At 43.1% G+C, this 72,089-nt stretch overlaps 3 protein-coding genes across 3 annotated transcripts in view; all 3 read left to right on the top strand.

Moving 5' to 3' along the window:
- The window catches only part of LOC146185474 (glycoprotein antigen BM86-like), a 49,635-nt gene extending 23,225 nt beyond the window's left edge, over nucleotides 1-26,410 (top strand). The window contains exons 10-15 of the mRNA XM_084606435.1: nucleotides 7,032-7,138; nucleotides 11,259-11,311; nucleotides 13,455-13,594; nucleotides 16,060-16,230; nucleotides 23,081-23,165; nucleotides 26,218-26,410. Coding sequence (XP_084462561.1) covers nucleotides 7,032-7,138; nucleotides 11,259-11,311; nucleotides 13,455-13,594; nucleotides 16,060-16,230; nucleotides 23,081-23,165; nucleotides 26,218-26,227 — 566 coding nt within the window. The 3' untranslated portion in view covers nucleotides 26,228-26,410. The remainder of the gene's footprint in view (nucleotides 1-7,031; nucleotides 7,139-11,258; nucleotides 11,312-13,454; nucleotides 13,595-16,059; nucleotides 16,231-23,080; nucleotides 23,166-26,217) is intronic.
- Nucleotides 26,411-32,001: 5,591 nt separating this feature from the next.
- On the top strand, nucleotides 32,002-58,297 carry LOC146185473 (glycoprotein antigen BM86-like). Its single transcript, XM_084606434.1, has 18 exons — nucleotides 32,002-32,324; nucleotides 33,693-33,821; nucleotides 35,208-35,324; nucleotides 37,622-37,741; nucleotides 39,323-39,430; nucleotides 40,103-40,165; nucleotides 42,279-42,410; nucleotides 43,196-43,324; nucleotides 44,358-44,489; nucleotides 46,903-47,012; nucleotides 47,345-47,397; nucleotides 47,479-47,621; nucleotides 49,596-49,766; nucleotides 50,245-50,317; nucleotides 52,201-52,256; nucleotides 55,051-55,165; nucleotides 56,361-56,400; nucleotides 58,095-58,297. The coding sequence occupies exons 1-18, from the start codon at nucleotides 32,246-32,248 to the stop codon at nucleotides 58,125-58,127; spliced, it is 1,803 nt and encodes a 600-aa protein (XP_084462560.1). The 5' UTR covers nucleotides 32,002-32,245; the 3' UTR covers nucleotides 58,128-58,297.
- A 12,251-nt stretch (nucleotides 58,298-70,548) lies between these two features.
- LOC146185472 (uncharacterized) overlaps nucleotides 70,549-72,089 on the top strand; it is a 19,199-nt gene continuing 17,658 nt past the window's right edge. Inside the window, exon 1 of the mRNA XM_084607830.1 lies at nucleotides 70,549-70,720. Within this exon, the coding sequence (XP_084463956.1) occupies nucleotides 70,549-70,720 (172 nt within the window). The remainder of the gene's footprint in view (nucleotides 70,721-72,089) is intronic.

Here is a 72,089-nt window from a genome sequence, read left to right as displayed (position 1 = left end):
TGTTCGAACATTCGAAATAAGACATAATTTCAGATAGATAGGGCGATCAATGCAGCCCTAGTGAAGCGGTTCTCCCCTCCCCTGGTACACTAGAATGTGCTGGAATCTACAGAAGCTTATGATCACGTACGGGTCCCTCAAAGACAGGATGAGTGAGGAGGTATTTCTTTAATTTCACTATTTCTCACGACTATCGCGCGGAGATTGTTCTACAACTACCGCGGCCATAAAGGTATACAGTATGATATAAAAACAGCGCAACAGACGTGGACGGAGGTGAAGAACAGACAGGACGAGCTCTGAACTCACAACTGAAGTTTATTGAAAAAAAAAAAAACACAGATATATAACCCAGCCAAGCAGCACCAAACCGCACATTAAACAAGAAATTCATGATGACCCCACACACACACCACGTTCAAGAAACTCAACCTCATTATCTGTTAAAGCGATTGACGGTTCACTAACCCATTTTGCACCCAATCGAATGATATGCCTGGCCTCAATGATTTCCCGGTTAATACGTGCCGGATGGGAATCTGAAATAACTGTCTTTGTCAGGGAAGGATGGCAGCCGTCACATCCCTTACAGTGTGCAACCAGATTAGATCCTCTAATGATCTCTCGTGCTCTCGTAACCGGACATTGATACACCTGCCTGTTTGACCCACATACACTTTATCACAAGATAACCGAATCTTATATATCACTCCTACTTTACAGGGAACATAGGAAAAGTCATGCTTCACCCGACACGTGTTTCTTTCCCGGACTTTTTTCGCTGCTTTGTTCTTAACTATGCTACATATTTTTGACAGTTTATTTGGTGCCGAGAAAATCACACTAACATTAAACCTTCTTGCTACATTTTTCAAATTGTGTGATAGACCATGCACGTATGGCAGGGCCAGAAATCTTTTTGTATCCCTCTGTCCAGCCCCTTCCTGCTCCCGTGAACCTGCGCACGACTGTTTTACTTTTGCGATTAATTTATCACAAACTCTTAATATGACGTGATCAGGAAATCCTGTTTCGCTAGCCTAGACAGTTGTTCATTAAAGCTAATTCGCATATTGTGAAAGCATGACTTTGACAAGACAGCCCCCAGGCTGGAGAGAGCGATGCCATCTTTTACTAGCTTAGAATGTTGCGATCCATAATCTAGCAGAGGCTTTGCACTCCTAGGCGAATACCGCCAACAAACATGATGGGCACAAAACTTCAAAGTGAGTTCTAGAAAACGCAGTTCGTTCTCTTGTGACAGTCGTTCAAAAGTAAATCTCAGTCCCAGCCCTTGCTCTTGAAAAACTTTAAGAATATTCATTGGTGTTGAGCTACTATTGCAACCTTTGTAAAAGACCAGGAAATCATCAACATACCGAAAGATTCTTATTCCCAGCCCGTGCAGGTTTTTGGCAATCAATTCGTCTACTCTGCTTAGGAAAATGTCACTTAGAACAGGAGCGATCTTTGAACCAATACAGATGCCTGATTTCTGGGCATACACGGCACTGCCAAATTCAACAAACATACTTTTTAAGTAAAAAGAGGTGTTTTTTTTTTGTTTTTTTCAATTAACTTCAGTTGTGAGTTCAGCGCCCGTCCTGTCAGTTCTTCACCTCCGTCCACGTCTGTTGCGCTGTTTTTCTATCATGTCACCATGCCAACTCGCCCAGATGTCTTTTCTATTACAGTATACAGTACTTGACACAATCTACATCCACACGTCGGTTCCATCCATTTGCTTTCGAATATTCCAGCCACAGGGATCAAGCCAGCCGATCCCGGAGGACAGACATTGGTGTGAACACGCTGTGTTTATCTAGGCTATAAACTCTTATGCCGCACGGATACTACCTGGCTACAGAGTGACGTGTTGTGGCCTCCCCCGGCAACCAAGGAGCGCATCAGAGCACAGATCCATAGCCGAGGCCTAATTTTCTCCGATAACCTCTCTTTTATCACCAGACGGTAGTCCAGGCTTTCCCTGTCTGAGAGCAAATGATTGTCAAGACTGAAGCGGCTGATGGCAGCAGCTTCCATAGACACAGCGGAACATTTGCAGCGCCGATTGGCCGAGCCTGGCATCTCCTTATCACCGACGTCATTATAAAACCCGCGTTGATGTAGTCATTTTGTTAGTTTTTATGGCAATGTTCTTATTTATGCGCCATTCCTGGTACCGGGAATTTAAAGGCCAACTAGACAGTTCAAAATAAATATTGTCTACGTAGACTACAAAAAAATGCCGGAGATTCGGCCAGCTAGGCTACTCCCGAACACAGAGTATGCGGGCTTGTTTATGGCGTTTCGTCTTATTCAGAGGTTTGGTTACTTTAGGCTAAGATACCGAACAAAGCTTGTACCGTTCTCCTCTGAAATGTCTTTATCAACTCGGCTGCATGCGACTAGCTTTTTAACACTACCATGGCAGTTATTGCAGTGCGCTTGCATAAAACAGGCGCTGAAAATTTTAATCCAAGCTTTCTAAACAAGAGGTTTTCATTCCGAGCGATACGAAGACAAAGAAGAAGAGAATATCGGGTGCAGGGAGTCAAGGTGCAAGCCCCGAGCTTTCGGGCGCCGATGGATGGCCTCCCCAAACCTTCACTATATACCCCCATCGAACCTCTTGACTACACTACAATTGTTCACTACTATCTTTGATGCCGTGCCACGTACCCGCCACCATATCACAAGCTTCCTCACATCGACAGCACGTACTTGCGACAACTCCGGACACATTCGTCCCCATCTCCTCAATTTACCGACGTCTTTCACCCCACGGACTTCCCACCATACTGCACCCCTTGCAACGCCACCCCACCCATCCTCTACCATCACTTATTAAAATGCCCACGTCCCATATCCGCGCTCCTCCCGTCAAACACGCAACCTGCAGATCAGTTGCGGCTGGTCGAGCGGGTTAAACTAGAAGGAACAGCCAGAGGGCTCCTGGACTAAGAGGTCCTACCGGGAATGTTTACATTTTTCTTATTTAAATAAAGTTTTTTCCTCCTCCTCCTCGTCGGCGTAATGAATATACTGAAAATAAGAGGAGGAGGGGTGGGGTGGATTAAGCTATTATAAGCGTGCAAGCAGGTATGCCTGTCCTTGTGTGTTAATTTCCCATGCTAGGCGGAAACAAAGAAGGAGGAGGAGAAGGAGGAAAAAAACTTTATTAAAAAAAATGTAAACACTCCCAGGAGGACCTCTTAGTCCAGGAGCCCTCTGGCTGTTCTTTCTAGCTTAGCCCGCTCGACCAGCCGTAACTGACCTGCAGGTTGCGTGGCTAGAAGGGCAGCCTCCCAGGAGGAGGGGGTGGGGTGTTTGGCGGGAGGAACGCGGATTGGATGTGGGCATTCCCATAAGTAATGGTATAGGGTGGGTGGGGTGGCGTTGCATGGGGTGCAGTACGGTGGGAAGTCCGTGGGGTGAAATATGTGGGCAAATTGAGGAGATGGAAACGAATGTGTTTGGAGTTGTCGCCAGTACGTGCTGTCGATGTGAGAAAGCGTGGGATGTGGTGGCGGGAACGTGGCACGGCAGCGACGATAGTGCTGAACAATTGTAGTGTAGTCAAGAGGTTCGATGGTGGTGTATAATGAAGGTTTGGGGAGGACATCCACCGGCGCCCGGAAGCTTAGTTCTCGGGCAAACGCATGAGCGCGCTCATTTCCGAGGATGTCCTCATGCCCAGGAACCCATGTGATGGTGATGGTATCGGGAGGGGTAGGTAGAGTAGATAATAGTTTAGCAGATGAGTGTGGGAGGGTTCCTCGCAGTAGATATCTGTATGCTGTTTGGGAGTCTGTGCATATTGTGGTGTACTGAGTCTGCAACTGACTGATGTGTGCATTTGCGAGTGTAATGGCTAAGCATTCGGCCTCGGCGATGCTAGTGCAGTGGGTGGAGGCGGCATTGAATGTTGAGCGGCGAATGTCCGTGAATACAGCAGTGCAGATGTGAGGAATGTCCGGATTGTGTGAAGCATCCGTGTAGATGATGTCTTGGCGTGTGGAGTACTGTTTGGAAAAATATGAGGCACGGGCTGCGCGACGACCTTTGTGGTGTTCGGGATCCATATTTTGTGGGAGGGGTTTGAGCTCGAGGAGGCTCCGCAGATGCGGAGGGATGGGTATATGAGTATGAGGTGAGGAATCAGGGGTAGTGTAGCCCATTGAGCGCAAGAGATGAGTGCCTGTAGACGTTGTGCGGAGTCGACGTTGCTGGCTGGAGAGGTGCGCCTCTATGATCTCCTCAACATTGTTATGAATGCCTAATTGAAGGAGCCGAATCGTACTGGTATGACGAGGTAACTGGAGGGCAGCTTTAACGGCTGAGCGGTGTACGACGTTAAGCTTATTGAGTTGGGTTTTGGTGATGTGATGGTAGGGGAGGTGGTAAGCTAATCGACTAACGATAAGGGCATCTACGAGTCTTAAAGTGTCTTTTTCCTTGAGGCCATGATTGCGGCTTGAAATGCGACGAATGAGATGTGTTATCTGGTTGATTTGGCGCTGCAGGAGGTGTATGGTGTAGGCGGTTCTAGTGTCCTGTTGAATGTGGAGACCGAGCAGTCGGAGCCGGGGTACTTTGGGCATCGGAGCGTTGTCAAGGAGTACGGTGATGGTTGGGGCACGTGGGGAAGGCTTGATGGCTGGGAGCTCAGATTTCTGCGGTGCACACGCAAGACCTATAGCCTGTGTATATGTGTGGATGGCATCTGTAGCGAATTGCAGTTTGTTCAACTTGGCCAGGGCAACCCATAGTGTGATGTCGTCTGCGTATATCGCGTGCTGAAGGTCAGGTATAGTTTCGAGTATCCGGGCTAAGGGAGTTAGGGCGATGTTAAAGAGGATGGGTGAGAGGACTGAGCCCTGCGGTGTGCTTCGGTTGGGTAAATATATGGTCGGGGAGGTGTAGGACCCGAGCGTGATATGAGCCGTGCGTTTGGTTAGGAATGCCTCAACGTAGCGCCAGATGCGTAGCCCGCAGTTAGTTGTGGCAAGGGTAGACAGAATGTGGTCATGGCTCACGTTATCAAATGCCTTTTGTATATCAAGTCCAAGTATGGCCCGTGTGGCATGTTTATGGAGGGTATTGTTTAGGATGGTCTCTTTCAGGTGCAGTAGAATGTCGTGGGTGCAGAGATGTGGGCGGAAGCCGAATTAAGAGTGAGCAAAAAAACTGGTAGATTCGAGTTCAGGTTGAAGCCGTCTAAGGATTACGCGTTCATAGAGTTTGCCAAGACAACTTGTGAGAGAAATGGGGCGTAGGTTGTCTAAGGAAAGGGGTTTTCCGGGCTTAGGAATGAAGTTGATTGCAGCATGTTTCCAAGAGGCTGGTAAACTACCCTCCCTCCAATGTTGGTTGTAGTAAGCTGTGAGTTGAGAAAGAGATGTATCATCAAGGTTTCGAAGGAGTTTGTATGTAATTTGGTCGGGCCCGGGTGCGGTGCTACGAGTGATGTAGGCGAGGGCGGACCGTACCTCCGCGGTGGTTATGTCCTGATCTAGCCTTGGGTTAGGTAGGGGAGGGGATGGGGGCGTGGAATAAGGTGGGAGTGGGGGCGAAATGTATCGCTGTGTGAGGTATTGAAGGATGTCTGTGCCTTGTTGTGCTGTAGTGTGAATGAGTCGGTGCGTGTTGATGGCTGTCTGTTGTTTGGTGGCTGTGGGGTCGAGCAGGGTTCGGAGAATATTCCAAGCTTTTTGCGTCCCAAAAGTACCCTGAAGGCTATTGCAGAGGTTTCGCCAGTTCGAGTTTGCCAGATTGGATGCATACTCTATGGCCTCAGTGGTAATATGTGCGATTCGGAGGCGGAGTTTTCTGTTGTGTCGTTGTCTTTTCCATCTTCTAACGAGGCTTCGCCTTGCCTCCCAGAGATGCAGAAGATGAGGGTCGATTTGAGGTGCTTGCGGAGTGATTTCGATGTTTTTAGTGGTGCGTTTGAGTGCAGACTGAAGCTTATCTACCCAGGCGTCCAGTGGGAGATTGCTGTCCTCGGAAGTGACTACCGCTAATTGCTCACGAAATTCTTTCCAATTAGTGAGACGCTGGCTCTCGGATGTGAACTGTTTTGCGTCATATTGCACTTGAGTTTGGATAATATAATGGTCGCTGCCCAGTGTGTCTGATAGTACGTTGTAGAAAATAGGAGAGCGAATGTTGGTCAGTGTAATGTCTGGGGTGGTGTCTCTGGCGGTGCTAGTGCCGATTCGGGTAGGGGCGTTGGGGTCCGTGATGAGGGTGAGAGAGTGTTGCATAAATGCGTTGTACAGACGTGTGTCCTTGGGAGTGTTTTTAAGGTATCCCCAGGCTGTGTGTCCAGCGTTGAAATCACCTACTATCAGTGTATGTGAACCAGATATGCGTTTGATGTCGGATAGAAATGTGAGGAAGCCGTGTCCTTTGGCTCGGGGTGGGTCGTAAACGTTCGTTATGAAAAGGCTGGGGGCATCTGGTGTAGGCGGCAGTATTTCAGTGAGCGTATGCTCAATTACTTGATTGCTGAGTGTATGGTCTATGGCCGTGAGAGTGTTTTTGACGAGGATCGCAGTGCGTGCAGATAGGGAGGTGGTATTGTATCCGGTTAAAGTGGGCGAGCCGCCTGTTTCCTGAATGGCTATGACATCCGGAGTAGTTGCATGGTTCTGAATGTAGAGTTGTAGGGATGCCCTTTTCCGTCTGAAGCTACGGCAGTTCCATTGCCAAGCTGTGATGCCCGAGGCTGCAGACCGACGCGTCTTCTTATTGTGTGCCATTTTCGCTGTGCGTGTGTTCCGTGCACGGCCCATACTTAGTTCGCGCGCGGATCTTGTCCGAGAGTTCATTGAAAATAGAACATGACACGTGTCCCGCATGATGATTTGATGGGCGACCGGCGGCAGCACAAGGGGCACACTTAACGTTAGGATCCCGGATGGAACTCGGGCAAGCTGCCAAGGCATGCGGAAACGTAAAATTCTTAGTCTGCATAAACCATGTTAAATGCTTTCTGTTGTATATAAAACAATTTTCACACGCAGAAAAGCAATACCGCTACGCCTTCACGTTCAAGCAGCTCCAGTACGGTACCCAAGACAGGTGCTCCGACTGGCGGCGACGAGACTTGGCTGTAGCCATTGACAACGCTGTGAGTATGAACGCCGGATAATAACTATTTCCACACGTTTTAGCTGCAGGATTCCTTCCGTGTTTCTTGTCGTCCTCAAGTGTTCTTGAAGTAAGCGCATATTTTAGTTAGCATTCAGCGAATATTACGTTTTTCGATTCGAATAAAGCACGAAGCCTAAACCGAACGCGAATATAGTAGTAATAGAAAACCTAGCCCAATACGAATGGAATAATTCTGTTTCGGCTTAACATTAGCATCGTGGCAGGCGCGGCGACACGGTGCTGTAGTTTTTGGAGTCAACGCTATGGCTATTTAATAAAAAAACACTAATTTTCACTAACAGTTCCAAACGCAAGGTCATTACATAAACTTTATCAACGCGAAGTTACATATATAGGAAAATAATTCTTTTGCTCTTGATGAAAAAGCAACAAACGCGTGCTCGCGCCTAAGGAGCCACGTCAAAGCCATAGCTTCCAAGTTCGAGCATCAAGGCCGGACTTGCTGAACCTTCTAGCGCTTTACCCTGTCGTCCAGTCGAGGCCATGCATAAGCAGTATGAAAGCCGTCACACTAAATGAAAGCGTATTTCTTACTGCGGATGCTCATCGCCGCTGAAAGGTACCGCTTATTAGTGCGGAGCCAGGTTTCGGAACATATGTTGAAGAAAAAAAATTTAGCCAGTCTTATTTGAACCTCACGCCAATTATTCGAAACGCATTCGATAAATGGTTTAAAGGAACTTATAGACGGGCTAGATGGTTTTTAACTTCAGACGGCTCGTGTGCGCGTGTATTTTTATTATCTCGTCTGCGTGTGTATTTTTAGCGCTAAGAATGCCGTCTGAATGGTTCGATAAGTTCACAACATTTTCGGTTTGTTTCGAATTATTTTGACCCACAAGATTTTGTCTTCACCCCGCTGCGGTGGCTCAGAGGATAGGACGCTAGACTGTTGTGCCCAAGAGTGCTGGATCGATTCGTGGTGAAAGGGGGCGAAAAGGGGCGGGTTTCACAGCCTCAGTCGCTTTGGGACTATAAAAGTAATCCTATTATTTTCTTTAAAGTAAATGTTAACAGCATATAATATTCGCTGGGTTAAATGTTAAACTATTCTCACTTCACCACTTTTATTATCTTGCATATACGACTGCAGCCAGTGATGTCTGCACAAAATTGGGTACTTGCGCAACACAAGTGTATGTATACTATGTGTTAATTGCTTAGGTGTTTTAGACACGTTCTTCTGTTAATTGGTAAAAACTTCACGTTTTATCAGCAGATATCGTCCTACTTGTTATGATCTACCATATTTCGTTGATGGCCTTACCAAGAACGAGGACAATAAACCAATTACTAATAATTCTGCCTCATACATGACGTACTGCGGGAAACCACTTCTAGCTTACCTCTGAAGAAGCTCTAGCAAACGCGCTACGCTCCAACTGCTTTTTCGAGTTAGATATCTTCCAACTTGCTTAGGAAAATACTCAGAGCGACACCAAACAGGCTGTGCTTTTGAAAAGATGCGTGTTTCCTTTTATGGCTTTCCTATAAATAGGCTGTTGATGTACGATGTTCTCCTCCCACATTTTGTTACCCTCATCCCTCAACCCTCATCAGGAGTAGCATGCTAGGCTCACCACCAGGCAGACATCTCCTGTGGCCATTAAAATATATATCTCTCTCTGTTCGCTATTTTTGAAATAAGTGAGGCTGTAGTGAAAATCCTTAGTTTTTAAGCATAATTATACATTTAAATGACAGTGACAAAAGAGAAATAATTGTAAGAGTAAAGGTGAAGACTGATGCCACCTTTTCCTCTCCCCCCCCCCCCCTACCCTTTGCTTTTTACTGCATGATTTTCTTTGATTAGGATGAAACGACTGATGCCTGTTGGTGCTATATTAGATAGAGAGAAGACAGTTGTGCTTCTGTATCGAACTTCAAGGCATCAGGCTGGATACCAGAACAGTGTATACACACACCACTGGCGATATCACGTTTCCTCACCTAAACTAGGTTTAGTAGTGCTGCAGGCATCAGAGTCAAACGGAATGGCTGAGCGGTGGCTAATTTTGCTGCTCTAGGTTAGATAGCAGCGTCTGCTTTCATTTGTGCGCAGCAGGTGGAAAACTTGGTCTTCTGCAAATTCACATTCTCGTCATATGCGCTGCTGTGTTGTACGTCTCATTTCCTAGGATGGGAAGCACGTCATGTGCTGTCCCTCTCGGCGGGAGACATTACGCGCTAGGCAGTACAGACAGCTGATTCGTGTTTGTGCTTTTACGAGCATAATACTTTTCAAGCCTGTAAGCGCCGGCGGCATTAGTTTCGTCCACCTATATGATAAGTGGGAGGCTTAGCGCGGAACAGACAAGGACAAAAGAGGCACACAGGACGAGCGCTCGTCCTGTGTGCCTCTCTTGTCCTTGTCTGTTCCGCGCTAAGCCTCCCACTTATCATGTATTACCAACTAGCCCAGAACTCTACTTTGTCCACCTATATAAACACTAGATAGTTTTATGATTCATGTTTTCCGTAACAATTCCCACCCGCTATTGTGTTCATTCTTGACATCTAGTGAATGTTATACCTACCCTTGTTGTGTCTTATGTTTCTGATCGCCTGTGTCTATGGAGTATAATGTATGAGGTGTATTTGGTATTTAGTTTCCTAATTGTTGGTTTCTCCCTCGAGTTCCTGTTTCTGAATTTTGAGAAAACAATTGTACAAAAGTTTAATTTCTGGGTTTTCCCTCCGCCGATGTGCCGCTCTGTATATTTCGCCTTTCATGTCCATGACGCCCGCCTTAGAGTGCGAAAATGCATCTCTCGCAATGTACAAAGACTTTTCCCATAAGCTGCGCCCTGGGACATTTTCCGGTAAAATAGGGTTAGTCAAGGAAGACTTTCTCGTGTCTACAATAAAGTTCTGGCTCTGTGCTGTTGCAGAAACAATTAAGCCATGCTTCATTAATTGCAAAGATACTATATTATTCAATGACATCTTACAATGGACATTGAAAAAGGTTTTAGTTGACACAGCGTTCTAGAAGCTGTTTCACTGCGCTGCCATCTATTGATAATTTTTTAGACATGATCATTTTAAGTGACCTACACACTATTTTGAAAACGCACATGATGAGCCGAAACTGCGAATCAGTTTGCCTGCAAAGACGTCTTCAGTCGGATAATTATTTATATTAAAGAAGTGTATGCCTCGGGGTAGTTCGCACCGAAATGGTACTCCGTCATAGGGCTGTGCTCTGCGTTGCCTAGTTTCTGGTGTATAGGTGCTTATTTTACCGTATTCTTCATCCCGTGTTGATTTGACATTGGTGGTCACGTAGTTTGTACGAAGCTTTGAAGTTTTTGTATATAGAACATTGTTTCATTGTAATAAATACTACAGTGAAAAACACCGGAAAGGGTGATATGGCCTAACTCAGTGGCCAGCGAAACTGACCTCATTGCCACGGCTGGGTTCAAGACCTACCGAAGGATATGACAAAAATATTGCTTTTTATTGTAGAGCTGTTGCGAGGAGGAGGCTTCAGAGCCATCCTGCGAAATTAAAGAATCCGACTATTAATGCTTCTGCTTTAAAGGTCACCGCAGTGCAACAACATGGCTATTTTTCGCGTATTTAGGGCACCGCTGCGCGGATTCTGTCCCGCAATGATATTCTTATGAAGCTGAAGGCGATGATGAAGTTTTATCATTTAACGAGAGGAGCTTAATCCAAAGCCAACTCCTGCGTTGTAAACAACATCAAGACCCAGTTAAGAAAGCCCTTATATTTCTTTGTGATGACTATAGCAAAATTTATCAACTCCGTTTAGCCATTGTATTTACGTTTTTGCAAGCTCCACTGCCTTCATTATTTCTGAGTCAAATGTACCAATACTACAATCCAGCCATGGTGGTAAATGTGCAGACTACGATGCTGTCACATTGTCACGCTCACAGTGCTCCTTTATCAAGAGCGTCAATTGATGCAGAAACGTCACAAATTTGATTGAACTTGTAAAATATGAAACCCTTGGTTGATATTTAAATCTCAAGGAAAACAAAACTCAATAGAGCGTAGGCACTATTAATAATGTATATATATATATATATATATTTTTTTTTCAGATGAAGAATCTGTATGGCGAGGACCTCTCAGCCAGCAGATTGATTGAATGCGGGTAAGCATCGTTTTAAAATATAGCGCTTTGCAATTTTTTTGTTTTTTTGCTTTCAAAATATTGATGCTTTCATCGCACATAGTTCGATTGTAGGGCTCACAAAATTATGGATATGAATGTAAAGCCTTCGAAGAAAAACGTTAGGCAAACGCAGGATTCAAATATAGTCTTTATGTGTCCTTTCAAACATATAGATCCTGTCCATCGTCTGCATGCTTTCTTTCAACTGTACAATATGTCGCTACATGTATTTTAAACGGCATCGTTTTGTTCCTATATACGACTAGGATCTTGCAATAGGTGGTTTCATCATCTGTTGACTCAACTGTGCACGATCTCACTTCACGGTGAATCTCACTCATGTTACATAGTGCAGAAACTAGTCGAACGGCGTACCGGCTCACTGATCCTGCTATGGGTTTTCTAAGCTGTCCGTGTGGCGACATACTTTATCCCTTTCTTCAGGGCTGGGTATCCAACTGTATTCTGAGTAACCATTATCTTGTTCTCACTTTACTGGTTGTGCTCTTTTAGCTCTCTCCTGGCTTTAGGTTATAGCGTACACAGCTCGTTCGGTCGAAAAGCCGTCGGCTTAGTAGTGGTCCGAAATAACAGGAGGCCGCGTAAAAGAGTATCATGGTAATTTTTCGTTCCAGTGATTATTGAGTGATTGGTGTGTGTGTGATAGGCAATGACGAGTTAATAAAATCATTCTAATCAATTCACTAAATCGAGAATTAAAGGAAGAAATAGTGAAAACTTGCAATAGCAAAAGCGGGTTCAAAGGTGTCACAATGCTTAGAATGAAAAGCAATGCTTCATGATGCTAATTAGGAATATTTAGAGTGTGCAACTTAATAATGAGTAACTGAAATAATTAAAAACAAAATGAAAATAGTTTGAAAGGTGCCGGACTGCTCAGAATTGAAAGTAGATGTTTTCTGATGCAAGGTTTTGGTGTATAAAATATTTTAAAGAAGAAATTTAAAATTTTATGCTTGGTGGAATCACGATAACGTACCTTCGATTTTCCAATTACCACAAATTTACTTAATTACGAGCGCTGCTTATTGATCTGTAGACCAGCACCGGGTACGTAAACATAAGAGGTGTTCGCAGACGCCAGATGCGCGCAGAGAGAATCAATGCGCTGTCAACACCTGCAATGTGGGGTTTGTTTGCGTTGCAGTTTGACAGCTCTCTCCATGCAGTGTTGTCTATACGGTCTTTTCAAACGATGGCATTTTGCGAATAAATATATGACATGCAGGAACAGAGTGATGGGAAGTTCTCCCGTTCTGCTAAAACCGCAAGTCGTTATCATGGGTACGTCTAGATTTACAACACGCAATTAACTTGGCAGTTAAAAGTGATATCTGCTAATAAACGGCACTGCATACTTTTCAGGCACTCTTTGAGGGTGTTAACCAATTGTTTACGAAAGGCTGCCTTTACTGGTGCAACATTAAGTGCGAAAATTATTTTCCAAAATTTTGTTTACATCGTTTTTTATGGCGGCGTTCTCCCCCCGTACTCCAACCAGCGGGAAACACCAGCACGCGCATATGGTGGTGTTTTAAACGTGCACCAATATTTGAAGTGTCCTTCCATTCTTGCATATTTTGTGTTGGAGTGTATCCATATTTTGTTATGTATGAGGCGACTTCATATATGCAGCTTCAAATTAGGCATATACTTCTAAAACTTTTATTTACCAGTAGGCATCGTTGTAGCACAACAGCCGAAGGACAGAGATCGAGAGAACACAGTCACACAGCGCACTCGTTCACTGTCGGGTCGGCTGCTACGCTCTTACGATGTTGGAAGGTCACAAACAACAGGCAGCACAAGATGCCATATTTTTGGTTACTAGCCTTCTCGTTCCCCAACTTGCATACTTGCCGGAAGACGAAAACGCCACCGAATCTTGCTTGAGCAACATATCGTTCTTATAGTATATAATTTCGAATTACCGAGACAGGAGGTGACTAGAAAACATTCGGTATACAAGGCAGCTATACTCCGGCTATGTCCTGGCTAGATATGCGCCATAGTTAGACCGCTATAGCAACCATCATATCCCTAAGTGTTGCCGAAGAAAAACAATAAACGACTAATCTTGTGCCCTTATTTTCTCACTCAGAGAGGAACTCAAGGTGGAGCTTACATTTAAGACTGAACCGCTTTCACCGAGTCTCAATCGAATTCACCAGTGCGAAAACAAGGAAGATAATTCCTGTCTTTTCGCGCCTCACCTGCGCATCATTGACGGCTCTGTGACAGGTAATGTAACTACAATGACCTTCCTGGAGGGCATTTTCAAACATGCTGGCATTTCAAGCAGGCTAACTTTACGTTTAATGCCCGCCCAAACTTCATATAGTTGTAGAAGCTAAACGTAACCAGGGGTCTAAACAACTGAGTGTCCTAGCCCCGTAAGCTCAACTTTGAATTGGTGAGTGCATGTTGCCTAGTGTGTACTATTTACTCATTCTTCAAATTTGATTGATTAGAAGAACTAACTACTAATGTTTTATTATTGGCCTCCGGAACAGAACGTAAAATAAGAGGTTGTGAATAGGCCTAGAAGCCTCTGAGTGAATTTCTTGCACTCACGAACCATTTGCGCTGCTTTGAATAACAGCCTCAAAAAAAAACGCCGCCATGTGCCCTACTGCTGGCGCTGATATCTCAACTCATTGCTCTTCTAAGTCCAATCGGGGAGAGCACTCCAGAGAAATGCGGGCTTTGCTGTCTCAGACGCTCCTCAGGACGCGGAAGCCGCAAGCAGCGCCAGGGATAGGAAACCGGCTAGTTTCGGTTCCAGGTACTTCAGCGTACCTGGAAACAGAAGGAAACTGACGTTTATCAAAGAATGACACCTTGTCCACGGATGCAGCGCGATAAGGTGCGGCGGTCGCTGAGTTGTCTACACCACCAACATCGAGAAATACTCCTGTTTCCCCTGTGGTGGTTCACGCTCGGAGGATAAGCTTTTTTTTACAACGCTTCAATACGCTTTCCTTGTGCCGCTATGAAATGGATCGGTGCTAGCGTCTTCAATGGGGAACAATCGGTTTCTTTGGAAGTTTGCTGCCTCTGGCACCACTGTCAAGTGAAGGCTTTTTTATTGCGCGTAAAGACGCCTCTTTAACGTAAACCATTTAAAACGCTGCATAAATCGCAGCTTGCTGCAACTGTTTCAGTCTGTTGCTTTTCGACAGGATCCACAATAATTCAGCGATACTTTGTTCTTAAACCTAATAAGTAAAAATATAACTAATTCGGGATTCTAATTACTTGCCTTTGCAGCAGAAATAATTTCTGAAGTCTAGGCCACGCTGTTTTTTATATCCATCACTTTTTTTACTGGGGCTCAGACATTCAGTGTTTTTGAGGCTTTTTGCATTCAGAGGCGAAACCTAGTTTACGAGAATTGTATTTTGCTATACCCTCAGTACGGTCTCTTTGCACTCACCTAAGACGCGGAATATTTCACAAATGTAAATATAAAGATGTAAAAAGCCAGTATTTGTTCATGATTGTAGTCTGTTGCTACCCATTATTCTTTTTACTTTTACGAACTTTTTTTTAAATTTACAGCATATGGAAGCTCTGTGTGTACTCTCATTCACAGGTGAAGCCTGGTTACTTATGCAAAACAAGTTTATTTCTTTGAGAGAGGAAGCTATCCACTTTTTATTTATGTCCCCGAGACACAGGATCAACAAATCGAATTGCATGAAGAGCTCAGATGTATAGAATGCGTCCAGTGTATACCGCCACCAAACGATGATTTTCACTCAGTTTCTGGGATATGTTAGGACAGCTGCCTTTACTAGCAACCCTTGTGAGATATCTGTATCAGATACATCAGAATTTCTTAATGACCTAATTTAGCGCGTTGTTGTTCCAAGCAGAAAAATATGTAGATTAATCTGCATATTTATATTATTTCTCAAGTACACGTAACTACAGCTCAGTAGCAGAAGACGCGACACAGTAAGCGAGGACACAAAACAGGGCTATTTTAAAACCTTCCATTCGTCAACTGCGCCACAGCTATACAATACGAGTACCTATACTCTCACAAGTATTACTGTTAATATACCCATAATTGGGATGATAATTTCAAATGTCTTCAAGGGTACAATGTGCGATAGTGTTCTTGTTACTTGTCCAGCGGAAACGTATTTTTCAGTCATGTAAACTGGCTTGTAATCTTTTTTTCCTTTTTTATCAACAGAAATATGTGAAGCTACTTTCTGTGCACTGGCAAAGCTCGTAGCCTACAGCCAAAAGTTTTCGGGTTTCGCTTTTTTATGCACCAGTCTTTTGAACCTGTGAATACAATATCCACCATGCTACAGCTGCATGATAAAGAGTGAAGATCAAAAAATGAGTGCTGATATCTTTATTAAATCAGCAGCGAACGCTAGGAGGATAAGTTAGAAAATTGATTTTTCTTTGTAGTAATAGGTTCTGTTCAGAACAGGGCAGAACTGAGAAATTCTCTAACTTGACAACACCCGTTGCCAGCCTTCGTTGCCAATTAGGCTACCCCACAAGCATATAGTATTTGGCGCTTCTACCTATGAAAGCAAAAAACGGTCTTATTACAGCACTTAGTTGTGCAAGCTGTCGCAATGTATAGCTGCTTCAAAGAAGCGGCCGCTCAAGAGTCATTTTTCATTATGGCCCTGCAAAAGGCACCAAGTAACCTCTGTACTGTATTCGCTGGCTCCCAGGACCTACTCCTGTTGATCTCTGCACTGAGTTTTTCACGAAGATCCCTGCTGTTTCGGCGAACAACCTCAAATGCCGTAAGAGAGAAGATGGAGGTTACTCCCTGCGATGTGCCCAAGGGAAGAGCAAGGCTTCAGAGATGTACGGTGCCCTCACAGTAGAACTATGTGACGGTAAGAGGGATGCACATTTGCTTCATAACAATCGTCATCTTCACTTTAATTACGTCAACTCTAGGACAAAACATTCTTCTTCCATAAGCATCTGATAAAACCCTTCCTACACAACCTCGGAAAATTTATCTGCACAAACGTCTAATAGTCTTTCGTACATATTACATTCCGTGGTCGTGTGCTGCTGTTGCCACCTCGCGTCTAAAGCGAGTATATACAACCACCTATTTTATGCCACGAGAAATTGTCTATACTGTAAAAGTTTGATGCAGGATACACTCATTATTATTAGCAATGAGCGTTCTATATTAAATTGTCATGAAGCGATAATTTGATTCACCATAAAGCGGGAGTACTTCCTTGCTAAACTATGGTCTAAAGATTTTGCACTCGGACGTTTAGGTTCTCGTGAAGGATTCTTCACGAGTCTGACTGGAGGGTTGCCCGTGTAGTACCCATACATAAGAAAGGTGATGCCGCATTGTTTATTAATTATCGCCCCATATCGTTGACCTCTTCATGCTGCAAACTTCTTGAACATATTATAGCTAATTACATAAAAACCTTTCTTGACGACAACAACATATTATCGCCATTCCAGCATGGCTTTCGGAAAGGCTTTTCCACAGTCACCCAGCTTACATCTGTCATTCACGATTTTGCTCAGGTTCTTGACCATTCCGGCCAAGTAGACGTCATATTTCTAGATTTTAAGAAAGCCTTTGATTTAGTTCCGCACAGTAAACTTATCCATAAACTAGAAACAATTGGTCTCCCTTCATTTATTATTAACTGGGTTTCAGCTTATTTATCCGACCGATTTCAATATGTCAGTATCGATGGTCACTGTTCCAGCCAACTTCCAGTAACCTCCAGTGTCCCGCAGGGCAGTGTCCTTGGGCCACTACTCTTTCTTATCAATATTAATGATATTACCGACGTCATTACTCACCCTGTTCAAATTAGATTGTTTGCCGATGATTGTGCTTTGTATAATGAAATTAATGTTCCAGGCGACCAGATTTTACTTAATTCTAACTTATATAGTATTAGCGAATGGTGTAATAAATGGGGAATGGAATTAAATGCTGACAAGACAGTATTTATGCGGATTACGAACAAAAGGAACCGCCATTCTTTTTCATACAGTCTTCCCACCCGGAACCTTTCAGAAGTCGAAGATTACAGACCGGGGTTCAAATCCCGGTGCCGCGTAATTCTCGGTGTAACACTAACGAATAAACTTAGCTGGAACAAACATATTGACACTGTATGCTCATCTTCTTTCCGTAACCTTTGTTTTCTAAGACATAAGTTAAAACAAGCTCCTTCCGACGTCAAACAGCTAGCATATAACACCATGATTAGACCTAAACTTGAGTACGCGTGCACTGTTTGGGACCCACACACTAAAACTAACATTAATGTTCTCGAAAGAATTCAACGCAAGGCTGTTCGGTTTATATTTTCTAAATATCGCAGCACTGACTCACCATCTACCCTAATGCTTAATCATAACATACAGTCCCTTGAATCTCGGCGCAGAATACACAGGCTAAAATTCCTCTTTCTACTAAAAAATAATAAATTATCAATGGCTCCTGATTTGTATCTAAACCGGCATCGTCTAGGGCAACAAGAAATACGCACACCGAATCACTAACATCTTACTTTGCCAGAACTAACATTTTCAAATTTTCTTTTTTCCCGCGCCCCATAACCGAATGGAATAACCTGCCATTATCATCCCTTCAGGACCTTGATTCCTTAGAAAAGGCCGTGCATTGATTTGCTGTCTTGCTTGTACTTGTGTAAATTTTATGTTCATGTTTTTGCACTTTATGCTTTTCTGTTTTCTTTTGGAATTGTTGCCCCTGCTGCCAGGACCCTTCACTGGGTCTGCAGTATGATCAAATAAATAAAATAAATAAAAAACTCCGTCACAATCCAAAAACATAACGCTCTGCTTTTGCAAGAACTTGCATCTTACCGATGAAATTTCTTTGTGAAGAACAAACTGCAGTGTTAACAATGCACATCTACCTTTCTTTTCTTCACCAAACAATTCCTTCAAAACTGTTTGCTATGTAATAGAATGTTCGATAATAAAGCATGCCTAAATAGTCGAATTAAGACCACGCGATGCCATTAGCCATAGTATGAAACCGCGGCAATATGTAAAGGAAGTTGAAGTGTGTTCTAAAAATAGCTTGGGTTTATGATTTTACGAGCAGAGTGATAATTGTGACTGCTCGGTGAAATAATATTGCTTTCACAAACCTCGGAACCTGTGTTGACAAGGAGAATTTAGCGGGCACTGGAGCAAGCTTGACGAGAAGGGAAGTCAGTTCTGCCGAATCCTCGATGATAACAGGAGGCCTTTTCATCCAAACGTAGAAACAAACTGATCAGTTTCTGATAACGGCCCTTTGCCGTAATGATTATTAAGTAGGCCGACATGACTATTTATCAACATTTAGCACGCCGTAGAAGGCAACTTTATTACATGTACCTGCCGCATTGTAAATACATTGGACTCTATAATGTTGAAACGAATAAAGGTCTTTTCAGCAATAGAAATAAAGAGGAACTTATTTTCATTCTAACTAAAGCCAATAGTAGACTTACAACCAGCCAGCTGGTCATGAAATGCCCAATTGTGCCTGTTAATACTATCTAGTTTATACGAATGATTCATGTTGTGGAAAACTTTTCTGGGTACCAAACGTGTTCAAAGCATTAACGCATCGTAAATACAGACATTCGCCGTCCGGACATTGTTATATCGAAGATGCAGAAGAGCTCACTGGGACACAGGCATTTTCACCGGCTTAATATGGAACAAAACAAACTATGGACAACCCAAACCAGATATTTTCTTTTATATTTTTGAAGCTGGACAGCACTGACAAGTAATTAGGAAGTGCATGTGCCTTTGAATGGACCTTTTTTTGATTTCTTGTTTTACAGAGGCAGAGCGCTAAATTCATATTTCTTGCGGTCCACCATATTGCGCTAACAGATGTCAACAATATACTCTAGCTCATGGTAAACATATGGCCTATTGCCTCATTACACGGCATCACATATTTAATGGACGAGTGGGAACTTTAAACTTTATCTCATTGTTTGAGATGCAAATGCGGCAAGTATAGTTCTATTGGAACGTTACATGCGGAGTTTTCATCCGATTAACAGTTCATCCTAGTCGGAAAAACTAAAGAAAATTTCTTGTTGTTAGAACAAAATTTCAGTGCGGTTTTTGACAGTGAACATGCTGCGACAATATAATATTATGTATTAGCATCAGAATTGTCTGATATTAAATTAAAAGTACTACAGAACAAACTACAGGAAAGTACTACAATGTCGGGAAATCTGGCATTACTTAAGAACTACAGAATATTTTGTCGCATTTTCTACAATGTTCTTTCGTTTCTTTGCTCTCTTTTTTCACTGGTATTGCCTACCAAATATCTATACAGGCAGAACTTTTACACGAACGTTTTTTTGTTTTGTTTTTTTTACTGACAGTTCGTTGCCACTGACAACATGCTTTAAACGGCATTGCTTGGAAATGACAGTGCTCATATAAGCGAGGCACGGCACCATTTCGATAATGATATTTGTGGTGCACTTATGCTAGTATTACATACTTGATGGAGGAATCCAAACAACCATAATTTACGAAGCCTCACGTGATGGGAACCTTTCTGGCAAAGAAGCGAAATCTGCTATGTTTATTGAATTGCAGTAATAATCAGATTAGGCAATGAAAAGCGAAGATTAAATTGAGTGCCAACCGCACATTGAAAAGCTCCAAAGTCTTCCACAGTACCACTCCATGATATAAAACAAGCAGCAATCACAATGTGCCTGGTTGCCATAATATAATATGTGTTACCTCTGCGCCCTAAATCTGCTCTTTTGCGAGGCATTCCAGATCGGTGTCCAACTTGTTTACTTTGGAAAGCACGCGAAGGCTTAGGCATTGCTCAGAAAGCTTCGAAAAACCCCGCAACTTGCATGCACACACATCCGTGCTAAGCTCTCACAGGCTAAGTTGGCTTCTGATAGAACCTGAACCCCGTTAGGGATCAAAAAGCATCCTTGCCAGCACATAAAGTACATGCGTAAGCAGGTACAGAGTCAATCAGGTTCGTGTAAAACACTAGAGCGATCTTGTACGAAGGAGGTTAAAGTGAAATTCTAAGACAGGTACCAGTTTCTACCAGTAACACTTGCTCTGTAGCGCAAACTCAGTGCCAAGCAAACCCCACAGGCACCAGTGCATTGTCAATAACAAACCTGCGAAGTTACGGTTTCACCTAATTTGCACATGAGCACGCGACATGAGCGCTATAGAGAAAGGTGATTGAATCTGCACTTCTAAGTAGACGCTCCGTTCATCACGAAAGACAATAACCTTTATACGAGATCTTTCGTGTCTGACACATTTCAAATTTAAATTGGGGTTAAATGCGGCTCAGCTCGGAAGAACTTCTAAGTTCAGAGGTTTTTAATTGGTTGCAGAGAAATTGAGGGGACATGTTGTGTACTTCTTAATGTAATAGAAATCGGCTTCTGCGAGACTTTGCCAAGCTAACGCTCAACAATGTGACATCCACGTGTTGTATCCGGTACCAACTTTATTACTTCGATGGGAACCCTGGCGTACCTATCAGTGTAAACCGTCAGTGTTACAGCGCATATTTATTTAATTTTTATGCAACATTTTTTTTTTTTTTTGTCAGACTACGAAGAAAGCTCTCCGGCAACTGGTGTGTGTATCGGTAAGGAAAGGTGGTTTTGGTTTCAGCGGTAGTAGCACTTTTATTTAAAACAGCATTTATAATAGGCTTTAAGATTCCCATGACAGAGGTAACGAAAGGAAAGGAGGACTGCATTCCGTACCAGTAAACGTATTCGTGCCGATTGCTGCGGCGTCGTACTTGCTGCTGTTATACGGATGTTCCGATACATCCCCAACTGAGCGATCAACACCGCTTTTTTTTTTGTTATTCATCCATTCAGGGCAGATTCCTCTGGCAAAATGCCGGGCTGCTTCTTTGGCAATGCTTTTTTTTTTAAGCTATCAAGATTGTCAGGGCTGTCATGATTGGCAGGAAACGTTTACGGCACTTCAGTTTCATTATTTCTGGCACTTTATCTTTCTTATTCCCTTTATTTTGCAATCCTCCCGCTCTTTTGATGTCGATGATGTTGATGAAAACATTTATTGACATTGGCTTAGATTAAGGGAAGGCTGGCCGGGTCCCTAGTGCGGAACACCGTTGGTAAAAGCCGCTGCCCGCGCTCTTTCGACGAGGGCTCATTGTTCCTCGATGTCCGAGCTGGACAGGGCCGCCTCCCATCCTTCCCACGTTGGCTGATTTATTATGTCAATACTGGTATTTTGTTGACAAGCCCATACCATATGGTATACGTTTGCCTTCTGGCCACAAAATTTGCACTTCGCCGAAAAGGATTCGGGCTCAATGGCGTGAAGTGTTGCTGGAATATTAAATGGACATAGTTTGTAACCTTCGAACCGAGTGACACTCTTCTGATTTACTAAGACCCTTAGCGGGCTTCGGGAATGTCTGCCTTTCAAGGCGCAAATGCTGTAATATCTCTGAATATGATGTTAACGGAGAGGGGGAGCCTAAATCTGCAAGGGAGGACGTAGAAGGATTCCGGGGAACAAAAGCTCGGGCCGAAGCGTGTGCGCGCTCGTTTCCTTCAACTCCCTGGTGACCTGGTGCCCATATTACCTCCTTCTGTGCAGCTGAAGTCCTACATTGACTCAGAATTTTTTAGGCTAGCGGCGTGATTCTGCCACGCATATAGTTTCTATAAACTGCCTGGGAATCTGTAACTATGTATTTAGATGCGGAGTGCGTTGCGTCAAGGGCTATCGCCACTTCCTCCATGTCGGAAAACGTCATGCCCCTTGTGGTATCAAATTGCACGCTTGCTTGTACTGTAGTGTGGTAATCTTCATCATCATAGCCACTGGCATGCATCGCGTGCTGGCGCACTCGAAGACGAAGAAGTTGGTCGTTGTCTTTATGGTTCGCTACGCCTGACGCTCCGCTGCCAGTTCATCCTGAGCAGCTGAATTCATCTGCTAGAACGTCACCTTCCTGCTTCTTTATTTAACCTTTATATTTCATTGGTATACTGCTAAATCTCACTGGACGGAGCGTTTGCTCAGTACCGTTCTTCAAAGAACGCGGTGAACTGCCAGGATCGTCTAGGGCGACAGCGTTGAAGGCCAAGTTATTCAGAAAATCCGGCCTCGGTTTTGCCACGTTGGCGTTGTGAGTGAAGAGTCCCCGGCATGGCTCTGTCTGGCAGATGGTACCTGGCATTCTGGCTCGGCCGGAAACTGTTTTGGTCGCAGCGTTGTGCGATGTCCCGCTACAACGTGACGTGGTCGATTTTTAAGGTGCTACCAAGTTCAAGCTTCGCAAATCAGATGGCAGGCTGAGGGGAATCTAAACTTCCAGAATCCTTAAATTTCGAATAAGACATGCTACTCCTAGGCCGTGCAGCAGCTATGTCCGTTCTTACGGCGCTGTTCAAGCAGGATTTTATATATATGACGGGTGTATTCAACATTACATGGCAGCTCACGACTGTATAATAAAGGGCATGTTGATAAGGGGATTGTTGATTAAATGAGCTAAAACGTGCGTGCACGTGAACAAATATTCGCGAGGGGAGTCACGTACGGGAGTGGTTCACGCTGTTGCGTCGTACCCTTAAAGGGGCAGCGTATACGTTACCCTTTCCCTCCTCCCTCCAACTCCCTTCATTCTCTCTCTCTCTCTTCTTTTTCTTGCAGAAGATTCAAACCCTGGCAACGGCGCCGCTTCTGTGAGCGCAGCTTTCTTACTCGGTGTCTTGATTCCAGTTACGATCGCACAACGGTAAGTGCTACGTTGTTCGGGTTGAAAGCGCTTCATACTATTGTCACAATTTTTCGAGCAACACTTCTGGCTATTAGGTAACCAGAATAGCGAGATATAATAGCTGTAAAGCCTCACCGTACGAAACGGAAACGACAGGACACATATATTCGAGATAAGCAAGTTTATTTCTGACACATTTGTCTCACTTTGACACGTTTGCCTCATTAAAACATTATGTTGTTGATACCTGGATTTGTTGGGCCAACCACCAAAATATGGGGATCCGTCCAGAAAATACTGAAGTCGAACTTGTGCATCATCCGCTTTTTTTAGGAGTCGACAGTAAAATATTAATTTCACCTGTGTCATGTCAGGAGAAAAAAATAATAGGTGTCCACTAAAATACTACGAATACAACCTAGACTCACTCCCGAAATGATGGGTCATCCTGAAACACTCGTCCAGGGCACAGCACGTCAGCATCTTTAGTGGTCTCCGCAAGTTTTACAACATAGGCATTTAATGTGGGAACGCATAGGGAATATATTACAACGTGGAGAATAATAGGCGCCTAAAGGACAGCACAAAGATTTTAAAATAAATAGTATGGCATGCACTTCTATTAATTTTGTCGAATTGCATCGTCTTGCTCTTGTCTTGTTCTCAACTGTGTGCTTTTCTTGTGCTTCGCCTTCTCCAATCTACGCATCGACTTTCCCTTGGGGCGTCTTACTAGATTTTAAGAGCATTTCTGGGAAAACAGTTTTGATTGTCATACTCCTCACGACGGTTCTGGCTTTTATTTCTGAGAATGTTTGGCACAATTCAATTGAGAGCAGCTGAACACCACCTCGAAAGCGCCTCAGCATAATCACGATGATGGGCAATCAGCCTGCCAACGCGCACAATATGAAGCTTTCAGCGATGTGTTAAGGGTATTGGACAGACCCGTCAATCAAGTAGTGTGCTTGGAACCGAACATCCTACCATCGGCGTTTTTCTAACGCCAGACATCTTTTACGGTTTAATTGAAGCTTGTGCCTCTCTGCGAGACAGGACCGCGTAACAAAGCAAAGTTTTGGCAACATTGGTTAATCGCAGAGTCCTAGTACGATGTGCCTTTTTCTAAAGCAGTAAGGAAGAAATCAAAATTCACAATTTCTCCTGCAGGCCTGACATCCACTTCACACTCCGACTCTGTAACGTCAAGTTCGACAGCATTTTTAAAAGGAAGTCATGACAAGAAAACATTAAGTGAGAGCTCCACACTCCGAAAAACCACTAGGGTGCTTCATTGATCACATTACATTACTTAGTTACAAAAAGTTACAAAAAAGAAAAGGGACAGAGAAAAGGGACAAAACAGAGACAGAAACAAAAAAGAGACAGTTCGATGCTTCAACTCCCCCGATATGTCACTACGGTTTTACTTTAGCGGAATGAGATGCAGCCGCTCTTTTCCGTTTACTATGCAGCGCGTATGGTATCGTGGTATTTTAAGCTCAATTGAGACAAAAAAATCAGAAATCGGATTCATCGTTTTAGCCCAAACTACTTTTTACTGAATTGCAAATGCAGATAATATCTTGGTCAAAAGTCCTGAAGCCCATGAATTTTCGTCTCAGCCGCAAATTTGAGCCGTCACGCCATCTTTAAAGGCCAACTGGTATTTAAAATGCTAGAAAATGATTTAAGTAAGGAACTGCCTCATAGAATTTCACGGCCTTTGAGTCATTAATGGCGCCGTGACGGCTTCATTTCGTGCCTTAGGCGAAAAGGCTTTTACTTGTAGACTTTTGACCAAGACTGCATATCACTCGCTGAAGAAGTAGACCAATTCTGCTTTATCCATCCGTTTCAGAGATCTGAATTTTTCTTTGTAGTAGTGTTGAAATTAGTTGAGACACTTTATGAGGTTTCGCTGTACAATAAAGAACATTGTTTACTGTCTCCAGACTAATTTATGTCTGATATAAAGTATATTTTGAGCATTTCATTTCAACTTTTGTATATCTCTAAGCAATTGTCTCGCAATTTATTTTGCAGACACCGCTCAATAACTTGTATAGAACCTGGCAAGCAAACGTAAACTGCGGGTATTTTCAAATTTGAATTGCACAAAAGTACTAAATGAAATGCACTGCACTGGACTGCAGTCTCCTTCCAAGAAGAGAGTATCCCGTTCTTTATATCAAGGAACGTTCTCATGTTCAGCCATTATCATCACACGTCAGGGGCAGTGGTGAAGCACACATCCCGCTCAAATGAGGCCCTAATACCGACAACGTAGTGATGTCGCAGTCAATCTGATCGCATCTGACCGCCACCTGTGCAGCTGCGCTAACATGTGCAAGGCGTTCAAAGGTACCTTATGGCAACAGCTTGTCATTTCTTTGGTTTAAAGGCGATCTTTCAGGACGCCTACTGCTACGTTTTGGGATTGCTTTCGCTAGATCATTATCTACACAACCGGATCCACGGAATTCAAAATATGTTTCAAGTACTATTCATACTACCAGGACTTTTCGGATGTGTATCATATAAAGATATGATAGGATATGCAAAATATCCTATATGAAATGATATGAAATATATGATATCCTATATGATATGATATATATCATATCATATAGGAAAGCGTAGCAGGGGGCGGCAGAAAGTTAGGTGAGCGGATGAGGTTAAGAAGTTCGCAGGGGTCAAGTGGATGCAGCTAGCACAGAACCGGGTTAAGTGGAGAAATATGGGAGAGGCCTTCGCCCTGCAGTGGGTATAGTCAGGCTGATGATGATGATGATGATGATGATGATGATGATGATGATGATGATGATGATGATGATGATGATGATGATGATGTAAAGAGCTCTCTCTTCGAAGCCACTGTGGAAAGACCAACGTCACTCTTACAGGACAAACTAGTTTCAGCTTTTTTATAAAATACGGCAGAGATACTCTGTTTACCTTGGTGGTCTATACCACTACCCACCACCGATCAGCCACCGAGTTCGCTTTTTTTTTTCATTTTATTTCCGCAAAGTTGATTTATAGTACTTTTTTATGTTTTGTCTTTCAGTGAACTCTGACCGGAAAGCGATGCAGTAAGCTGGAGAGGGCGACTGGGACTACTAGTACCAAGCAGGGATATCAGGTTTCGCTGTACGAAAGCGTAACATTTCTTCGAAGAATTGGTGGTGCTACATAATTTATTTTTTTGTGCTCAAAACAAATAAATTACCTATGCAATAAAATCAAACGACCATGAAAAAGTAGGATATTTTGGGTGATTTGTAAATACAATTTAGCTGATTTTCTGGCTTGTCTATCTGAAATAGGTTATATCCAGTGAGCAACTAGTATATGCATTTTATTCGTGTCATGCTATTTTCTCTTCATCCAGTACCAGGGTGGACATTTCGTCTTAAGAACCCTGACTGTCCAATTTTCAGCTAAACCACCTAAATGAATTAAAACATATGGATTTGTGCCAATCCATAGAAACCAATCTGTCGCTATGAATGCTGGTCAAGCAGCCCTTCAGGAAAGACAACATATAAAAATTAGCTGTGGTTTAGCTTGTGGTTAAACCTCAAGTTACGCGATAGCAATCTACATGGTTACGTTTATGTTCGGCTTGAAAGTAAAGACATGGCTTTTGCACATAGTAGTTTACTCTATGATTTCAGCTTTATTTATGCCATAGCAGGCACTTTTGGTCACTAAAACGTGATGAGACGAAAGCCTCTATTGTGCGGTGGTCCAAAACCCTCCATTACGGCATCTCTTTCTCTGTTTTTACTCCCACCTTCGCCATGACGCGATAGAGTAAGCTATCAGCCAACATATAAACCCCGAGCCGTATGAACGTGCCTGCGTGGCTTAGGGATAACGTGAATGCAAGGGTTTCTACAGGAAGGCTGTAATATCACCCTTCCATATTGTTACGTGGCGACAAGCAAGTCAGCACAACATTGCGACAGCGTTAATGATGATATAATGGCTGGCCTAGCGCGAGGGCTCCTTTCGCGCCCCTGCCGATCTTCTTCGCAACACTTTCCGGGGCCACTGAGCGATCGTCCCGATTGGTTCATTGAATTCGATGGTGACTTGGCAGTGAGGATGTTGAAGAAAAGATAGAAGAGAATGATGTGCTTTCCACTACGATGACGATGACCATGGTGATGCTTGCCTCCCCTGGAGTTCTTCAACCATCCGCCACCAAACCATCCATAAGGCCGACGGCTTGAGGTCACGTCGGGCGGCTGGGCGGGGTGGGTGTTGCGTGTTCGTGTCTTTTGGTTCCTTAGGGTTCTTCGGGTCTTTGCTCTGATCTTGTCTCTGGTCAGCTTGTCTGTGCTCCTTGACTTCAGATCTGGGCTGGGAGCCGGACGGCGGTAATTGCGGCTAATCGGGTGTGGGCAGGAAGGGCTGGGGCAAAGATGCGCGGCGATATCGCCGGGCTCTCGGCCGATGGTCCTGGCGTACGGATGGCGTCGACGCCCCAAGGTGAGGATGGGGATGACGTACGCACACCGCACCTCCAACTAAAATGTTACGTGGCGACAAGCAAGAAGACGGCACAACATGGAGACAGGGTGAACGATTATTTAATGGCTGGCCTAGCGCGAGGGCTCCTCTCGCGCCAGTGCCGATCTTCTTCGCAACAATATGAAAGGATAGGCCCGAGTTGGCAGCTAGTGCCAAACGTAATGGAAGGAAACCCTACGACCAGTTAGTGCTCGGCTATGTCAGCAGCCAGCCACCGCCTCCCACGACTTCCTCTTCTTCTCAACGGTTCAAGGTCAGTGTAACCACGGCCATGGTGCGACCACGAAGAAGTGCGATCACGCCAAAGATTCGAAGTGACTACCATAGTGTAGCTCTCTCTACAAAAAATATGACGGCGCTGGTGACAGTCTCTATACCTCAAACACCATGACGGAGCTGATGACAAACTTTTACCCCTATATTTATGTATTTAGCACTGGACTGATAAAAAATTTCCTTGATTTATTTTTTATTCGCGCGAAACTTAACAGGTTGCACAGGCAGAGAAAGAAGGACATGGGGTTACTCTTTCTTAGCAGCGCTCAGCTCAAAGTACGGTGGTAGACGTACGGATTTCCACTTTTTGTAGCGAGAGCTACACTGGGCCACCAGTCCAGCATGTAGCGGTGGCCGGAAGAGGCCAGTTGTGCGCATGCGCTGTTACCATGGCAACCGGAGAGGAGAAGCAAGTGTGGCGTGCGCTTCGCCATCGCCGCGGCCGCGCGCCCGCTCCACCATAAAGTCGATACAACCAAGACCAAGACTAGAGCGACATCGACGGCCGCACTCCCATGTAAACCCTCCCCGCTCCTTAGCTAATCATGTTGGTAGCCCTGATGGTACTTCTCGCATACTCGTTGTACGCGTACAGCTCCGTATAGCCAGCGCGCTCTAATTCTAAACGATACGAAACTATCACAAGCATCCTTTTACTCAGCCTTTATGTCACTTAAATTTTACAACTGTAAGAAAATAAAATGGGAAAACATTTTTTATGATTTCTAATGCGTTAGAGTCTTTTGTGTCAGTAAAGCAACAATTATTAATAGGAGTACCAGCATGGCTTTACACGTGTGTAGCACAATCTCCTCGCCGCGCTTTACCCCTCGCTGCACTGTCGGAGCAGCGCGAGGCATCAGGCGGATGAGCAGTTGTTCGCATGCGTTCGCGCACGCCGGCGTCGTCCGCGCTCAAATAGAGCGTCGTCTGCGCCGCTGTCTGTTACAGCGGCTTTTCTTTTTCATTCCCTTGTCATGGCCTTTGAGAAGTGCTTTTTGATGTAGTTTTCACTAATCTGCACTGATTTGAACAACCAATATTAGTAAGTGAAATCAGTTCATATGGCAGCATATCAGGCTACGAGGGAAGCTTGCGGGATTTGGAGAAACAGCCAGCGGATTACGAGCCTGTCGGCGGTATGTACAGCTTAAGAACACATACTTTTCGCGGCGTTTTAAAAATAGATTGCCTCCTGAATAACGTAGAATACGTTTTCGCGTATTTCATCTAAACTCTCGCCAAAATTTAACGACCGGTGATATCTTCTGGTACTCTACGAAACGGGAAAAATGTTGCGGTAAGTTTTGTTTACATGTGTTCATATGGGTCGTCTCCCAACTCTCACCCCATACGTTTCGCGGCGTTTTATAATTATGGCTAGCCTGAAATAGCGTTTCATAATTTTGTATTTTGTGCTAGAATGTTCATAGTTGCTCTGTACCAAAAACAGCATTGTAGGTGCCCAGTGGAATTATAAAAGTGCTTTGAAACCTCTGGCTTCCATGTATTCCTACGGGTGCTAAGCCTACTTTTCACTCCCAGTCTGCTGCGTCATCGTGAGTGCCCCCCTTTGTTTGTAATTATGATGTTGGTCTATAAAAGGCGGATATGAAATAGGCGGCTGTATCAGAACGTTTGACATGGATGCAGAGAAAGAGAGTCCAGCCGCTGCTAAACGGCTGAATGACAAGAGATTAACTTTACCGATCTGAGGTCGTCTCCTGACACTTTGCTGCTCACCAAATAGAAAACATGTTGCATGCTACTTCACAGATCATCGGACAGTCTTCGTCTCTGTCAAGTAAAATGAATAAAATATGTTTATAGGGGGTATTCACGTGACATTAATGCTTACGCCAGTGCGCAGCCGACGCCATCTTTGTGTCCTGTTCTTACTGGTGCGATCAGTGGCTCAGCTGCTCCTGTGCGTCCGTTTTCTCTGCCACGCTACCTCATGTGAGCACTAAATCCGAGTTATGAGTGAGAGTTTTTTATGGCGTTTGCAGTCGATGTGCGCGTCTGCACGCAAAGCATGTACTTGTGGCCGCCAACACATATAAACATAGCTGACATTCAAGATTTCCTTGTGCTTGGGGCTGGCTTCGTCACAAGAAACCAACTGAAAACAGGCAGATTGCTCGAAGGACACAGCTCATTACAAGTGGCTGGTATAAAGATCCGTGCCTGAAGCAGAGGAACCCTCGCGTTGGGTAATTACAAGCGTGCCGTACAATGCTTCTCCCAGGTATACTGCAAAATATTTGCAGCTCCAATTTCACATAGAAAGGACATTTTGATATTTTATACCAAACTTCTTTAGGGTGGTTGACTGACTTGATCAGAAGTCGGATGTTTCCATCATCTGTGGCGGCACAGATGCAAACGAAGCTGCTGTTACAGCGATGACACCAGTGTCGCCACCTCGTTGCGTTGCTGGTACGAAATTATTTTTTGCGATGCACAAATAAACTCTTCAAATTTACTGCAGTTCTAGACAAAAAAAAAGTTCGCTTGTTATTATTGATAAATAGGTTTATAAACCTCTTCAAACATTCCGTGAAAGAGCTCTGCTCGTCTAAATTTCTTCGCCGAATCTGTATGTTCTTGTTCATGTAAACAGCACGAGATAGCGCCACAGGTGGCGTCGCCGAGACAGCGTCCTGCTTTGATTCGCAACCGGCGCAGGTGATGCGAGCATTCAACGTATTCTGATCTAATGGCGCATGTACCGAAAACAAATTTGGTATAAAAAAACTTTTCAGTATTAAATGCCATTTGTGAGCAAAATTTGAGTGACAAAGATTCCGCGGTTTAGATGAGTGAAGCACAACAAGCGCTATTTATGAATCAGTTAAAGCCACTGCTAATTATCTTTATTGCACACGCAAGCCAACCACCGTCAGTGTTTGCCGAGCCCTCGTTTAAAGGTTTCAAATGCCGCAAAAAACGACGGGAAGGTTTTGGCGGCGCACTGCATGTACATGACTGGAAACAGTGAAGCATATTGTCACGTACGTTGCCCCGCTGCTCTTTTACTTGAAATACAACGTGCCAATAAGTGAACAACAGTCATGCATGGATCGTGGTAACAGCTGGCTGCCAGGGACCATCCGAAAGATTTCAACGCAGCCCAGTGTTGACATAGATTTGCCATCTTCCGTGATAACCGCGCGGTTTAGCCATGTCACCCATACGTGACGTCGCACCTCGGAAAGTTATTTCGTTCGGCCGGAGTGGCTCGTGTGTACTTTAGAGACCTTAAACACACCGAGGTCCTTCGCGCAGCTCTCCAGCTTTCATTACTTGTGCTGTGTACACCTATCACAGTCTAGGGCAGCGCAATAACCCATAGCTGCAGATGATACTGCTTATGGATTCGCACGACGGCACGTGATAAGTGCATTCGCCCTGTTCTTTCGATTGACACAAAAATTACCGACTGTGCCACAATTACCCACAATTCACCACGCACGGCGCCTCAATGAATACCCCCTATACCCAACGTTTCTCGTGGGTAAACATACAGCGACCACAACAAGCTCAGCCAGGGAAACGTTCCTCTCGCTACGTATATCATGGCATAGCCCTGCTAAGCCACAGCCATTTTTTTTTACACTTTGGCAGGCTTACTTTTATATCGGTTCCTAACAGTACACATCAGAGGCTCGTATACAAACAAAAACGCATATTCAAATCAGTCTAACATGGCTGCTATACAGTACGGTAATGTGACTTCAAGTGTTCTTCATCAAATAGTCATGACAACACGAAGCCGCTTTCTTTCAATAGAAAACATGCAAGGATCTCCATGCCACGAAGAAGCGTTGCAGCCAGTCACAAGTGACACACATTGCAAACGCCTCGGTTATGCGTCTTATCTCCTCAGAAGCGCTGCTTATCAGACACAGAGCGCAAGCTAAGCACCAGCGATACGATGCCTCTCAGCCTCCATCTATGCGGGACTGTTTACGTTCAAGTATGTGTTTCGTTGGATTTTTTACTTTGAGAACAATGCAAATGATAAAAGTTGAGGCTCAGAAATGACGACATTTAGGCAACAAAAAAACCCAAAGCTACTAAGAAGACATGTTTAGTTTTTTTCGTGGCTTGCCTGCAAATTAAACGCACTATTAATAGCTCTTGCCTAAGCATGTGAAACTACCGACAAGGTGCGCTTTGCGATAGTGGTCAACACCGTACGTGAAGAGACGCACTTGAGGATAGGAGAACGTACCTCTCGGTGCGCGTGCGACCAAGCTAAGCAGAGAAAAAGAGACATGAAAGGCGCGAGTTTGCTTCTCTATTTTGGCTTCTTCGTCGGACTCACGTCTTCTACTACAGCAACGGAAGCTGCTGGTGAGTTTCTCCTGTAGTTGGCCATGGCACTGGAATTACATGCCGCGGCAACATGAAACTCATTTTTTAGTTGTTTGGGAAGGAAGGGAGGGGCGGGGGGCAGGTTTGTGTTCTAGTTGTTGTCAGGCTGTCAATCAATTGTTGTGCATATACATGTACCGAAAAAGTAACTTCTCTATCATTGAGGCGTGGTATATTTGTCGCGCAATATTTATTCGCGCGCGTCAGTCGGCAGCTACCGCTCTTCTAAATAAGTCTCAAAAGGCCTAAAATATACAGACATATCCGAATTTTATTTAATAATTATGGCATGTATAAATACCGCAGCTCGTGGTTTCCTCGCTGGTTTTCGTTGTTATGTTCGAAGAACTGACACCTCCCAAAAAATGAAAATGGTTTACGCAATAGCAGAGCCTGAAATATGTTCTGTTCTTTCTAGAGTCAGAAAATGTGCTTAACGGTTTTTACGTTTTCGCAGCTACCTAGAATAATATTTACATCTCCTTTCATACCTTATAAGCCACACATATCACAGCAGAACGTTTTCACCCCTATAGTACGTCAAAAAAGTAGGTCGGAGAGTTTTTGTTATTTTAGGGTAGCAGAGCATGGGGCGATGTATGCCCTAAACTTGTTAATAAAATTCACAGGGCTCTGCAGATGGAATAAAACAACCAATTTGCAAAATGGACAAACTATAATTATTTTCATCATTACTCTACAAAGCTTGAAACACCCTTTCAATTATTACACCCATTATGGACGCTCAAAGTTTGCTCCTTTTTGATATTAGAGAGACTGACACTTGCTACACTTACAGACACATTTTTATTCTTTACGATCAGTTTCGAAGATTTCAACGTGACTGCTGTTAGGCCGCTTGTTTACGTTTATTCGTCATGATTTTCTATCTTTGGCCGCGGATCTAAATACATGCAATGATGTTACCAACGTAGTGGCCGGCTGACATGTGCAGAGACGTAAAGCAATAGACCCCAGTGTCCTTTATTTTTTTCAACTACCTATTAAAACATCAGTGGAGAAAGTTCCAAACAGTTTAAGGCAGAAGCCCATTTAACAAGTAACATTGTGGGTGAAGGCCACAGGTGTTGTCCTAAGGCATTTTAATCTACAAAGGCTTCACTGCGGAAAAGTCGCTTGACATATTCGTTTCGTTCATGGTAATCCTACAAAAAAAAACGCTTATGCCAAACGAAAAGGAAGGAAACCGCTTTTGCAAAAGGCCCATATTTTGACATTAGGGATAAGTAGTTGAATCATCATAAGAAATGAAGCACACGTTTGGTGGTAAAATGAAAAAAAAGCATCTCTTCAATGTTGCACTTTAGTGCCTTTTCTTCATTGCAGCCAACACCTGCGTAACTGCCGGACAGCTATGCGGTGATATTACCTGCGTCACCCTCAGGGAGCACAACTACTTCACTTGTATCTGCGGCAAAGGCCGTTACTTCAATGCGACAGCTCAACGATGTTATCGTGAGTCAGCATGGAAGCATTTCTTAGAGTGCATTTGCTACGCTACAGATGTATACACGCTACAACACCCAGCCATTCAGTATGTCTTCTTTTTCTGCGCAAAGCTTTAGAATGTGTTTATCGGAGCTCTTGGTTACGTACATTAACCTCCAGTTAGCCACTTTACTTGGATTGCATGGTTCCTGAAATGGTGTCATAGAGCCACGAGATATTCAATTAACGGCGTCAAAACAAACGCACCGAACAGTAATATTATTTCTCCAGGTTTACCTAGAGCAACAAAATCCCGATACGCAGTATAATATAAGCAGTAATCGGACATAACCACCCACCATCCCCTCTGTCAAATTTTCATGCGGCAAAATTTATCTTTAAAAACGCACCTCAACTCCATAGGTTTAATGAGTTCTAGAGATGGGTGACCCGAATAGATTATCCTCACAGCAGCTGTCCTGATGTAGGCACAGTAATGTCAGCCCCCACGAAATTGTCAGGTGTGTGTGCCTTGGTAAGAAGAAAGGCAGACGCGTTAAAAAAGTGAGCATCGCTGCTATGTTAACCATAAATCTAGGTTTGTACAGTGCAGAACGCAGGTGATTTAAAAAATTCCTCTTTCTTGTGAAAAATACTACATAGGGCAGACTGGCCGTTGTTTCAATGTCCGGCTCTTCGAACATAGAAATTCTTTAACCCCAACATCACAAGACAATTTGCCTAAACATTGCACGAAATGTAAATGCCGCCCCATTTTCGATAAAACTATCGTTCTTGGCACATCGCGCAATCAACGTACAAGATAAATTATAGAGGCATATCATATCATGAAAGGAGGGGATAAGTGTGTCAGCGAAGCTTCTATTAACAAAAGTAGAGATTACATACCTAGAATCAGTGGTCAAGTAGTTTTTTCACGTTTGTATCTTTGCAGACTTGCCTTTCTCCACATTTTTGTCAATTTTTGTCAATTTCACCACTTTATTACATGTATTTGATAATTTTTTGTATCCTATATATTCTGTTAGCTTTTCTAATAAAAAATCAGTTGTGAGTAAGCGCTCGTGTGTGTTTCCTTCTTTTTTTTTTTTGTCCTTGTCTTCTTTGCGCTACGTTTCCCAAAATGCGAATGCACCAACTCGCCCAATTTAGCATTCTTGTGCTGTCCTTGTCGTCAAGTGAGTCAATAGCTCCGTTTCCGTGCAGTGGTGGTGCTCCAAACAGCGCCATTCGCGGATCAATGACACCTAACTTTGTTACTGCAGAGCGGGATGCATCTACGCTGCGAATAAGCTAAATAACAAGCGCGTTCCCTTAGTGTTATCTAGACACAATGAGAAACAGCTCTCACCTGAAAGATTGAAGAAGCGAGCACTAACTTCATATTTGCAGATATTAACTCATGCTTGGCGACGACATGCATTTTGGGGACATGCTGGGACAATGATGGGAACGACGCAGCTAAGTGCAACTGTTCCGGGATCCAGGGCCTGACCGATGAGTGCCAAGGTATGACCGGAAGCAGGAAGTATTATTTCACTTTCTTGTTCTACCTCACAGGATATCCAAATCCATTAGGAGATTACATTACCCTGTACTCACTCTTCATCTGTTTAAAAAAATGTGTAACGGATGTGTTATTTTGGGCATTATTTCTTCTTCCCGTAGGTGTTGTTGCAACGTGAACGAAAAAGGATGCGCGAAAGAACGCATGCATTTTTTTATTGCTAAAGAAGACACACCGTGCTTAATTTGTGAGATTCCATTCTCTCAACTGTAGGGTCCTCTGAGTAGCGTCACCTGGCAACAGATAGCAGAAATATTGTAAGAAGGAATAACAGTGCATTTAAATCCTGCCGTACTCATTGCTTCAGTGGCGCAATGGATTGACAGTACTTACATTCGCACTGAGCGAATAAAACATTTTTTTCGAATCTTTAGGTCCAACTTTTTTGTGATTTTGTTTTAGATCGCAACGTTAAAATAGGCTACCAAGATCTTTTTGGGTGGCTGTTCTCCTTTAGGTTGCATTATTTTGCATTCTTAATAGCAGCAAAACTAGCCATGAACAGAGCCATGAGGTAACGGCATGACAATGGTAACACTATTCAATTAGCTTCAACGTAATCATTTCCTCCCTTCAGTGAGTGTATGTTACCTTTAGGTTGCGTTCAGAGACACCTCTCGGTAACAATCGCCGTTTAACGCGCTCAGAGGCAACCAGTGGGGAGAAAGATGTTGCGGGACCCTACCGTTGAGGAGATGGAATCGCGCGTGTAATTTACACCTCGCTTTGCTTAACTGCGAATCTACTTTCCCTGCTTGGCTTCAGGGGATAACTGCAAGAGCATGGAAATAAATGTCAGAAATGGGCATGGGAAGAATCAGCTCCGTTCTATTTTGGATGGGGAGATTGGATGGGATGGGGTGGTGCTCGCCGTGTCTTTCATCATCTTCATGGTATACGTCTCATTCTTAATAGAAGAAAACCGAACAAGGGTTAAAGGGAAGCCTCAGTCCGCAAACCAACGTCTCAAAAAGAGTACTTGTCTTCTTATGAGCAACGCGTTTATCACTTCTGAAGAAGAAAATCAGGGGAGGAGGGGAGGAAAGGAGGCAGTAGGGCAAGGAGTGAGAACATTCTGCCCTTCAGACTCGCAGCGCCCTTCACAAGTATTCTGCTACTGCCATATTTTATACCAGTTTCCATTGGAATTGATAACGCTTTCCTAAAATCCCGTCCCAGCATTGAGCCGGCTTTTTATGGCAATTCATCCTGAATCTCGAATTGTGCTTTCCCCTGTTTCCACCATTCTATTTTTCTTTCAAGTCACTAGACCACAGGTTTCTAATTTTACGCTATGCCGTCTATAAGAAAGCAATTTTAGTTTCTTTCCATACTCGCCTCTTCCCCGCTTTCTTCTCTTCTCCTTCGGAAGCAATATATAAATTCCGCTAGTGGTGACCATGCTGCCTAGACAAGACAAATACCCTGTCGAAACTTTGCCATGCCGACTGCGGCTCCCCTCAACTCTTGCTGTTCAGTTTTCTTTGAATTTTTATAAAAACCTTTTCACCCAGTCTGAACCCGCTTTTTAAGATCTCGTTCCAAAAACAGAATACGTTATTTTCTACCTGTTCAAATAGCACGTATGCCACATCAAGGGAATTTTCTTGTGTTAACTTTTCTTAGGTTGTCATACCTCGTGTTGCTCTTCAATCAATTTTTGCTTTTGCAACTGCTTTCTTTACTCTATTTTCTTAAACCGCTGTGCTGTCTTTATTTTATTTCACAGTATTATATTCTGGTGTCCAACGTGTAGGCACTAATTGTTATCGACATTTCTTGTTAAGAATACCGGCTAGCTCCTATCCATAACCTAGAATTTCTCCCCATATTTATAAACACTCTCTACTACTCCTCCGCCAATTTCATTCTCGGTGCCCGCATCTGTGGTCACTTCTTACCCTAATATATTCTTCACCGAACCCAATACCATACTGAACTTCGCAGAATTCTTGCTTCTTACTGTACCTGCTGAGTTTTATTATGATTATAACTACATCTTTCAGCCGTGGTGTGGTGCTCTGCGGGCTTAGGTCCTAATGCATTAATTGTTCATGATTTCTGATTTGCAGAGTTACTGCCTCTTTTCAAACACTCCAACGAGATTTTTGTGTAAATAAGAAACAAGTAGTGCAGATATTCTGCTAGCTCGCTAATTTAGACCATGATGATCTTTTGAGAAAGACTGCGCTCGTGTGTTTTAAATTTTACTTGTAGTGCCTTGATCATTTCATTACAGTCGATCCTGCCTTCAAGCAATCCTGTACACACGGTGGAGGAGGAGTGGACCTTGACCGAAATGGCTTACCTCATTGTGTCTGCCCCCATGGCACAGAATTCGAGAATGGTACATGCAAATGTAAGACACAAGCTGTAACATTTTGCATAAAGACTTTGTCTATGGCTATGATGAGTAGCACACCAAAAGGACACTTTTGCTTTTGGCAGTTTCAGAGGTTGTATAAAGCAGCCATCATGGCAATCGTAGACACGTAGTCATGTGAACTAACGCAGGTACCTCCCATGAGAATATTCCTCATCTAGCAGTGTACATACAGGGTACATAGCACAGAATTTAACGTCACCCAGAGTGCACTACAGAGGTACTCAACGCAGGTATTCTCTATAAGTCCGAAGTTTGAGCATAATGGTATATGATAGCTGCCATTAGTACTCGTACAGGGTGCTAGAGGCATATGCTGACATTTTCAGAGCAATGTATCCGCACAAATAGTAGACAGGTACAAGTTACTGTTGTGCAGTGTCAGACATCCAGCCTGTCTACAACAACGCACACCGTCAATAAACGCCTAATGTGAGGCGCCCGAGTGCCTGATGTGTATTGTGCGTTAGCCTTTTGCAAGATTCCAGAGAGGGTCAATGCACAGAGAATGAAGCGACGTCATAGCAGATTCTAAAAACAATAGTTGTCCAAAAGCACAACCAAGTGAGAGCAAGCATCAAAGCGGCACGAGTACCTCTAGGCGACTGCTTGAAGTCCAATTTAGCTTTTGACTTTTTACACCGCCAATTCCTAGTGTTCAGTACAAGGCTAACACACTGCACCAGCATCGTCACATTTCAAAGGAGTTATTATGTCCCACAACAATTGCCCTTTAGTGACTCAGAACACAAATTCTTTATGAAAATCTATCCCGAGTATAGTTTAACCGAATTGACAATGAGCATTCACGAAAAAGGCCCCTGCTTTTTAGCAGCGGCCTTTTTCGTAAATGCTCATTGTCTTCTGATTTATCCATACACAGCGCAATTCAATGTAAATGCACAGGTGTGCTGCTCAATGTTATTTTCATCCAATTCCTCAAAACAGGCGTGGATTCATCAGGAACTCTGCAAAGATATACATGGCTTGAGTCTATCCACATAAAAAACTGCAAACACTTTAGCGATTTCTAATATAAAGTCTGCTTTATCTCCCGGTTGAAAACCATCCAAGAAAATAATCGAGACTTGGGTTGGGGTTGCATTTGGTTTAACATTCGTGATTTTCTAAACACATTGCATTACTCTCCTTATAAACACAGTCTACACGGGCAAATTGGATGTAGTGTTCGAGAGAATATACCACTTGAGAGGAAAGATGAGTAGTTTGGTGAATATCCGGCATATGTTTGTTTCATGGGAAAAACACACCAAAGCTATAAAAAAACACATATTTAAAGGGCAAATAAACGCAAACTTCTCTTAGAAACCAGAACAATCTCACTAATTCAGCAAGCGATCCAGTTTTCAAGGCAGCAGCACATGTCATGTAAAGTGCGCCCTGCATGCATATGTTCCAAGAAATTAGAGCGGCTTAATATTCGTATACCTCAAACTTCACTTGGAATTTAAGGGTTGCTTGTATAAAGCTGGTCGGCGAATTGTCACCATTCAAGGTGGTGAACACGCACGCTCAGCCGCAGCTGCCTCTTTCCAGCCGTCGCCTGTTTGTTTCCGGAATTCACATGTCAAGAGATCTGCAGCAATGGGAAGCTAAGGGAGGACCAGCGCTGTTGTCAGAACTGGACGGCAGATTCATGTGAAGGTATGACATTTCTAAGAAAGTCTTCGTATAACATTGCGTAGAGATATCATAATTCCTTTAACACATTCGTCTGACTTTACCTGTTTGTTACGCCATTATTCGCTGTTTATGAGCTCAGCTGAGTACGAGACAGGCGTAGGGGGTTCTCGTGAGCTGGCGTAAGTGTTCCGAGCCATCAAGGCCATTGCAAATTATGACAATAGCGCCATTTATGATCCACCTGACACTGCATTACTGTGGCTGTCTAAAGCATATATCATGCGGACCCCTGCTATCGGCGACTAATTTGCGCCGCGAATATGTTTATTGCTTCCAACTTCTCAATCAAGCATCGTATTTAGCAAAGTGATTTTATTTGCGACTTTTGGAAACTCTGACAGACGGCACATAACTTGGGCGCTTTTTACAATTCATTGAAAAAGTTTTGAAATGGTCCGCTCGAAACGGGACGCTTTTACACTGCGCGCGTTCAAACAGTAGGTTTTATCAGTCAATAGCACTGTTTATGTTCAAACGAACCATTTTATCAAGATACCAAGATAACATGAATGTCTATTCGCTGCCATATACTAGTTAGAACGCAGCATTCACTCGAGGCCTTTGATTATTCGAGAGCTTGTGAAGCAGGGTAAGGTTTAATAACAAAACAATGTGCTTAATTTATAAATGCAGCTCATCACGAAGAAGAGGCGTACTGTTTGCCTGGCACTATCGGCAATGGAAGCAACTGCACAAGTAGGTACAAAGTTCATACTGCGATGGGTATCATTTTCTAAAAAAAAAAAGATGAATGTACTAAATAAGTTATCGCCTCGCAATAGAAACAATGGTGAAGAAAATTATTTGAAGGTTAAAGTTATTAAAATACGTGTTTTACGCTTTTTATCGAGAGCTTGCAACTCATTTATATATAGATATTTTCAGGCAGCACCTGTCGACGGTAAGAAGTGAGAAATCAATGTACAAGTATTCTTGCATATTTAAATCATGGTGCGTAAGCAACGGAAGCGCCAATTCGCAGAAACCTACTGAATATTATCCAAGGCCCTTTGGCGAATACCGACAGCTATTTTTAAACATGATTATTCTGTTAGAAAGGCACTTTAGTTTAACTACAACTGTGAGTGGCGTATTTCATCGAAGTACATCAAAGAGGTGCTAACTATCGGGTTATCAACTAGCACTAATTGATTAGTAGTCAACTTTTTATTTACCGTTAGGATATTTTTGAGAGGCGTGTAGTCCACAGCAAGTAATGTTATATCAGTGTTCAGGGTTTCGAAAATGAATATCTCGTCGCTGCTGCGCTGCAAGGAATTCTGTGTTTTCTCAAAGGAGAACCACGTCTACGAGCGCACGTCGTAAAACAGGGCGCCTAAAATGTGCTTGCTCTCTCGCATTCGCTCTCCCCCAGACGCTGCAAAAATAGACAATGACATAAACAAGGATAATGCCTCTCATAGGTGTGGCGAGCACTGTCTTGGACAGCTGTTACTCTTCGTCCAAATTGGTCCCCAAAAGTGGTTCGCTGTGCTGCAGGAACAGAATTTTTTTTTTTTCGAAATATAACTGTTGGCATACTCTGGACTGCAAGCCTCACAAACGTAAAGGGCCAAACTGCAATTGTTGGCAGGCCTTAGCTGCATTCGCTGAAACACCTTGTATATTAGCTAAACTTGTACTGAACTCACGCTGAGGGAAAGCGAATTTCACACCACGTGGTGACTACTATTGGAAACACAGAATGCAAGGCTGAGGGGCAAAATGACAAAAGTAATTCAAACCGCGCGCAACTCCTAACTACGAAGCAATATTTATTTCTTGGAAAAAACATTAATCTATACCAACAGTGCAGCGCTTCACGACAATGCTGCACTGTCGGCGTACATATTTTACTGCTATCACGTTAAATATAAAGACGCAACATGAGTGATTTCGAAGGAATATGACAAAAACTGTCGATGAATAGACGCGAAATAAAAGCCTGATAAGCCAGAAAAAGCTAAAGGTATTAAATTATCATGGTCGGATTTGCTGGGTTAAATGAGAACATTAGGAATAAAAAGATCTCTAAAAAAAGGGCGAATGCGGTCCGATATGTTGTAAGTTCCTTGAATAGAACGAAAGTATGAAGAGGCAGCCGTGCGAATTGACTGTACTTGCTGAGATACGCCGAATAGTTTTATTATCCCAACAATTACCTGTTCACAATAATTCCACAGGTTTCTGCGGTGAACTAACTAACAGCGCACATGCGCACTGGTTATTTTCCCGAATAATGTTCGATATTCTTGATATATCATAAATATTGCTAAATTTCAGGTGTATCTTCAAACCGTAGCGAATAGTGGTGATTGAGAGAAATCGGCCAATCGGAAAAATAACTGCCACAATATCATGCCCAAAAATACTGCTTTAAACGAGTTGTGATTCTCCTTATAGGTGATTGTTCGCTCCACATAACTAAAAGACAACTCCCATGTGTCCTTAAGGGTAAAATTTTCAGATAAAAATCTGTGGGGCTCAGATAGTTTACACGGCATGCAAATAAAACTTCTAAGGCGTCTGGAAGTCGAAACAGTGGTTGTGGTTGGTGTATGACACTTGTTTTTTCAGCTTGTTTTGAGTCTTAGCAGTTGGTTACCTTGACTTGTTATAAATCACTGGCCTAATAATCCTTTTCAATACCGCACCCCTCAACTTGCGAAGTTCCCATTAATGACCGCGTAACCTTGCCGCTGTATATCCAGACAAGACTTTGCTCTTGTAATTCAAGATTGCATATTTATAGGTTGATGTTTAAATCAGCTCTTATGTCATGGGAAGTTGACGCCTTTATTTTCCACAGATGTCTGTGCAAGCGGCGATGCTGATCATATCTGCAAAAACGGGTGTAGTTTCGGCAATTCGTCGTTGCCTCAGTACAACTGCATGTGCGCAGAGGATGAAGACATTGACAGCGACGGGCGGACGTGCAGAGGTCAGTAAGATAAAGAACTGATGTGCTCTAGAAATATATTCCATGCTTCTTCTTTCGCCTTTCAGCAGTTATGAAGACGTGTTTTGTAGTTATAAATATTTGAGAATTTTGCAGCATCGTCTGTCCTTTGTGGACAGATATGAGTTTTAAAAGGCAGCGTTCTTTTAGGAGAACGCACATGAAAACATCTGGTGACTAAAATAATTTGTTACTACGCTTTTAAGGAATCTTCCACATACTTGGGCATTTCCCAAACAACTAAGAATAATATTATTCAATTTAAAGCTCTCTGTCATATTTCTCTTATCCTGCCACAAGATATCCGTTCTTGTTAAGCTGATTGCGCACTTGCTATTGTGATTTCCAAGTTGTAATCTCGTACCTGGACAAATTTGTTCTCAACTCCAAAATATATTGGAAAATTGCATAAGATTTTGTTTTTTCAACGCATCGAAAAGGTGAATAAATAATTGCTCCCCTGGTCGAGATTAATATAACACGCTGGAAAACTTCCTTGCAGCACATTTAACCTACTTTGCCTTTAATGCAAGCCTTTCATTACTTCGACCTCACCATGCCGCTTGTTAAGCATGGTGCTTACATCTTTTAGGGTTATATTTCTAGGCTCGAATAAAATACAAAGCAGCATCCCTTTCTTCGCACATGTTTCTGCTATGCTCATAGGTAACAATCCGAAAAAAAAAAAGTACATATCCGACTGGGCAACACGTCTTCGTTTTATACGAGGTTCACGTTAACTGCCCCCTTTTCTCTCTTCATTCTAGCGAAAGTCTCCTGTAACGACAAAGAAACTGCAGAGTGCCAAGCCCGTGGTCGCGCATGTGTCTACAAGGCCGGAGAAGCTATCTGCAGCTGTCCGCTCGGCTCTATTGAACATAGCGGTGTCTGCTCAAGTGAGGACATTTATTTATCACGTCGACTGACTTGTAACATGCGACCTAGTTAGTCGCAAGCGTCGGGCCCAGAGCACTCACTGTCCAGCCATATAGGAAGCCAATTATGACATTACTGCAGGTCCGCATCGACGTTTATAGCTTTTCCAGACACCTACGTACAGCTGTCTTGAGCTTCAGGGCTGCCTCGACAACCGGGCACCATTGCTCGATAGTACCATTATTCATGTCCCTTTGAAAGTTTATGCAAATCAATGTTTGCGTATGCCCATGCCCTTAATGTGGCTCCACAGTTTTGTAGAAAAAAAAGACAGGTGAAGTACGATTTATATATCAGAATGCTGATCTAATCCTTAAATCGCTTCCTGTAACTGCATCTTGTTCCATTCAGTCAAATGCCTATTATTTTATTACACAATTCAATAGCAACCTTCTCTAACACTTGAACACACCTGCTGCAGCATGTTTGAACGCGCACAATATGATCAAGCAAGATTTGGGGCATGTTGGCGACTTTGTTGATTCATAACGGCAGCGAAGGGGCACGAATACAAGAAAAGAAACACACAAACGCACGGACGAAGACTGCACTCACAACTAGTTTTATTGGGAACATATTTGGCGTATACAAAGGCTCTATGCGTCTGCGCTGTAAAGAGAGGACCGAACAGCCGCGTATCAAGGTAACACCGAGACGCACCTTATCTTATAGCCAAGGGGTTAAATTCCGAAGTGTACATAAAAATCGAAGTACCCCTAATACAGGTATGCTTCGATTTTCATGTACACTTCGGGCATTCAAGCTTTTCTCGGCAATAAGTTTAGTTCCTGTTCTTACCTTGGCACGGAGAGCTTTTACATGCAAACTCTACTCCTAATAAGACTAGTTGTAAGTGCAGCGTTCTTCAGTGTGGTTGCGGGATTCATCTCTTGCGTTCGTGCTCCTTCGCTGTCATTATGAATAAAAAAAAGAGCACAACCTATTTGTCCCTCGAGCAATCATTGAAATTTTCATTGACTGTTACCTCCACAGAGTCTTGCTCCCCAGAAAAGCAGCGTGAATGTCAACCTCTGCTCAGCAAATGCGTTATTGATTCAGACCACGAAGCATGCGCCTGCGAACGCCCGCTCAAATGGGACCCCGTCAAGAAGCAGTGCATCTTAGGTGAGCGTCCCATTGTTCAACATAACAGAGCAGTTGTGGCTCTAGCTTGTCTAGCTGCTTCCAAATTATTTGAATAATGTATGCGGTACCACATTTATTCAACAACAACCAAAACGTTTTATATGTTGATATCCTTTGCTTGCAATGAAATTCTTTTCCTAACTACGCGGCACCGCTCTACTACCATACAGGTGCTAACTGACATTAGATAAAGAATTTCACTTACCAATGATGCTTAAAACGTTTTATGTATATGTCGGTATTTATGCCGGCTAAGCTACAACACGTGTTGATATTAGTACACACCCACCAGAGCATAAAACATTCCCGAAATAGAGGTTACGGCGTAATTTTTATGAAACTCTTAGGCTTCCACATTTGAGGTCTAAATGCAAAATATACTGGGTGCTTCAGCGAACACATTCAAATATTTCTAAAAAAAAAAGGAGTTCAAAATAGGATAGAAACATTTGCAGGAGCAAACTTTCCGGTCTGGCGGATTACTGCGAAATTTTCATAAAGGTAGTTAATTGAAACATGTCATTTAAATGTTTAACCAACTCAATCCTGTATTTAGGGCCAATGGTGTTTGAAGCCGTGAATAAGAAGAGGCCATTTGATCTTTCGAAACAACGAAAATCTTATCTTCTAAAGTTCTACAACGGGAGAAAATCCGGTGCTTCTCCCGCACTTAACTCAAACTGAGCGCATTAGCCGCGCAAGACGTTCGGTGCACTCACTACGGCCCCCGAATCCAACTGCAAGTTTATTTTACCATGGCATGTAGAATATTTCGTTTCTCAGCTTACTGGAATGAAACGCACAGTCATTGCCAGTTGCGATATTTGGATGTGTGAGAGCGATGGATTAAAATGGGGCGCCTGACGTGGTGCAGTACGGGAGACAGTTCGAATTTGGCGCCGCTCTCCGGCCACGTCACGTAATACGTCAACAGGGGACATTCCATTACTTCGAGCTTTTTGCGCGTCTAATGCGATTTATTTCAGTTCCTTGCGAAACAAAATCCTCTGATTTCCTCCTGCTGCGGGGCTGTAGAGAAAGATTTGTCTGCAGTTTTGAAAACTGATCCGGCATTGTCTTTTCTTCGGCTTCAAACTACCCACTGACACTAACAAATATATTGCATTAATCGTTGTTTATTTAGTAGTTTCACTTAAATAGCTTTAATGATTAGAAGTTTTTTGTCGTAAACTTTATCTGCCGAGGTTGATAGTTTGTTACAACACGTATTGTTCTTTTTTTAAACTCCTCACATTTAAGAATTTTCGGTAGTGCTCGCTGAAACACTGGATACTTCAGACATCGTATCTCATCGTATTTCTGTTTGTTTTTTTCTTTTTTGTCGACTGCCTTAAAATTACAAACCTTTTGGTCGATAATGGCTAATAAAATTCTAAAGTAAGTATCGAGGGTTATTGAGGTAATACACATAGTAATATCTGGGGATACGCAGGAAGGGCTGCCCTCGTCCACCGAATATGCCGAGGCCTCCCGAAGACGGTTTACTATAGTCTTTCACACAGCACACAAAACCTAATATAATCAGCTTGCCTGAATTCATTATACATCCTGCCAAAGATGGAACTTTTACCTGATGCCTAGATCTTTATTGTCCATTCAGTAATTATTATCTCCATTGATTTTATTACCCATTGTGATCAGCCCCGCCGCGACGGCGCAGTGGTCATAGCACACCACTACTGTACCCAAGAATGTGAAATCGAATCCAGGCCACGGCGGCTCCTTTCGATGGAGGCGAGAAACAAGGCGCCCGTGTGCTGTGCGATGTAATTGCAGGTTAAAAACCTCAAGGTGGTCAAATTTCCAGAGCCCTCCACTACGGCATCTCTCGTAGTCTCTCGTAGCATCTCGCTGGAACGTTAAACACCATAAACAAAACCATCTTGGTAATTTAACTGTTGAGCAACAAGCCTCAATCAGTCGACGATCCGTAGTAATGAATGTAGTTTATTTGCACTCAAACTTTATCATCAATGGCAAACATAGCACATCTGATTCGCAGTCCCAAGAATTAATCACGGTGTCAAGTAACTTATTGACAGGAATTCCGAAAGGATTTAAAGAGGAAACGATAATTCAATGGCCTAAAAAAAAGAAAAAATAAGGCGTGTTAGCCAGTAGATTACTTAGAGTATGTTTTGTCTTTACTTGTCTTTACTACATACACCCTGCGTGCGCAGACCATTGAACATAATCAGTGCATGTTTTCTTGCTGAAACGAGGCCGCACACACTCCAAAAACGACAGTAACTCAGGAAGTTCTAGCGAGATATTCTTTCGGAATTATGAGCTTCCTTTTGCTGAACGCACTTTCTTGACTTATGTTGTAATGCACTCACCAAGCGCTCTCATTTCTTTTTCTTGCCATTAGAGAAACACTTCATTTACATAACGACTTTCAAACCGTACCAGAATGCAAGTGGTGCTGATATTTATTCCACTCTCAACTGCAGAAGAACGGAAGAGCTGATTCAATACAGTGTAAGTGTCTGATCATATGAGTTTTTTTTTTCTGCTTGTACTTTGAGCCAATATTTCGAAAGGGGGAGAAACCGGTATGGAAGAGTCGGTGTTTAACTTCATAAGCAGCCCTGATTCATGGTAGAGAGGGAGCACCGAGATACAATTCCCGAGAATGCACAACGAAATGAATGAGTCTGAATGAGAAGCCTGATTGGCTTGTCCTCTAGTCAAAACGTTGGCTAGCGGATTGAGGATTATACCTATCAGAGAGGCGTAAGAAAATGTAAGGATTTTTACCGCCTTCAGGGAACTATAGTCTCGCAATTTATGATGTTCAATATCAATCGCAGATGAAAAGCCTTTACGGGATGCAGCTGATCACTGCCAGACTCCTAGAGTGTAGGTAAGGCCTGCGTTAGTTATTGTAGCTGGACTATAACAGTGACACAATTCTGATCTTTGTTTCTTGCTTCAACGGACACAGAGAGGAGTACGAGGTGGAGCTCTCATTCTCTGAGGAACAGCTTCCAGAGCTGCTGAATAGGATACATTTGTGCGAGAACGGGGATAAAATTAAAGGATGCTTCTTTGCGCCGGCATTATACGTCGTCAATGGAAGTGCTTCCGGTAACTATTTCGAATTTTTATTTGTTTTTTGGACTGACGGGTTCTATATGTATTTTTGCAAAATTTGCTGCCTGCGACCTTTTAACGCGAGCAGACTGTTTTACAACGAACCTATGATGAAAGTGGCGTATAAAAGCTTGAGTGTGGTTGAAGTTGATAGTTTTTCTAAAGAGAGTTGCTCTTGCAATGCGACGCTATTCGTGTCATCAGAAGTGCGGCAATACCAGAATGACAAAACAAAATCACTCCAAGACAATAAACAAAGAAAGTTATCTACAAATTAAGGCATGAAGATCACTAATCCGAAGTAACACTTATTAGGCCGAAATAATTAGAGTGTGACCGCGCGCACGGAGCCAACATGATTTCCGCATATTTCTGAACAAAAAAGGCCAGTGGTCGTCCAATTGGAATGAAATAATTACCTCTATAAAAGTATTAAATCGTTGGATATTGTGCGCTTCTGACTGGAATGAAACAATCAAATAAAAGGCCATGGTTCTGTCGTATTTGCGACTCACTCTAATGTATTAATTATTACGCGATGATGAGCCAGTAAGTTTGAACCCTAATTTTGAGAGGGTAACGAAAGGCGCGCTGACAGGCGCTGCCTGTCACTCACAAATTCTCAGTAATCATAGTATAACCGACGCCTATTCCGGGCGCTTGTTTTGACAGTTTGCAGATGAAGTTTGGTTAGGGGTTCTGGGTTTCATGTCCTGAAACGACTCATGTTTGATGCACCCTGTAGTGAGTGGCTCAGCAAATTTTGACCCCTTTGTGTCATCGAATTTCAGCCAATATTTTAACAACTATGAAATATATTTGATACGATGTGCGCAGAGTGGTTTAACAGCAAAGTGGACTCCATGTATGCTTTTGTACAGTTTGATTATTAGACGAGTAATTAACTAGAAGTACTACTTAAGTTTTTACCTGTTATGTTAATGGAAAATTATGTGAAATTGAAGGCCGTTGACGGCCAAGGTGAGCCTCCTTTTCAAATTTTAATAATAAGAAATATGGCTTGAAATATTAGAATCAAGAATATATGATTTGAAAGCCCCCTGAATGTACTTTTACGCATTAAATTGTAAAATGACGTCGCTTGCATTTTTATGCATGCACCAACAGCAGGCTCTGGTTTCGTATTTTGAGATAAAGATACAGTTAACATAATTTTAGCGTTAATATCACCTGCATCGACGCCACTCCATAAATGCGCAGTTCATGAAATCCAACTTGGTCCATTTTGTGTATTTGATACTAACATCATTGAATTTCGCAATATAATATTGCACACTAATATAAGAATAAAACGGATAGGTAATTTTAGTTATCACAGCTCTATAAAATGCTTTATGTCCTCCTTGCTGTACAATCCACCTGCGCATAGTGCATTGAGGTCTCTTAGTTTATAAGCATATGTAAACAGTGGCAAAATCACCATCAAAATTTATGTACGCTTCTGCCGTGTGTACAAAAAATCCGCTGGTATTGCAAGCACGCATAAGACAGCGTGAATAAGCCGACAAATCGATGTGTTCTAAATGTGTTCGCTTTCGCTCAAGCAAATGAAATTCAAATAATCGAGTAACAGTCTCTGTTCTAATCTTTATCTCAACGCTTATGGGCACCATACTTGCATATTTTATTCTTCCTTTTAAGTATTCACATATGGAAATAATTGAAATGAAACAGTCATTAATTAAAATAGACCGTTAGCAAGTTCAACAATGCATAAAATAAGATGGGCCGCACACAAATTAATGTGTTGCTTCGTCTCATTTATCTTACCTTTCGCGCTATTTTTTTCATCAATAATGAATTCCAACCTACTATCCCAGCTCACAGGTATAGCTAGAAAGAATATATAGGCGGGCTCTCACGCTTTTGCTTTCTTGAAAACTTTGTAGTATTTTCAAATGGTCGTATGTTTTCTCTGCGCCCAATACCAACGCATGATGAAAATAGATCCGAAGCCCGTGGACCTTTGTGACATCTACCTGAGCAACACTGATGCGGTTTCTAAGGGCACTCACAAGTGCATCAGCGAAGGCGCTGGCAAATACACTCTACAGTGTGCCCGTGGAAAAAGCACAGCGGCTGTTCAACAAGGGTTCCTGACGGTCGAAGAGTGCGGCGGTAAGTGTCATTGAAGGAGTAAAATGGCTGCTGATGGCGCAAAGCCGGCACTTTACCAAATTTGTTTAGTGCTAAATGTAGCATTTACGCAATCTATCAAAATAAAATATCTGTAATTGTAAAGAAGCTGAGATAAGTGTGACTGTAGGGGTATCGAAACAACTGTGACGCTACGCAGTTTTAGACACAGTTGAACAGAAATGTCTGAGACTAACTAGGCTCAATTCAAGAGTGTAACGTTCGCTATTTTTCGCTTTGTTGGCCTTCGCCTGATGTCGGTCCTATTTGCGGTAACAAGGGTATACACCGTCAGTGTACAGAATGTCTACTCCTCCAGCACAAAGGCGAAATTCAGGCTTTTTGGTCATATTCCTGTATTTCTAAGCGTAGTTACGCAAAATGGCACATATTTCAGTTGTGCCAGTATTACATGCCTCACGAGCACTTAGCTTCTTCTTCTATTCTTTTTTTTTCGCAGAAGGTTGTAGGCCGAATCCATGCAATGAAGATTGCATATGCGAACCTGACGAAAACACAGGATACAAATGCACGTAAGTCATAAGAGGTTCCGTTACTATATTCAATCCTTTTGTCCTCGATAATTCCACAAAAGTAAACGTAGAAAACTGATCGCCTCCAAACCGGATATCTCTTTTTCTTTATCGTCAGTTTCAGCGCAGAAAATGAATTGCCTAACTGATAAACTCAACTCGAGTGTCCTACTATGGTTTCTACTTCATCGCATTTGCATCATACGCTGTTTGGACACGTCATTCTGCTTTCTTAAAATTGACGGCAAAAATGCACATCAAACATGCACTTCAAAACAAAGTAATAACGTCATTAGATCGTGCATACCCTTTCTTCACTTGGTGGCCGCAGAGGCTTTAAAGAGTGAGAGGTATTTTAAATTTATCAACGTTTAAAAGCTTTGTACGCCCTGATTCGTTTTTGTCGAATTGGCTCATTCAAACGAACAACTTATGCTAAATAAAATTTTGCGAGCTGCTACGCGAAATATTATCTCCTGAAGTTCCTTTCTTTGAAGTTAAAGATCCTTAACACAAATATTCGGGTACATCAGGTAGCATGTCCGTAGTAGGTAACTTCATTTTAGCTATGCAAGCGTGAAGAAACATTTTGTGTAGACATGGATGGACGCCATTTTAACTTTCATGAAGACGCCTTTGTAGCTGCGAATTTTCTTTCATTTGCTTGATATTTCTGCTTCTTCTCCAATTTTGTTATACGCAAAGCAACATCTTATCCAACTCCACTACTACTTAAAAGAAGTAATCCTTTACATTCTCCGCTGCTGTACAAAAAAAAAAATGTGAATATTGCATTTTCGGCTGAGACTGCAAACAACACCGCACCTGTGATGCGAACTGGGATTCTTGTACTGTGGTGAGAACGTCATTCTTGGCGCAGGAAGTTTAGACGTGCGTGGGCGTATACAGTGCGGGCTTTATCAGTGACGTAAGCATCAAGTATTGAATTTATTGTTAATGGAGTGAATAATAATTGGGATAGCTGGGTTGTAAATAGCGATAAGGATTTCGAAGCCTTGAAGAAGACAATGCCATGCCAGTTTTTCAAACGTAGAAAACGTCATTTTTTAAGCCGTGTAGCGTGAGGATAGCCGACGCTTTGTTTCCGTTCGAAACCGAGACTGAGCGCAAAAGATGCCCAGGAAGCCCGGTACAGACGCGACGTCCGGTCACGGCGCTCAGTTCAAACAGCACCCGCTCCTCCGCCATGTCCTGTACATTCTTTTGCACGGCATGTTGGTGCAAGGTAAATCCAGTAATTTTAATCTGCACTCTTGTTATTTTTGACAGCAGCGGATTGAAATAAACTGTATGACACGTCACTTTAGAGCAGTCAGTTCGGATTTGACGCTGTGATCACTGCAGATGTGATCACCGGACGTCGCAACTGTATTGAACTTCCTGCGTGGCTCCTGCGCAGGATTCTAAATATGCGAAATATGCAAAAGAATGCAAAATTGGCGTCGGATGCTCTCGCATTACAGGGCTTTAGAAAATGTTGTATTTTTTTTTAAACATAATATGACATTGCCTCGTTCATGGATTCGAGCTTTCCGTGCGACTAACCACCTTACTGTGGCAAAGGAAAAGTTTATTAGTGGCTTTGAGCTAACAAGCTAGCTAACTAGAAATATTCTGCTGAACATTAGCGTCCGCCACGGGCGGGAGAGTTTCATGTTACTAATGCCGTTTTCTTCTTCTTTCAAACTGAATATGCCCAAGAAGTTTTGAAAGTGTTTGCTGAGACATCTGCTTTTTCTTAATTGCTAACGCAGCATAATGAGACTTGCGCGTTTCATTTTGGCATAAATGAAGAATTTTTTATAAATTTTTTCAGTAAGTAACGATACCATACGATTACAGTATTTTCACTGTATCTGCAGCTGCAGACCGGACGCAACAGAACCAACTTTCCAGCCAGAGTTTGATGAAGCACCGGGTAAGCACTAAAGACTCACTCTATGCAGGTAGTTCGGACTTGCTCATATAAGCTACCACTACTAGCTGATCGAAAATAATCTGCTTTCCATTTACTGCAATACCATGCAATTCCCATTCCTAAGTGAGCTTGTAAATGAACCTTCACATTGCCTCGAATGGAAGGATTACACAGCTCGTCTTTCCTAAAGCTGCACTAAGATTACACTGTGAGCCAGTATAACTTTCATATTCATATTTTCAAAGCAGGTCACGTTCACTTGGGGATTTCATTATGTCAGCACAGTGACTTTGATATAATGTTTCTTTCCAGTGCGTATAATATGGTCCGTAAGCAGTGCAGTGCATTTTTTTTTAAATAACAAAGATTTCTCCCAGCGCACCTAAATATTTTAACTAAACACTCTCAGAGTAGAAATTTCCATGGTTCTATTTAGTTCAATTCAGTAAAGTTTTTTACCAGCCAATCTGGAAGGATTTCAGGGCTAACGCTGTTCTGAGCAGCTTGACGTGGCCACAGAAACTTTCACTTGGGCTTAAACAGATGGAAAAACAGTGGAAAGAAAGTAGGCGTAATATAAACAATAACAAAAAGGAAAATAAGCACATCTTGTGGCAATTTAATATGAATCGTATTTAGGCGCATAGTTTTGAATAATTAATAAAGAAGTAGAATAGAGGTGCGATAAAAATATATATACAACACTGCGCTACAAGTTGTAAGGGAAAAAAATAGACTAGCTGGGCAAGATCCGTCTGGTACAAAGAAACAAAAGGATTTGCACGCATTCAACTTGACATCACATAGTCCAGAAGCGAAACGAAAAATTATTACGCAGATATTTTGAATTAAATATTTACAAACCACTGCTGCAGCTGTCTTTGGGTGAGAAGTTCTGTGTATATCTATGCGTGTTAAGAATAGTAGAGAGAGTGTAGTGCAATGCCCGTAATTTGCAATCAGTGCTGAAAGGAGGAAGAATCCATGGGTCTATACTGCTTGCACGTGCATTATTAGTAGTGGGTGTGAGAGATCCGGTTTCACACCCACGAAAGAATCTTTTATGGCTGTGGAAGTAGACCGAAACAATGATAGAATGCGATATTTGTATTCGTGTTCAACTTTTACCAATCCATATTCTTAAAATGATGCACGTGTCGACTCAAAATATTGTAGGTTCGCAACTATGCGAAAAATTGTCTCTTGCAATGCAATTAATTTAATAATGTTTTCTTGAATTGTCAAATCCAGACCCGGCTACTATAATTGAGGCATGAAGAAAACAATGCATGCTAAATTTGAAGCTTAATTTGCTAGGAAACGAGGATCTGCATCTTGATAACGCTCCCGTGATAGAGGAAAGTTTGTTGCATACCATACTGACAGGGCTCTCCCAAATAAGGTGTGACTAAAAGGTTACGTCTACTATTTAATATTCTTCTGCGATATCATTGTGCTTTCCTTCAAATGCAATACTAGTTAGCAGATCGAAAGCTTTATTTCTAGACCTAAAATCTGTTGCCTTCGTATCTTTTGCATGCATAGCATTTTGATAGCTTGAGAACAGGAGGATAACTTCAATAACACGCTGTTGCATTTTGTAGCCAAGACATTGATGTATTTTCCAGAGAATAATCTAGTACTGTTACCATCATATTGTTACGAGGTGGCATGACAAGCGATGTAACACGGCGACACAACAGAAACAGAACGACGTAATGACATGACGATGAAATATGCTTTAATGACCAGCGGGCCTGGCGCGAGCACTCCGCCCCGCGTCACTGCCCGCTTCGTCATCTTCGTAGCACTACCCGGGGCCACCGAGCGATCGTCCCGATCGATTGCTAGAAATCCAATGCATGAAGTGACGATGAACACAGACACAGCCTGAGCGCTGTTGTGTTGTCAGTGAGATATGTCAGGGGGATACCGCGAGCGACAGATAGTGCATTTCTCCTTTCCTGTAAACCAATGATAGAACACCGATCAACTTTGATGCGTTCAACTGAACGCAGGTTGTGTTCGGCAAGGGGCACACGATGAACCGTGTGCAGCAGGAATGCTAATTCTTTCGCATTTCTTCACATTAGATTCTGCAGTGCTCTCTCAATTTTTCACACTGCAGTCAACTGATTTATTACCTCTCTTTACACACTTTCCAACCATTCCCACAAATTGTGCACATAAATCACGCCGTTTTCACCCCGCCGAGGTGGAGAACTGGTTACGGCGCTCGGCTACTGTCCCCAAGGAAGCGGGATCGAATCCCGGCCTCGGCGACCGCTTTTCGGTGAAGGAGAAAAGCAAGGCGCCCGTGAACGTTAAAAAAACCCAGGTGGTCGAAATTTCCGGAGTCCTCCACTACGGTGTCTCTGATAGCTTGAGTCACTGTGGGACGTTAAACTCCACAAACCAACCAAACCACGCTGTTTCCCGCTCGTTCACATTCAAACATTTCAAATTTCAAGCCATTGGAAGTTAGACCTACTTCATCGGAACTCGAGTACCACGTGACCCCATTTGGACGTCGCCATTACCTCTTCTGGCTATTTCTACGTCTGACTAAATTTAATTGGCTTTAATTAATTGCCTAATTAATCAACATGAATGAAATTATCTTCCCAGCGAAATTTATTCGTACTCTATCTAATGCAACCATTATTTTTTATAACTCGTTTTGTTCGCACGTAATCGTGATGACAATTCTGGTGGCACTAAACTGCAGACATACCGACTTTTGCTGACGCATTAAAAGCAAGCATTAGCCTTAACATTCACCCGTCATGTGCAGCACCTGTGACGGCAGCAAAGCCGGGCAGTGGCCGGGTATGGGCAAGCGTGGCTATCGTGATTGGCATCCTGATACCTGCCGTAATTGTCGTAATCTTGCTGTTGAAACGCCGAAAGTGAGTGCTTTCCTCCTTTTTTCAGTAGAAATGCCGTATAAAGAGATGTATTTCGTGAATATTTTGTGTGATTTATTAATTTGCCCTTTCACAATTAACCAGCCACCATGACAGGTCTTTTTTTGATGGTGGCGTACATTGCTTACTAGCTCTGACCCTTCACATGAATCGCGAACGCTGGCAATGATTTGAGAGTTAAAGGATAAATTCTATAAAAACTCCTTAATAATAAGGCCCGCGACGGAGGTTTGGAAAAAAAGAGAATTCTTTAAGTCGAAATGCGGGCGTTTCCACGCATTTTGTTTTATACATAAAACTCCCCATCGAGTACCTACTCCGTAGCTACACTTAGGTCTCGCAGCTTGTTGTCACTACTGCAGGGATAACTAGATCTAGCATCTGAAGAGCCATGTGGCCAAGTACGCTCAGGAGTTAGAATTGTCACTGCCTCTTCTTCGTTCATCGGCGCATTGGTTGGACAGTATTATTATGAGGGGTTCCTACAGTTCGACCATTTACTATGCGTACAGCCAAAGCTGTGGAATAGAGATCAACGCCAGGGAATGAATCACATAACACAATGTACACAAATGTGAAACTGGAAAATTTCTTTGTAGAATTGTGCACTCATGGATCTGCTAGGACAATACCACGTGTGATCATACGGGAAGTTTGCGGGAAAATATTTATGTAAAGAAAAAACATACATTATTTTGAAACCTTTCTCAAAGCGCGGTTGGGAAGCAGGAACAGAGCTAGACACGAAATATTTAGCAGGGTAACATAGATGCGAATCCTTCGCTATATTGAGCCAATCATAGTGACAATTGAGATGCTTATTATAAATACCATATTTTGTGTCAATATTGTCAGAAAATATAAAGCGCTCCTTCTGAAAACACCTGACATAACAAAGTTTTATTAACTACGGCTAAATAATGGTAGTACATTAATCGAGCGAAGAGGTGTTGGTTTCACATCAAGTGAAATAAATTAAGCTTCAGGGCATTTCGAATTATGGAGGCTGCTTAAATGGATGTCAGTGTTACCACCATGGCTAATGTATAAAGGGAACTATTATGTCAATGGGTGCTACGAGTGCCGTTAGTTAGGAGACTTATTTTTAGAAACCTTCTCGCCGGTCTGTAACCGATAAAGCAGGTAGCCAAATTATTTTTCGCTTTTTTTTCCTTAGATCTGCCTCATTTTCACCGGAGAAAAGAGCGGGAAGCAAGGTGAGGAAAACTGTCTCCATGCGTAATAAGTACCTTCTGCTGAAGTATTTTTTAGATTTTGATTTGGTTATATAAACAGTAAATTATTGAATACAAAAGGTATGCCAACAAAACTATTTCCTGTGCCGGCTGTCTTTACACGATTGACAAGTGGAACTCTGGGACAGTTTGCTTCAAACCAATAGCAAGAGTCGCATTGCTTCACCAGTTCAGCCATTGTGTAGGTCAGCTATTTGGCGAGCGCTCCCTTAGAGCTGCATTGCACGTGTTTTTTAAGCTTCTCTGCAGGCGCTGCTTTCTTCTTCTCCTACCTTCCCCTTACAAAGCGTAGCTTAAACGGTTCCCCTTCTGTGTACTGCTGCTTCATGTATGCAGTCACAGTAAAATAGCACATGCATTGAACGACCGACACTACGAAAACATTCTTTGAAGTAATTATACAGTTCTCCCACCGTGAAGTATGCGAAACTCTTACCAAAATATGGCAACAAAGAAACTGCAATTTTCCGCCAGACGAGAATAAAAACTGCGTGGTTGGTCACAATACTGGCGAATGCTGTCTTTTTTGTCGCCCGTTAATAATTACAATTTATTAACGATGCGCCACTATTGGTGCGCTTTTCCAGACTCCCTAAGAGTGTGTGTGTGTGGGGGGGAGGGAGATTCCCTCGACTTACGTGGCAAGCTCAACCGGATGTCAGCTACCTATAGTGACAAAAAGGGGTGGCTTTTTGGTACCCAGCTTTCGTCGGTTCAAGCCGGAGTAAGGATCAAAGTCATAATTACCAAACAAAACAAACTTTATACAGGAAGAGATGATACAGAGGAATTCACGCTAACTCCTAAAATACAAAGGCAAGAGGGTCACAAAGAACAATGCAGAGCATGCAACCAGAGGGCTTTATTAACAAACACAAAGGCTTCAGAACAATAAACAATGCATGAGAGAGTCAGAACAAATAAACACCAATTGGCTCACCGGGCACTGTAGCAGACCGACACCTGCAGAGTCCCGATGTGGCCGTCCTGTAGACGAGCGCCGCTCTCTGGCAGATCAGTGGGCTTGCCGAGCAGCGGGTTGACCCCGGAGCCGAGCAGTAGCACTGCAAAAATCGCTGAAACACTGGCTTTAACACCGACTGCAACACTGTCGGCCTTGCCGAAGCGATGCGACCTCAATAAGTAAGATGCGCCGCGTCTGTCTGTTACAACGCGCCAAGTCAGGCGTGCACATGCACGTCACTTGCACAGTTCAAGCGTCCTCTCGTCTCCCCGTCTAGAAGCGCGTCGTCTTTGGTCAGCTTCAGTCAAACCTTCTGGAGACATCCAGTTGCTTCTCCAGTTGCTTCTCCGGCCGGATAGTCATCGTCTCCGCCAAGGGATGAGGAGGGGGTGACGCTGATGCACGCAAGGCTACGCCCTCTTCTCGCGGGGAAAAGGAGACATTTCTCCAATCTTCTGGCACCCTCTATGCGAAGCCATGCGTGCTGTGCTGTGATGCGCTGCTTCGTGCTGTGCTGGCTCAACGATAATGTGCGCGGATTTCGTGACATCTTAGTCCACATATTCATCCTTATTATAATTGCAACTACAGGTACTAATGGAATATCGTGAACGTCCGACGTTGCTAATGTGAACTTGAGCGCAATTAGCTTCATCTCTTGCCTTTACCCGCTTCTTTATTCCTTTTCTAGGATTTTCAGCGAATACCGAACGAGGAGTGCTGAGTGCCATCAGTCATGGGACATCGATTTGCCATTCTGGCTGTTCACAATTTTATTTAAGCAAGGAAGGCTCGCCCGTGCGGCTTTCGCCGCCATGGAGAGTGTGCGAAAAAAAAAAACTATGAGGTAACATGTGTGCTGCTTCTGAAATAAAATATTTCACTGCTTCCCTGTGTATTGATAATTTGTATTTTAAGGAAATATTCTTTCCAACAACACAAGTAAGCAGATGACAGTCGATTCTTTAAATGCTCTTTCTATACATTCGTTTTTCTACGTGACTGGAATTAAATTTTGATAAGTATGATGACGTTTAGCTAACTACGTGTCTCTCTTTTGTTTTTGTTTTTTTGCGTTAGAACATAGCCTTTTCTAAAATGTGCCATTACACGTTTGAGATTATGATTCCACTTATCACCGTGAATTCCTTAAGCAGCGTAGGTGCATACTTCCGAATGCTCCTAGCAAACTTGTGTGATTTAGAGCAATTTGATTTCTGCATAAATATCTGTATAGATTAAACATACCTTTATGACAATACACAGAAGGCCCTAACCAGAGGGGCGTTCTATACCTGTATTCTTTGAGTACCTATTGCTGATTTCCTATTTTGGTCTCATTTGAGACCTCCTTGCCTTGGTCACTGTTGCTGGATGACGTTGCCACGGTTTAAAAGCGTTCACACGAAAAGACCGAAACATCGACTAATCGCCAACCGAATTCTATCAAAGGCTGTAAATCGCAGTTTATGGTGTGCTGCGGCATGCTGGGAGAGGCGAAGTCTAGTTGTCGTCTACGTGAGGACTCGATACTTCGTTATTGCTGTAACTGGCTGCTTGCTGCATTCGACTTTTGATATTATCATGCTGGCATCACGCCAATTGAAAATTAAATAGATAGTTGATCCTGGTAGAGTGCTACTCTCGAATGGCGGTTTCATTTTCTCCTTGGACCGATTTCGCATGCTGCTACATGTATAAAAGGCACGTTAGAAAACTATTCAGCTGCACAAAATGGAACGTGGTCTAGAAATGAATATACTGCCAACTCTAAATGTGAAATACATACGTTTTTAGAAGTAGATGTTGACGACGTGACTTCCTTGATCCCGCACTTCTATCAAACTGTCGGATGTATGTCTTGACCCGGCTGTCGGCACGCGCAGCCGTTATTCAGCCAACAAGCATCGCAAGAAAGCTAGATAGCAAACTTTTGGAAAGGTGCTTGAAACAAAAGTTTTCAGTACTTCCATTTTCTGCAAATTATGTGACGCACTGTTTGCCATCGCAACAATGGCTTGCCTGGTCGATAAGACACGAAGTGCAAACAGAATGAAAGACAGGCAACCGTTCGGTTTTCCAACGCACGCGCAAATAAGAAATCCCCTAAATTTATTAAAACCTACTCGTGGTTGTTGTGGCCACATCGCGTCATTTCGTTAACTGTGTCCATCACTTCTATCAGAAAACAATAGAATCGGGTCCATCGTCAAATATGGCGCGTGCCTAGACCGTTAAAGAGGATGAAACCAATGGGAAATAAAACGCATATAAGACATGCGCTGTTGATATGCGACATGACCTTTTGAACAAATAGCTAATGAGATGCTGATGGACGCGAAAGCCTACAGCGAGCAGCCGATTTGACAGCAGCTGTGATCCCCCAGTGCTCCCCTAAAAAATCATCCTCTTTCTCAGAGCAATCAAAAAAGACTACAAGACACTCCGCGCACCTCGGCATTCGATTCAAGGCATAACCCGTACCGATTTTCTCTCGAACCATAGTTACTGGCCGCCTTCTACAATCTTCTGGTAACAACTTCCAAACAATCCGCTGACTAAACACAGCCGTTCGCCAGGGTCCTATAGACAGACAGCTGCCATATCAGTGTCACCCACCAGCAAGAGACACCTAAAGCAGTCATCCTCCGTTATATTCACAAACTGCTCGATAACATGGGGCCAAAAACCACGCACTCACTACATCATGAAGCAAGGCGTCTAGAAAGCTTCCGCTCCTTATCCTGCCAGCTAATATCGCGCCAAGGCGTAGTCATACCAACATAGCTGCATACCAAACTGTTCAAAGAGTTACTGCGACATCTGAAGCTGTTCAAGAATAACGCGTCAATACTATTGTGCAGGCGTCGACACCCTCCTAGCCGAATAGGCGGAGGAAGTCCTCATAGTCCTAGATATGCTTACAATAGAAGAAACCACCACCGCATCAAATTTCCGCCACCTGTTTCTATTCCCTTGGCATAACCAGTAGGAGGGCCCAAAAGAGTTTAGTTACTCATCTATTTGATGGGCTAATCAGAGATGAATGGGCATCACGCCTCCTTCCCGGCAATACTCACGCCGTTTTAGAGAGGGGGTAGTTTTATTTTCATCGGTTCAATACTTTATTTTTTAATTTACTAGGTTGCTTCTTATTTGACACGCGAAGTGGACAAGATTACTTAACTCTCGGTGACATCCAAAACCTAGACAATTGCCCAAATTTGTACGACCGCACGGTCCGAGCTGGTCGCCTCTCGAGCTTTAACACGACGAGAATCTGGCACAAGAGAGGTTTAAGAGGCCACAACTCACATCTCTACCTACAATGAAATCAGCCAGCACTACTAATTTGGCCGACACAAATTGTCCCAAGCCTGCCGCCATACACGTAAATCGGAAGCCGTTCAGTGGGGATAACTGCAAACTACCCTCGCCAAAACTTGCTAAATCAAATCTGTCGCTCCCTATGAGCAGATATATGCCGAATATAGGGATGTTAGAAGATCTTGCTGCTAATCCCACACCAACCTTACAGATGATCATCTGTATCCGGACGAACGCCTATGCCGAATAACTCCAATAATCTCGATCCACCATAACTAACAATTTTTCACCAGCATCTCAACTACACCCCTCAAACGTGCGGTGATGTATGTTAGCAAATGGTATGTCGCACTAGTTATTGATCACTATGTCCAACCGAATGGAGGCATTATATTCTATATTTCAAAATAGGGTTGATGAGCAGCATTCGGCAAGTCGCTGCCCTTCCAGATCTGCCTCGTGTCCTAGTTGAACGTGTTGCAGTCTAACGAGGTTAAGGAAAGCTTCACTACATTTTTCCCTCGCTACGTGTAATCCATGTCAGCCCAATTTGCAAGGATAAGGCATTGCCCCGAGCCTTATACACACGGTACCCCTGATCTTTCCGAGCACCTCTATAATATTTTTGCCTTTATAGCCATAACATCATTATCACGAATCAGTGATATGGGCAAATTCAACGGTTGTGCAATGCTCTGTCACTGAAGGCACAAGCGCATAAAGACGTAGAAGGTACGGTAGCTAACTATTTAGCTGCAAAACGGTCCCTTGTGCCGAGCATGACAATTTATATCCTTACACAAACAAACGCTTCATAAATATTTACTCTGACCAGATCCTTGCTTTATTTAGAGACCCCATAACTCGAGGCAGGAACTTGAAAGATAACAATGGTCTTTCATTCAGATTGGCGTGGTGAGGCGGCGTGTATCCTAAATTTTACGTGATTGTAAGCAAAAAGGTTTATTAGAGACGAGAGATGGACCTTGAGGTGGCTGAATAGACATAAATATAGTATTGATTCTTAATATTTAGGTAATTTAGAGGCCTGAATGTTTATACAGATAGCTGTGGTCCGCTAAAAGATGTGTCATGTGCTTTGTTTAGGCTTTCATGTCTCCTCTTGAAAAAAAAAAAAAAGGACGTCATATGAGAGGAAACGAACATCACGAAGAGAACTTTTTTGTGACCATAATTCATAACTTTAACACTATAACTTAAAAGGCCCTGTTTTCCAGAAACTCCGGTTTGGGAGCTATCGGCGTTGTGAGCGAAAGCTGAGAGACATGACCCTCACAGGGTGCCGCTGGCTGGTGATATGCACGGACTCGTTGGCGAATTGTGTGGCGTCCCGAGACCACGTGACATCGCAGAGTCGGCTGTCACTGCCAACATGGGCTTCGTTTTTAGGACGCGAGGGAGATGTAGAAACCCAACCCTCCAAAACCGTCGGGTCACTAGTTAACACACGTTCTCTATATACCGCGAAGACACTTTGGTGCGGCTTGGTTGAAGCGGGGCTGTGTATCCATTCCGGGTTACCTTTAATATAATGTGCCAGGTCACGCCTCCATGAGCATGCGTAGGACGAGGGGTCCAGTGATTAAAGAATTTTGATCGTTTAAGCGAGTTGCATACTTCATTAACGTGTTTGAGGATCCAGGAGAGGAAGCCAGTCGCGTCATACTCTTATAAGAAGAGCTTGAGTGACCCTCCAGTTTTGTCCCTCTGTCATTTGTATTTTTACTGGCAAGTAACGGCAATACAATGGTCTCAAAGGCTGCGTTAATTAATGGCGAAAAAAATGGAGCCGCAGTACGCCAGAATGAAATGAAACATATCTGGGTAGCTACAGTCTACTACTCACTCGACTCAGGTCCCCCGAACACGACATATCTGGGTATCCCCTGTTAAAGCAACAGTATATTAAGCACAATGATTGGCAGAAACTTTGGCGTTGTCCGAGTTCTTGGCGTCGCCTTTGTCAGTGTTGTGAGCGAAAAATCACGAGCCTGGGTTTGGCAGGCGGCATTTGGCCGGCGAAATGATCGGGCCCTGATTGGTCGGCTCGTTTTATGATGCCAGGACACTGCTTGACGTGGCCGAGTTGGCAGGAACTGTCATTTTTGGTTGCTTCTATTAGATTGCAATGAACCGAGAAGATGTGTTCACGTGTCAAACACTCTCCTAGACCACGCAAGGACAGCCTGGCGGTTTATTTTTCTGGTGGTGTTACAAGAAATGTGATAGCTTACAAATGTGTCCTTATGAGTGTGTGTGCGATAGTGCAGACACGAATTATGGAATTAGTGATAAAGCGACTATATAAGTACCAGAAAAACGGCTCTAATGAAACAGGGAAAAAAAGACACATAAACAAGACTAGCGCCAACTATCAACTGAAATTTATTGTACCACACCCTGCATTTTATACGCAGAACTCAATCATATCACCTATATTAACCATAACGGACTAAAACTATCAATCGCAATCAGTATACAGATTAGAGGCGGACCAGAAGACCAGCAGGACATAGACCTCAGTGCAACAAACACGTCACTTTAAGAACCAAAAAGCATCTAATGTGAAAACAGAAGCGCACGTATCAAAAGAAAACACGACAAACAATTTTCCTTAACTTTCCTGAGCTTCCCTGCAAAAAAAAAAAAAAGAAAAACAGAAAACAATTGTCAATGAAAAAGCAAAAAGGCCAAGAGGAACGTGGAACAAATACGTGCACATGAAACCTTTTGTGTAACAAACCAAGCAACAACGATGCACAAAATGACCAACAAGAACTCGGAACAAATAAGCAAACGAACTTTAAAATTTTCGAGAGAAAATCTCGGCGTCAAAGTGAAAATAACGCTACTATGGATTAAAATTTAAAAAAAAAATGGCGAGAGCACGCCAGAATCGTGATTGAATCACATAAAGAAATTCTTCGAAAAATGCCACCTCAGCGTGATTGATTCATGTTGACGGCTTGCTGACACACAAGCTTCCTGCTTTTTTATATAGTAGGCCTGCACTATTTCCCGCTATTTGTACCTTTTTACCTTTGTTTCATTCACGCCGTTTTTTTTTTTTTTGGCTCAATTATGCCGAGCCAACTAGCCCATACCAAATTACTCTTATTTAAGTACACGAGAGCGAACAAGGGTCTGCAGGGGAGCCGAGGTGGGAGCTGTTACAGCGGGTAATGACGTGCGTTTAGAGAAGAATTTCATCTGTCTACCTAATTTGTTCAAAAATATGTCACGCATTTTGTATTGCATACAAATATTTTGGGGTATTCGCATAAATTGGAATTTACATTCCTTCTACCACCTTTTAGCCTCAGCAGTATCGTAAGTTGGGCGAGTTGGCATCGATTCATGATGTGAACAGGGGAAAAATGAACGTGTACCTAGAAATTTGCGACAATTTGAAGGGATAAAGTATTGAAAGGACTTTTTTTAAGTGCTGTTTAACATCATGGTAACAATCGTTATGTCTGCTGATTTTCCTCTCGCTAGCTTGTAGTTTCTTGCTATTGATTTTCAAAAGTCTTTCCATTGGTTTTCAATGGCAGTATGTGTTTTTATTTGCTCGTGTTTTTGTTTTTAAGCGCAACAGCAGATTCACAAGCATATATTTTGGTTGTATCGGAAGCTTAGCCCCACTTCTATCAGCATCTTCATAATGTATGCTGGAAAATTGAATCTTGAATTATTTCGCAATTACTTAAAACTCACTGCATTGATTTTCTACGGAAAGTGTTAATTGCTCATTGTGAGCGCAAGACAAACTTCAGGAGCAAACTTTTTCAATTCATTGGAACCTTAGTCCACCTTTATCAACAGTCTCAAAAAAACATCTTACAGTACGCCACAGTTGCCTATAATATTAAAAAAACGCAGTTCATTGGTTCTCTACGGGAAACTTGACTACTTGAGAAAATAATTAGAAGCAAATTTCTGCTTCGCAACGGATGCTTAGTCCATGGCCATCAAAATGTGCATATAAGTATTTCCTGATGCCCAACCATTGCGTCACAATTAAGAACCGTTTCCCAGAATTATGAGACGCCTGCTTCTGGGAAAGAGAGCCATGGCTAGCCTTGACCGCCTAGTAAAGAGCAGAGACATTACACTGCCAACCAAAATCCGTATAACTCGTGCTATGGTCTTTCCAGTTGTGATGTATGGATGCGAGAGTTGGACTGTGAAGAAGGCTGACCACCGAAGAATTGACGCGTTTGAATTGTGGTGCTGGCGGAGACTCTTGAGGGTTCCTTGGACGGCCAGAAGATCAAATCAGTTGATATTGTCAACCATAAACACTGACTGCTCATTGGAGGGTCAAATTCTAAAGTTAAAGCTCAGCTACTTTGGTCATCTGATGAGAAGAGAGGAGTCGCTGGAGAAAGATTTGATGTTGGGAAAGGTTGAGGGTCACCGGAGAAGGGGTAGGCAGCGAACGTGATGGTTAGATGGCATCCTCGAGGCGCTGCAGATGAAGTTATGTGATGTTAGGAAGATAGTGAGAGACCGGAAAGCCTGGCGTGACATTGTCCATAGGGTCACGAAGAGTCGGACACGACTGAACGACTGAACTGAACTTCCCAGAATCCTAGTCGTGACTATAGACAACCATAATTAAACAGGGCAAAGCTCTTAAAAACAGCCCGTTTTGGCAGGAATATGGCTGAACAATACGTATTTTACCTAATTTACTTCAAATGGCGTCTCTTAGTCTCGGAAAGCTCCTAAGCACAGCCTTTGTCAAACCTACAAAGCCCCAGAGTCTTGCTCTTGGCCCAGAAAAGCATTGCCTATGCTCCACGGGGCCTAACCGAGCAATTCAATTGTTGCGAATGTGCGAAGACATGAGGGGAGTTTCTTGCGGTGAGGAGTCCTTACCATCAGAAAAGCACGCTTTATCTAACCAGCGGGTTAATGCTTACCTATGAAGGTAGGCCCGTATTAATTTTTTTCACGCTCTTAATGAAGGTTGTTTTTCTTTTTACTGCCGCTGATTGATTCATAGGTGGAAAAGCGCGTTCCCTGAAGAGATAACTTTTCACTCAAAAACGATATTAGACCTGATTTTTCGGATTTGACAGATGAAATAATGTAATGCTAAATAGGACAAAGCCTCCACCCACCCTGTTTTTTTTTTTCTTTTTTTTTTTTGTCATAAGATGTTTAACAAAAACTTCTTTTGAGCAACATTATCCTCAGAGTAAAGGCGTCCTTTGGAGATCTGGGACCAGTTTTGTCCTTCCCCCGGAGAAATAAATAAGCCAATATGAAAGGAGGATGTATGCGGAAACGTAGACGCGGACAACGACACGTAAACCTAATTAATCTTGCTCCCTACGCGACCTCTGCTTACAATACTTTGAAGCCGCCCGCACGCTTATCGTCTTTATTCTTGTTTATTTAATAAAGAAACGGCCGCTATACAGTCGCTCCCACACTAACGAGTCTCAACAGCCAAACAAAAGGCTAAAATGTGCCGAAAACATCAGCTAGGCAGCACAGCAAGCAGTCTCCGGAAGAACAAGAAGATAAAAGAAGGGAGAAGGAAGGGGCGCTGCAGCAGAGAAAGCGAACCTGACTCAACTCTTGGCGTGTCGGACGCAGCGCGGTTCGTTAGCTGGCTAGCCGCCACCCTAATAAGCGGACATATTGCAGCACGCTCTATGAAGGTGGAGGCAGGAGGCTGTGCGAAACTTCCATATCTAAGGCAGAGGAAACAACGTAAGCGGAAAGGTGTTTAGGCTAACGCGCCTAAGTTCACATAACTTACGACGCCAAAGCCTGGAAAGCAGCAAAATGGTGTCTGCCTTTGTGCACTCCAGGGTTAGAAAGAAGGAGCAAGCAGTCGAAGACGCCTGGAGCTTCTTTTGAGAGCGTCTTGTTCCTTTCTTTCTTGTTTCGTTTTCTTTCTTGTTCGGTTGCCGACCCATCCACAGCGGGCTGGCTTACGGAAGCTAAAACGCGCAAGGAAGATAGTGCGGTAGTCAAGGCAGTTGGTTTCATAGGGAAAAAAAACGTTCCCGATGGCTCGGAAAAGTAAGTGCACCGCTTCTTGACATCATTCGCTTGTTTGCGCTCGACTCGTGCATATCCTATTTGTGACTGCATGATGTTTCTTCTACATAAGCATTACAATCAGATGTTTCCTATATGATAATTATTACGTCATCCACCTTCCTCTCACCACCAGAACTGGCAGCCACATTAAGTATAGAAGCACGAGTGAATTGGCGGCAGTTCATTGTTATACATGCGCCAGTTATACAAGTACGTGCCCCGCTTGTACGTCACTTCGAACCCATTGTCTTGTCAGTGTTGTGTTGACTACTAGCTGTCGCTTTTCACTGCAGAAATCTCTTTATTCAGAGTCGCTATATGTTTCCATGAAAAGGAGACTTTTGTACAAAAGCACTTTCCGAAAACAAAAGCAGAAGAAAGTAGCCCTGATGATGAACTCGCTGCAACTATTTTTGTTTTCATATAATTTGTTCAAATTATCGCCCATCATCTTCTTTTTCTGTCCCGGCTTTCAATCGGATATATAACACTTGCTAGCACTGAAAACTGTATATGGCGGCAGTGGCACTAACATCATATGCCAGCAAAATATTGCCCAAAAATGCTGTTTACTTTTTAATTATAGCAATAATTGCATAATTTATTATTAACTAGCTGTGCGTCAGTTTCCAAGTTATCTTCTCTCTGTATGAGGCACTTTGGAAGCATAAATTTGTTAAAAAGCTCCCACTTTTTTTAAGTGCAGCAAAACTAATTTGTGTTGTCGCCACATCCGGAAAGCCCAGGTTCATATGGAGTGCCAGGTCGCATGCGATGTTCAATAAGTACTGGCTGCCTTACACTCGACACCCTGTCGTACGTTCCATCGTTGGTCGGTTATGAGGGTGGTCGACCCGAGCCTTTGTGCATTTCCAGAAAGTTCCGAGTTCACAATCAAGAGTGGTCAGTAGGCAGATGTCGATAGCTAATAGCTATTTCTGTCCAGAAAAGCCCACAGATGTATCGCTAACTGAAATTGCGATTTCTTCGCGTTGGCAGCTTGGCGGCCCTTCTGACAAGTGTTTACTACAAAAAGAGCTTTCTGTCTCTAATCATAAAGCTGCTGTCTGAAAGAAATAACGAATGATCCAAAAATGTTTTCCTCATACATCTCACTTTTGACTCTAACCTGCCGAACATGCAAGTCAGTTGAGAAGAAATAAACAGGAAACGAGAAACATTCCGACTTTATCTCTCTACCATGACTTTCGTTCCAACAAGTGGCGTACTTTCTAAGCAAGCCTCTCACAGCTTTCACAACTTCGAGCTAAAAGAAGGGAGCCTTTCATCAGCAGAGACCGCCTGTAGGGGGGAGGGCTTTATGCTTGTTTCCTGTGGACGCCTTCCACCTGGGAGGCGATTCAGCTCAAAGATGCCGCTGCCGCTTAGAATCTGTTCTCAGACTGCCATGTTTGCGCCATAATAAACAAGCCTGCAGGCCCGCAGCGGCCTATACAAATTATACTCATCGTTACGCCGTCTCATCTTCGGGCTTTAGCCTGTAAATGATCGGCAGCGATCCTTGTAGTCTGCCATGAGCCAGGAGATTCATTGCGAGCTTCATACACATGCCGAGGTCACGACGTGGCCGATTCCGTGATTTGCAGCCCACGGGTGTAAGGAGCAGCAAAGACGCGAAAGCGACACGAATACACAGCTGGTCAACTGCGGTCCTTCGACTATGCAGCTGGCTGTCGATCCTGAAAGCGAGCGCAGAGCAACCTACTGGCAGCGGATAAAAGCGCGCCGCAATTGGCGTTTTTTTTTGTGTGTGTTTTTGTTTTTAGGAGCTAGGGGAGTGGGATTAATGAAAAGATATTGAGATCGCATGAGTGCTTCTGAGCATCTTATAGGCAATTAACCCGTAATGAACCCCTAGGTCAACTACTGTCTAATTAGAGAGCACTTTACGATTCGGTTCGCTGTACATACCCTGTTGGGGATCTCAGCTCAAAAATACAATCGTGGATAGAGTGAAGGACTGCTACTCCATACCACACAGTTTGAATTGCTGGTCACAGTGGGGCGCTTTTTCTGCGTAACTGTTCTTTTATAGGTCATTGAATTTAACTGAGCTTCAAAGTAATGTGTTCATCACAGAATGGATGCTTTTTGTGTGAGAAAAAAATTCTGCCTACATACTGAATGCAGTACAATGTGCACCTACCCGCCCTTAGGGCAGGCTCTGCTTTGCGCTTTTTACTGTTTTATTACAGCGCTTTGTGTGAGCGCATGCCCTTACAATTTATTTCGGCATTCTATTAGCTCCACTAAAAGCACTTCCTGCGAAGTGAGCTTCCTGTTACCTCCGCTTGTACCAGATGGCGCCACGGATTGATCTGGCACAGCGCTGGCCTAACTAGAAGCTCTTAAGCGCAGACGAGGAGTGAAACCTTGTGCGGATCCGGGAGCCTTTCTCTCATCCAAGCATCAAAGTGACGGACGTAAGAGAGGTGGCCGGCTTCAGCCGGACGATTTGTGCGTTCTGAGCAGCGGCCTTCTCAAGCAACAGCGCTATGTGGCCAAGACTCACGAGTAGAGCTCCACGTCCGCGAGTTTCTCGGTGAAAGTGCTGCTGCCTTCAGTGCCTGCGTCAGCGTGAGGCTTTGAGCGCGGTGCGTTTTCTCAAAGGCGTCGTTTTACATGTAGCCGAGTCCATTCATCCCAGTACGCCCTAGAGAAGTAGACAGCGCGCTGCTTTCAAAAACCGGCGTTTCGTGCAAGTGCGTTTCTCGTTAAAGTTAAAAAGAAGAATGCCACACCTACCCGCAACGAAGAAATCTCTGATTGGTCCTTCTAGCTGTCTCTGTGCTTATGTGCGTTTCGTGTAGACTGTCAATACTTTGTTGGATTTTGAGTTCACACTTAAATTCTACAGCGTGGACGGTTAAAGCTCTATTTCTTCGAGACCCTGACTTGAGAGGTGAGTGCTGGAGGATCGTGAGTTATTTTTGCTATTGCATTCAGTGCAATGTTGAGTGTGCATAACTTATCGAAACTATGTTTTAGATATATGGCTGCAGGTTAGACTCTCGCTCATAGCAGAGCCTAAATTGCACGAAAACGGTTAGGAAAAAGTTCTTGAGGATCTACCTTTAACTGTTCCAGGCACCTGAACGAAACCTAACAGTGAAATCCGCCTACGCACCTACTTATAACTTATTACATCGTTCAGTAAACAATATTTTCTCATGGGTGTATTGTTTATAATTCTTGCTTTTTTGTTAAAACGTTGGCGATATCAGTTCACTGTAAAGAACTTCAGTTGGCAGAAATTTCCGCACCTCTCCACCACGGCGTTCCTGATAGTCTGAGACGCTTTGTGGTGTTAAATCCCCACAAAGCCAAAATTAACAGCTGATACCTATTGTATGTATTGTAAAAGTCAATAGGCAATACAGTCGCCAGCCATGGTGTAGAAGTAGGCACTGAACAATAAAGGAGAAGACAGACGAATGAATTGAAACATTATGCGGGACACTTGATCTCCGCCTCTAAGGAACTGTTGTTCCTCTCAATTCAAGCCGCGCACACGAAACGAAACGGTTTATGCATGATTGCCTGGGGGTGGATGTGATTCTCTTCACTTCGTAATAAAGCCGTAGTAAATGCCGGAGAGCTTTAATTTTAACTAATGTCGAAGAAAAAACAGGGAATTTTCCTTAACTTGCTTCATGCGTTCTCCCCGTACAACTGTACCAACGCCTCAGGCGCCTAAAAACTCCGCTGCAGGAATGAGTCCAGCTTTTGGCGTCTTCTGTTGCCTGATTCTCCTCGGAGCATGGAAACCAACTCTGGCGTCCACAGATCCTTTTTTCGCCCACATGGCATCCTGTGTGGGCGAACCTATCACAGCCGTCATTGTGCCGCCAAGTGATCAAGCAGCACTAGCCGCTTGGAACAATGGTAAGTATCGGTGCGTTCCTTTCGATTGGGCGCGGACAGTAAAATGCTATTTCAATTACCGCGACTAACCAAGAATGCACTTGTTCGCAGCCGAGCTCTTGTGCTTTTTTTGCCACGTCCTCCTGACACTAGATTCCCCTTCGGGGAGGTTTGAGCCTTACTTTTTATGTGTTCTTAATTTACCTCCAGTTATATGTAAAAAGAAAGCCTTGTTTCTATAATTTGCTTATGGTTGAGGTGTCCAATCAGACCGCGAACTCAAAGCGCACATATATTACACAGACACGTAGTACTTACGTTGCGGAATATATATTACACGTGACCCGCAGGATACATATTAAATACCCCACAGATACTCTGTAACGATATAAATCTTTCAAGTTGTTGGCACTTCAAGATTCAGTGTTTTATTGAGAGCTTAAAACTCAGATGTTTTCCTGATTTCATTTCCAAAGACATCAAGTGACGCCCATAATACGATCAGTTCTGTTTGTACGGTGATATGGGCCTTCTACTCGATGCATAATATGTGTTTAATGACATGCCTTAACTGTGTGCACACTCTAACATGAAAGCAGAGGCAAGATGTTCCCTCGCAACTGGTACGGTTGTGTATGAATTTATGTAAGTAAATATTTGAGCTCTCCCTCTTGCAGCAAGCGCTGAAATGCCATATATGGCAAGTACTTCATTGAGAAGCATTGTGATAGTGTTTTGGTCGTAAACCTGTGTACTCCTGACATATTTCTGCAAGGATCAGTGATGTTATTTTTCTTGTTTTATTAAAGTGATCTCCGGTGTTGTTTTTTACCATAATTTTCAGTTATTTATTGAATAAGGTTCCTCGGGGCGCTCTGCCTCTCACACAACAAACAGTTTTTCAAAATTTTATGTGCACCTGTTTTTAAAAACAATAAACAGAGAATCAAAAATGGTTTCATGGCTAGGAACAACATTGCAGTATTATAATCAGATAAATCACATATACTATTGAAAACAAAAAGTACTCACACGCGCGCTCAATGATGGAAAAAGGAACAGGGAATCCCGACGCAGCGCGTATATTGCCTAAAATTACCTAAAGCAGGTCAAAAAACGTGTGGTTCATAGAGAAGCCGGACGTGACAGGGGTGTAATGTTTGTGTAGTGGTTTACATACAATAAAAAGCAAATCATAACAAATGAAAAGGCACTTGTTTGACAAATTGCGCCGGTGGAAGCTGTCGCAACGCACCATCAAGTGAATTGCTCATCTCAACTGTGTGCGGGAAAAACGAAAATTTATGAAAATCGAGGAAAGATCTCAATGGTGTGATATTCATGGAATCCGTCCGGCGGGTCACACGTGCAGAACGACTAGTGAATGAAA

The sequence above is a fragment of the Amblyomma maculatum genome, chromosome 6 (assembly GCF_055883805.1).
Source record: "Amblyomma maculatum isolate TAMU_Amacu chromosome 6, ASM5588380v1, whole genome shotgun sequence".
In the NCBI taxonomy this organism is placed as follows: domain Eukaryota; kingdom Metazoa; phylum Arthropoda; class Arachnida; order Ixodida; family Ixodidae; genus Amblyomma; species Amblyomma maculatum.
This window is presented reverse-complemented; position numbering and strand designations above follow the sequence as displayed.

Coding starts and splice junctions, on each gene's coding strand:
- LOC146185473 (XM_084606434.1), top strand. CDS start 32,246: ATGAAAGGCGCGAGTTTGCTTCTCTATTTTGGCTTCTTCGTCGGACTC. Junction 52,257..55,050: donor AGAGTTTGATGAAGCACCGG/GTAAGCACTAAA, acceptor CGTCATGTGCAG/CACCTGTGACGGCAGCAAAG. Junction 56,401..58,094: donor AGAAAAGAGCGGGAAGCAAG/GTGAGGAAAACT, acceptor TTCCTTTTCTAG/GATTTTCAGCGAATACCGAA.